Source organism: Crinia signifera, chromosome 4 (assembly GCF_055691185.1).
Source record: "Crinia signifera chromosome 4, ASM5569118v1, whole genome shotgun sequence".
In the NCBI taxonomy this organism is placed as follows: domain Eukaryota; kingdom Metazoa; phylum Chordata; class Amphibia; order Anura; family Myobatrachidae; genus Crinia; species Crinia signifera.
The window spans coordinates 40,273,362-40,345,450 of NC_139220.1; the positions used below are offsets into that span (position 1 = coordinate 40,273,362).

At 46.1% G+C, this 72,089-nt stretch overlaps 1 protein-coding gene across 1 annotated transcript; it reads left to right on the plus strand.

Moving 5' to 3' along the window:
* The first annotated feature begins 3,258 nt into the window (after nucleotides 1–3,258).
* On the plus strand, nucleotides 3,259–51,759 carry FERRY3 (FERRY endosomal RAB5 effector complex subunit 3). Its single transcript, XM_083181622.1, has 14 exons — nucleotides 3,259–3,395; nucleotides 7,521–7,715; nucleotides 9,255–9,400; nucleotides 10,568–10,749; nucleotides 11,954–12,053; nucleotides 13,712–13,833; nucleotides 13,958–14,064; nucleotides 15,467–15,664; nucleotides 19,130–19,258; nucleotides 30,313–30,387; nucleotides 32,510–32,712; nucleotides 44,607–44,664; nucleotides 46,948–47,015; nucleotides 50,750–51,759. Exons 2-14 carry the CDS (start codon nucleotides 7,538–7,540, stop codon nucleotides 50,840–50,842), a joined length of 1,659 nt encoding a protein of 552 aa, XP_083037748.1. The 5' UTR covers nucleotides 3,259–3,395; nucleotides 7,521–7,537; the 3' UTR covers nucleotides 50,843–51,759.
* The last annotated feature ends 20,330 nt before the right edge of the window (nucleotides 51,760–72,089 follow it).

Genomic DNA, 72,089 nt, shown 5'->3' on the forward strand with positions numbered 1-72,089 from the left:
CCATGTGCACTGCGGGTGGGGCAGATGTAACTTGTGCAGAGAGAATTAGATTTGGGTGGGGTTTTTCTTCAAAGTGAGATCTATATTGCAGTGTAAAATCATGCAGTCAGTATTTTCCCTGCACAGAAACAAAAAACTCACCCAAATCTAATTATCTCTGCACATGTTACATCTGCCCCCCTGCAGTGCACATGGTTTTGTCCATCTAAGAAGGATTTTGTCAGAAAGAATGAACTAGAATAAACCCCTTAGTTCCTTGTTGGTAGAAAAGCACCTGTCCCCTTTATTAGGACCGCTGGTCCCTGCTGTTTTGTGCCCTATCCCTAGGCACACAAGACAAATCTGTAAAAGATAGAGGGACAGGGGGGCGCCCAATAGTGCAATATCGCTTTTATTATTTATTTATTTTATTATTTTTGGTACTTGTTTCCTAGCACGGCGGCCAGATTTTCTACGTACGGCACCGTAGGGAAATCGCATTGCATCACATCGCATGTGCCATTATAGCGGCATGCGATGCGATGAGATTTTTGTATGTAATTTTTTTCCCTCATTGTACCCCACTTTATCGCATCGCATTGCATCGCATGTCCCACAAAATCGCATGTGATTTTATAGGGTGTGTGCCATGACATTAGGTATACAATAATATGATTTAACGCACCCCCACACTATCCACGCCACCCCGAAGCGTGGCGAGCGGCGGCGGAACGCGTCCTCCGACTTTTTCATTACCCCACTATCCACGTCGGCGTGGATTTGATTTTATATAGTGTGGCGAGGGCAGCGAGCCACCGAGCCCGAAGTGTGGCGATGTGATGCGATTTTTTATCGCACCCTATCTTTTTAATGTATTCACTGACAGAGAGCAGTGAATACATTACATACAAAAATCGCATCGCATGCCATACAATAATGGCATGCGATGCAATGCGAAATTCCCCTACGCAGAATATCCCACTACGCAAATGCCGTAGTGGGCGCCGTGCTAGGAAACAAGTACCTTATTTTTTAATTTTTTAATTTTATTTTTTAAAACATATAGGGGGGATGCTCTAAAATCCCCGCCCCCTATCGACGGCTATCGCATACATAATTATTGCATATGCTGTAACATATGTGATGATTATGGCAAAGGACAGCTCTTGTGTTAAGAGCTGACCTTTGCGGTGAGTCAGCCGGTCCCATTGGGACCCTGCGGCTCCCCCCTCCCTCCCTTACCCGGCACTGTGCTGCTGCTGCTGCGGTGGGGGGGCTGGTTCTCCTCCTCCCTGCACCGGAAGAGGATCCTAGTGTATGGAGGAGGAGGTCACAGGTCTGGACACAGGTGAGAGGGGGGTGGTGCGGGCCAGTGGGGGTCGGTGCGGGGCGGTGGGGGGTCGCGTTAGAAGCCCATAGGCTTCTATGGGGCATCTCGATGCTCCCCGCCGCGGTAACCGGGCATCCCAAAATGTGGTAAAAACCCAGATAACGGGGTGTTTACCGCATTTTTAGTTTAGAGAATCTCCCCCATAGTTTGTAAAACTTTCTGTACAAAACTCGTACCGAGTTATTCAGCTGCAGTGGGCTGATTACCACTAGACATATAGTAAAATCCCTGGCAAGCTGCATGCATGGACCGGTTTTCACTGATAGAGTGTGTCACTCACGGGACCTCCTGTGTGTGTTCTCCGGACGTCCAGTGTCAGTCATCACAGACAGGCAGGGTTATTTTCCCCGGCGCATACACCACAGCTCCGAGCTCAGGAGGGCCGAGTTCCCGTAACGTTAACTACTGCATACGCGTTTCGTTAGAAGACTTCGTCAGTGGGCTGGTCAACGTGAACGGGACTCATATTGGACAATACACCAATCAGCATTTTTCTATTTTACATAGTGACTCTTGGTTACATTATGTCAGAGTAACACTGTCTCTCGTTACTGAAGTGTTTGTATCACGCATCTTTATATCATAAAAGCGTAAATAGATAAACAAGCGTTCATATGTTGTTTATGTTAAGCACTTAGATTCATTTGGCATGTCGAAAAGAGCCAAGCGTCTCTGTTCACGATTCCTCAAGTGCTTTTCTATAAGACATTTATTATGCTTTTATTTTTAAGCCATGTTACTTATACTGACAGGAGACCGTGCTTTACAGGGAATTGAGCTTTACTTATAAATGTATATGAATTTCATTTTTAAAAACATGGATATAAGGAAAAGATATAATTACATTTAATGGCGCATATTGCGCATCGTTAATGAATAGATGTTTCTAGTAATTTCATGATGTATTCAAAGTTTTTCTACTCCTGATATAGTAAAGATATAAATCTTATAAGAAGAACATCACAAGCATTTATTATCATATAGGCCCTTATTCAGATCTGATCGCAGTACAAATGTGTTCTCAAAATGGGCAAAACCATGTGCACTGCAGGTGGGGCAAATGTAACATGTATAGAGAGAGTTAGATTTGGGTGAGTTATTTTGTTTCTGTGCAGGGTAAATACTGGCTTCATTATTTTTACACTGCAATTTAAATTTCAGTTTCGGCACAACCCACCCAAATTTAACTCTCTCTGCACATGTTACATCTGCCCCACCTGCAGTGTACATGGTTTTTACCATTTTGAGAACAAATTAGTACTGCGATCAGATCTAAATAAGGCCCATAGCCTCTCCTCAGGTCTGAATCAGGCCCTTAACACAAATGGAGACAAATTTCCTGCTGCGATTAAGGGGGATAGTCTAATGAATGTATCTCATTTGATGATGGACATCACAAATAGTGATGGTTCTCAACCATCAATGTATTTGTTCTGATGGTACTGTTTTTTTTTACCACTTGATGGCAGTATTCCAATGTTGAATGGTAAACATTCAACATTCCGCCTCCCAGCCAGAAATGCTGCATACTGCATATCATGTTTGTGCATGAGCAAAAAGGGCGGGGTTTTTTTTTTTTTCGGTTTTTTTTTTGCGCATGCACAATCATGATTCTTTTTCTATTGAAATAATTTAATGTGCTGCTCAGTTACCATCTCATCGATAGAGTCGCTGGCGGATGTCTAGTAGCCATCATGTTGAGCTTTTGATGTTTATCTTCATCCCTATAATTAGAGATCTCATCCATTCCATAACATGGGAGAAACGTGATTGGCTGCCAAAGTGTCACTCGTTGAGCCCACACCAATAATGTCACACAGCTCTCGCTTATGCAGCCTAAAGTCACGTGTGAGTCTTTTAACCAATCGGAGGAGTCGTAAGATCTGTTTTTGTTAATTCTTACATTATGATTGGTTCTTGTCCTGGATGCAACCAGCACACGGAACTTAAGGCTGACTGAGGGAGCCCCAGAGCAGCACTGACTGACAGCACAACACAACAACCCAAACCCTGATACAGATAGCAGGTAACCTCAACTCATCTCACTGTAACCTCTGACGGAGGATGGTTTCTGTGACGCTGCGGCTGCACTGCCACCTGGGGTATAGGGATCACAGAGTCCTTTAGGAAGGATAAACCTATCTAACACACCCCATTCATACCAATCTATTAACAGTTTGTTAAATAGTGCAGCAAGTTCCACGGCACTTTACAATTAGGAATAGGGATAAAACAAAGTGGATGGTTACAGACTGTCAAAACTAGTAGGAAGGTAATTTCGGGACTATGGGCCAGATGTACTAAGCCATGAAAAGTGATAAAATGGAGAGTGATAAACCACCAATCAGCTCCCACCTGCCATGCCACAGACTGTGTTTGAAAAAAATGACAGGCAGGAGCTGATTGGTTGGTGGTTTATCACTCTCCATTTTATCACTTTTCATGGCTTAGTACATCTCGCCCTAAGTGAAAACCGGAACCAGACCAGGCCCCAAAACAGGGGGTGCCTGTCTGGGTGGTGTCCAGTCCGGGGAGGTGCCTGTGATAACTTTCATCGGGGACATGGGGAAGGGGAGATTACAGCCTCCTTATATGTTTCGGACCATTTTGGTTTTTATTATATCACCGGACCATGCAGGGAGGCTGTTGTCTCGCCCTTCTCCTCTCCCTGGTGACAAATGTCACAGCAGCCCCACTGGATAGGATGCCCCCCAGCAATGCACCCCTGGGACTGGACACTACAAGCTCCAGAATGACAGATATTGATTAATGGTTGCGGGGTAATGGGGTAACCCATTAGTTTAATTCTTCATTCATTACCTCTCACCGTCACTGACCGAGGTACTCTCATTTCACCATGAGTCCTTACTTCTCCCTGCGCTGATATAACGGGGTTAACTAGGGAGGTCCATGGTTTGAGGGACACAACTGTCCCATTATCTAACTGTCAAGTTCCCTCGCCACACTATTATATTCTCCCACCAAGCCATAGAGCAGGCATTCCCAACCACGGTCCTCAAGGCACACCAACAGTGCAGGTTTTAGTGATATCCAGGCTTCAGCACAGATGGATTAATCAGAATCCCTCCGATACTAATTAAGTCATCTGTGCTCAAGCCTGGAAATCACTAAAACCTGCACTGTTGGTGTGCCTTGAGGACCGTGGTTGGGAATGCCTGCAGTAGGGGATGGTAGGGCATGAAATACTGCCTGTCGGCACATGTTGGCTCAAAAACAACAACAAAAAAAGCCCATGTCGACATTTTGACTGTCAACATAATGGTTGTGTCGACATTCAGTTGTCGACCCAATGCATATTGACCTTATATGTGTCGACCGAAGGACCGTATACCATCTAAGCTGATTTCTTATTATCAGTCCATGCACACACTGGAGGGGAAATCTCCTTTTCCTTATATCCGTAATAGGGGTTATGGTATTTATGGACACAAAATAGCAAATATATACAAGGTGGTATATGTTCTACAGTCAGTGTCGGCATGTTTATAATATTGCCAATGACCATGTCGCAATGCCGACACTGATGTTTTGTTGACATTGCTAGACTGTCCACATACTGTTTTTATTCTCATTCTGGGTGGGATTCTCTCATATCCGCACCCGCACTTCATCGCAGACTACCGCAGACATAATTATCGCATATGCACTAACATATGCGATAATTATGGCAAAGGACAGCTCTTGCGTTAAGTTGTCCTTTGCGATTTGGCCGGTGATGTGCAGTGGGTCCCGGCGGCTCTCCCCTCCCTCCCTTACCCGGCTGCGGGGCGGGCTCTCTTCCTGCTCCCTGCACCCGGAAGAGGATTTACAGTGCAGGGAGGAGGAGGTCACTGGTCCGGGCAGCACAGCGCTGTGCTGCCCAGACACAGGTGTGGGGGATTGGCAGGGGTCCATTTGGGGTCGATGTAGAAGCTGGCGGTGCCCAGCGGGGGTCTTTAGTGCATCCCACAATGCGGTAAATAATGCGTTTTTAGCGCATTTTTAGTTTACAGAATTCCACTCTCTATCTCTAAGTTAACCCTCAGCCTCCTGGAAATGTTGACCGTGTCAAAATTGTGTCCGTGTCAAAATTTTTTTGCAGGTGTACACATTAATGATGTCAATATTTTAACCCAACATCACTGTCGACCTCCTGCTGCCAGTCGTTGTTGTGAATGTCGGTGACAACGTATGATTGATGTAAAAGCGATGTTAGGTCAAAATGTGTTGACATAGGGTAGCACGGATGGTGTAATGGTTAGCATTACTGCCTCACAGCGCTGAGGTCATGGGTTCCATTCCCACCATGGCTCTAACTGCAGAGTTTGTATATTCTCCCCGTGTTTGCGTGGGTTTACTCCGGGTACTCTGGTTTCCTCCCACAATTCAAAAATATACTGGTAGGTCAATTGGCTTCCAAAAAAATGAACCCTAGAATGTCTGTGTGTGCGTGTACATGTGGTAGGGAATATAGATTGTAAGCTCCACTGGGGCAGGGACTGATGTGAATGTTCAACTATAACTATACTGTGAAGCGCTGCGGAATATATGTGCGCTATATAAGAAACTGTTAATAAATAAATAAAATAATACGGCGGCATTTCACAAACTGTTCTAGACTTCTCAAACTCCGTCCTCAGGACCCCACACAGTTCACGGTTTCCATGTCACCCGGGAGGTGCACAGGTGCATTCATTACTCAGACACATTTTGAAAGATCCACAGGTGGAGATAATTATTTCACTTGTGATTCTGTGAGGAGACCTGCAAAACATGCACCGTGTTCGTTCATGAGGACCAAGTTTGAGAACCTGTGCTTCAGTGTAATGAAGGAATGGGGTCTAATGGCATTTGCTGGTACATGCACACGGTGGTGCTGTTACATGTCAGTCAATGTACAGCAAATATGATACAGCATTTGTCATTTATAGGGTTAAGGGAATTGGTTAGAAACCTCCTGTTACAGGTAGAGATGATAGTTCAGTATAACAACAGAGCCTCTTGTTCGGTGAATGACGTCACTGGGCTACATGGCAGGAGTCTCCCAATATTTCCATAATCTGCATTAAGTAGGCATCTTTGTTACCCAGGCATGTCCAAACTGTGGCCCTCCAGCTGTTGTGAAACTACAAGTCCCAGCATTCCTTGCCATAGTTTTAGCATTCCCTAATAGCAAAACTGTGGAAAGGCCTGATGGGACTTGTAGTTTCACAACAGCTGGAGGGCCATAGTTTGGACATGCCTGCCTTAGGAGAACTGTCCAGTACTATTGTGCTGTACACACGATGGGCCTGATTCAGACCAGATCACACGTTCGTATACTCTGCCCCACTAGTGTGAAATCCGCCCTTTGCAAGCCTGTGAATGGCTTAGCAAAGCTTACGGAAAGTAGGTGGATGGGAATTCGCCTGCAAATTTATTCGCAAGCCGCTCACCGTGGAATCCTTTTCCCAGTCTGTGCGTAGTCCTGGACTTACTCGATGGTTGCAATACACGCCCTCCATCCGAATGCCTGGGCACCCTGCGTTTTCCCTGACACTCCCACAAAACGGCTGGTTACCACCCCCCCAATCACCAGCATCATGTCAAACACCTTGCGAAAGGTCAGCGATTTAAAAAAAAAAAAAAATAGTAGGCTTTCATCACAGCCGTAAGCATGCTCAGTCTATGGATAATTGCCTGGCCTGCGAATTCGCAGCCGTGCAGTCAGGTCTGAATCAGGCCCAAGAGAGTCTGCTCTAGACCAGATGGAGCGCCTCCCAGCCAGCCTGAGGAATCGCCAGGTTCCCTGAGCTGTCAGAGAGGCACTCCATCTGACGCACCTCCCCGTCAGGCCGGCGGTGGGGAGCTGTTTCCCTGCCCGTCTCCGCTGTAGGGACACGGGCGGGATCGAGGGGAGCTGCTGAGGGTGGCAGAGGGCTCTGACGGAACGGGGCGCGCGAGCGTCTCGTGCGCCCCCTTCCATTGGCTGCTCCATCTATATAGGGTATGCTGGAAATTAGCTGTATTAAAGTTCATTCACCTAAAAGCGGTGGGCTTCAAGAAAATGGCGACTGTACTGCAACACACAGATATTGTCATTAGTTTTCCTGCTGTATTATACCATAATTATCCTTCAAGCATACAATAATCCATATTCTTTTTGTTCCAGCTCGTATTGAAGGAACAATGAAGCCTGGGAAAGTAAAAGCGTGTTACACGGAGAGGGATTTTGTGTACAAATTCCAAGCTGGATCTCAGAATTTTGTTCTGAAAGTCCCGCTCCAATTCCCCGTCCAAGAAAACCTTGATCACTTACACGGCCGTCTGATGCTGCTGCACAAGCTGCCCTGCTTCATAGAGCAAGGTAGGACGTGATTTCTGAGCCTGCCCATTTAAGCCACACCCACTAGTCTGATTTGCATATTATTCAAATTAAAACACAATTGGCGCAAAACACCAATAGTGCTTTGCGCCAAAGCAGGTAATATATTTATTTTGTCTACTTTCTGTTATATGAGCAGAGAAATAGATTGATTTGTGTAGCCTGTACCAACTACATACTTGTTGCTTGTAACTTAGAACACCCTAGTTGGCTGTCAGGCTGCTATTACTCTGGGGCCACTGTACTCCATTTACATTAAGGATTTTCAGCATCCTGACTAGATAATTCTACTTACCCAATAGCTGTATCTGCTGCACACTAAAAATCGTTGGTATAACAGTACAGGGCCATTATTTTTGACACATTGCACATACAGTAGTATAAGGTTGGTGTATGTGTGCAGTGTTAATGATGAGGGTTATGAATCCAAGCTACATAAAGTGACGGTCCAGCTGTAAGGATGTGTACAGGTGAATACACACTTTGGGGGGGTATTCAATCCCCTGCCGCTATTCCCGACGGGGGAAATAGCGGCGGGGCACTATTCAATTCTATTTTCCCCGACCGCATTGAACAGGGATCTCGGCAGAACGGGCCCACTGCAGCTCGACGATTTATGGTCGTATCTCGTGGTCACACCCCACCCCCCCCCCCCCCTTTCGGCACTTAGCGGTGGGACATCGAATCCCGCCTGCCGGGCTGCAGTCGAGCCGACCGGGTCACGGCTGTCGGACCACCCCGACCGTCTTCACACCGCATTGAATATTCCCCTTTGTGGGAACATGACTCATGGGGGGGTATTCAATTGTTTTTCACCAACATTTCAGCTCGATATCCCCAGGGGATTAACCTGACCATATCGAGCAAAAAAAAATTGGTCAATTGAATATCCCCCTTATGATCTCCTATCACTTTAGATGGGAGATCAGGCGCAATATAACAATTGAATATATTAGCCATGGCTGTTGCTATGTTCATGCTACTGTATTTTATCTTCCATAGAAACCTTTTTTTAAATTACATTTGTTTAAAACGATGTCGCTTGCTGATATAACATCGGAATGCTGAGTATTACAAGTAATTGCAATAGTTCATCATACTTGATTTGAACTTTTAAATGAAATGGTCTGTTGAATGCTTTGAATCAATTGTCATTTTATGAATAGGTGACTTTCTTTCGCAGCATAACAGCAAACAGTGAATACGGTTCACTAGGGTTTTAAAGCTGTAATAATGATGGGTTCTGAACACCAAATCGTTTACATCATCCAGTGTGTCCGTTCTATCACAATGCACGTTCTTGCTAGTTATTTGATGCTTCTACTGATCTTTTGAACATGCAGGAAGATATGGACAGCATACTCCTGGATGTGGCCACGGCTGAAATATTTAGCAAGATTGCGCAGTGTGTATGTGCACGCTATTGTTTGTCTGGGAGTACAAGGGCAATCGTTGACCACATTGCACCGTTTTCATGTGGTCTAATGTTTACGCAGCTTAAGGCTTTCTTTATTTTCACAGACCTTAAAAAAACTCTTTGTCAGTTTGTGGAGGAGGAAAGCATAAAAGACTTTGACAGAGAAGCTGAGCAGGCTTTGGAATCGGTGAAGTCCGGTCAGGTGGATGTTGGGAGATTGGCCAGTACCTGGATGAAAGCCTATACAGAGGTGAGGAAGCCGTAATTACTGTAGATTCTTAGACCATTTTATGTGATGTGATGGTTCTAGGAATTTGTAACATGCAGAATTTTTCCCATCCCCCTATGGATTGCAGATCAATGTCTGCACAATGCTGAATGGCAGCTTTGATGTATCTCCATGTTACTAATGTCCCCCGTACATCTGCAGGTGCTATTACTCGGCACACACGCACCGGTGGAGGATCGAATCACAGTCTTCAGCTGCATGCGATGATCAGGGAACTTAAGCATGTTAAAAATGCCAGATTTTGGGATTGTCACCAGGATCTGGTGATCAGTACATTTAAACTTCTTTAATTCTTCTGATCCCATGATGGGACCACTGGGATAAAGGGACTGGGGGGGGGGGGGGGGGGGTGTGAGTGTGTGGTAAAATGCAATTTGTAGCTGGGGGCAGTACGGACGGTGTAATGGTTAGCATTACTGCCTCACAGTGCTGAGGTGAAGGGTTCGATTGCCACCCCTAACTGTGCGGAGTTTGTATATTCTCCCCATACTTGTGTGGGTTTCCTCTCACATTCCAAAAATATACTGGTCGGTCAATAGAATGTCTGTGCGCGCGTGTACATGTGGTAGGGAATGTAGATTTGAAGCTGCAATGGGGCAGGGACTGATGTGAATGTGCAACTATACTCTGTAATGCGCTGCGTAATATGTGTGCGCTATATAAGAAACAATAAATAAATATGTGTATGTAAACATCTCTAGCATTAAAATGCTCTTTTATTCAAGCTAAAATAAAGTTAAACCACTAGGGGGCAGTAGAGCACCGCTAGTGCGAAGCAAAGATATGCTGTGGTTTTTTTCCAGTGTGTCTGAGTGTCATGGTCATAAAGGCCCGTATTCAATCCCAGTGCGGATTTTATCCTGCATTGACAAAAACCGTGTGTATCAGCGAATCCGTTTTGCAGCCCCTTAAAAAAAAAAAAAAATGTGAATGGGTGAAAATGCCGATGATTGAATACTGAAAAGGTGAATCTTTGCCGGTTTTCCACAGGGATTGAACACGGGCCAAGACTGTAATGTCTATCCCAGCCTATCCCTTTTGCTATAAAATATTGACAAAATTGTGACCCCGACTAATATTCATACAGTATAACTTGGATTTATAAGCTATATTCTCCCCTCCCTACAGACCACCCTAGAACATGCACGTCCGGAGGAACCCAGTCAGGATGAAGATTTTGCAGATATTTACCATGACCTTATCCATTCCCCGGCTTCCGAAACACTTCTGAATCTGGAGCACAATTACTTTGTCAGCATCTCGGAGCTGCTGGGTGAAAGAGACGTGGAGCTGAAAAAACTCAGAGAGCGGTATTTCTATTTATTCTTGTGATCTGGGACTTGCCTGAATCCTTCATAGTTCCACCTCTTCCAGCTGTATGCCTACATAGTTATGGGAATGTGACCAGAGCACCTCTCCATAGAGCAAGAAGGGAATGGAAGCAAATTACTAATGGGGTTGTCTTAGTGTAGGGATAGGAATGGATGACCATACCTGTTATTTGGATATTATAGATAAAGCTATGGCAGCATGTGTAATCTGGTGCGGGAGGCTGGCCAATCGTGGACATATTTATAAAGCGGCAAACACGTACAAGGAATGGTTATGGGAAGGTGACCGGAGCGACTCTGCATAGAGGGAGAAGGGAATGAAAACAATGGCCAATTACTAATGGGGTTCTCTTAGGGGTGTATTCAGTGTTTTTTGCTCTCTGTCACAGCTCGCATGGTCAGTATTCAACTGGCCCCCTACACACACACAGTTTCCACATCGCTGGGTGATTGCAGCGATGGGGAAAGGGCATGTGCGGCCGCTAAAACAGCGAGGCTTGCTGCTAAATGCAGTGGGCTGCCTGCATTAGCCACGTGCCTCGCTGTTTGGGGGAATCCTCGCTGTCCTCTGACAGCGAGAATTCTCCTGGAACGTAGAATAGGGTGAGCGGCTGGTGCGTGAGATAAATGGCGAGGATCGCTTGTTTTCTGTCATCCTTGCTGTTTAACCCCTCACCGGCTGCATTGAATACAGCCCTTAGTGTGTGTATAAGAATGGCTGACCATATCTGCATTTATGATTTCAGAATAGTGATGATGTTTGGTCCGCTATTTCACACACTCCGGCTCCTACCGGGCGGCGAAACCCCACACGGCCAAATGCCGTGCCGCACACAGTAGTTGTTAATGGACACGATTGTGTCCATTCACATGGGCCGGCCACCCGGTTGCAGCCGGATCCCACCACTGGAAGGGTTGGCTGCCGGGCTGTGGCCATCCCCACCATTGTAAACTTCTGTGTGCGGCACGGCTTCCTGGCCGTGCGGGGTTTCGCTGCCCGGCAGGAGCCGGAGCGTGTGAAATAGCCCATAATCCGTGATCTAAATATAGCCTAGATCAGTACTGATATATTTCCATAATAACTCCAGTTGTTTGTTTAGCATCCTGAAAAATAATACATCTTACAAACATTTCATGCATCCCGTAATCTTTCTAAACGTATCCATCTGTCTTCTTCCCACAGACAGGGACTAGAGATGAATAAAGTCATGCAGGAGCTGGGGAAGTCACTAAGTGACCATGATGTGAACTCTGTAGCAGCTCAGCATTTCGAATCTCAACAGGTGACCTATAACGCAGTGTCCGTGACAGCATTTTCCCATTACTAGTTATGTTCCGGATCAGCAGGATAGCCCTGTTTAAGCACATATGGTACAATTGCAAAATAACTTAAATGTAAAAGAAAAGTATATAGATTTTTTTTTTTCCTCTTAAATTATTAATGACATTTATATTCACACATTAACCCAGCTTATACCTGAAATAAAAGCTGTAGTAATATGTAATGTTTCCACAATACAAGTGAATGTGACATATGATGTAAGACTGCTGGTGTGATTATATTTGGTTATTTATCCACACCATGCTGCGGCAGCACGCCTCTGAGTGACCGCTTTGTGGATTGGTTGATTCATACACAGTGCATGACTACTTGGGTTTTACTAACGGAAATGACAGCCTGTCCTGCACATTTTACTAGAGTGTAACTCACTACTGCATGAGTTTCCGACAGGCATTAGCCCGACGTCGGAATCCTGACTGCACTACGCCCCCCCCCCCGCTGTGCAGTCGGGATTCCGACGTCGGGCTAATGCCTGTCAGAATCCCGACTGTCTGTTTGTTATACCACACCCGCACCCAGACAGTCCGGGAGGGAAAGGAAATATGTATAAGATCCTTTCAGAGCACTGTCCTACAGTTGTGAGGGCTACTTTATAATAAGGTGCAGCAAGCATTGTCTCCATCAAACAGAGGGAGAGAGATGGGGCTGCGCAGCTGTTTCAGCTATGGCACACCCAACAAGCCTTTGGTCTCCAGTCTTTCATTGATTCATGACTTGGTGACTGGGAGCCCAGGAGTATAGGGGACAGGTTTCATAAAAACTCACACTAACCTGTCCAGAGCCGGCCATAGGCATACTAGGCAATTGCCTAGGGTGTCGGCCTATGCCTAGGGGCGGCAGCCTCCTAGCCTGGCTCTGAGCTGCCCGACCGGCGCCGCGCCTGCCCGCTCACCAACTCACCCGCCCGTTGTATCACGCTGCATCGGAGATGTTTAGCGACTGCACATGAGTATAATCTTTTATGCGCATGTTCAGCCGCTTTTTGCGGGTACGCCGAATTGATTATTCGCTGGGCCGTTCACACCTAGCGGTGTGGATGTGGTGCATGTCGCGGCGGCAAGGGGTTGCGCCCATGGGAATGGCTAGCGTTTCATGGGTGTTCCCATGAAAATGCTGGGAGTTCCCATGGAAATGCACCTGTAATGTGGGTGCCTGGGGCGGGCAGCTGACATCAGTGGATGGCAGCTGCCCGCCTGCTTCGCATACAGGGAAGCTGCAGATCTAAGACACCAGAGAGGTGTCTCAGATCTGCGAGCTCCGTAGAAATCATCCGAGGTTTGGCACCCTGGGAGGATTTCGCCTCTGCGCGCAAGGCTGCGAATGGATGTTTATGCTGAACATCCATGCGCATGTGTGCTGGGTAATCGGCGTGCAGAGGGGTTCGCCAACAAAAATCTTGCCTAGGGCATCAAATTGGATAAGGCCGGCTCATAACCTGTCTTCTCTCACATAGTTCCCTGTAGGACTCCCCAACAGCAATGCGCAATATAATTAGAACAAAAGTTATATCTGCAACAATATTATGTGGGCGCGGGCACAGAGAAAAAAAGGTGCCCAAATATAAATCCATTATCTCATAATGGTGCCGTGTGTTTGCAGATATTGGAGAATAAATGGATCACAGAGCTGAAACAGTTGTCAACAATCCAGAAACAAGAGTACCAGGACTGGGTGATAAAGTTGCACCAGGACCTCAAGAATCCCAACAACAGTTTTATAAGGTTAGATTCCCAACTGAACACACCACACACACACACACACAGATGGGTTATCCGGGTTGTCCTTTCCATCTACACAGGTCATAGTCTTATTTTTTCCTTTTGTGTTCTTTTTTCTTTTTTCTAGTGAAGAAATTAAGGTGCAGCCAAGTCGCCTTCAGGAACCAGCCGATTCAAGCTGCCCTTTGTATGAGGAACATGGGCAACTGGAAGAAAGTTTCACAATACACTTGGGTAAGGTCTATTCCAGCGGCCTCTGTGACATAATATGATGTGATGAGGTGTTTACATGAGCTGTGTGATAGGCTGTAAGCTCCATTGGTGACAAGTATTTGCTCTGCACAGATGATGCCACTACAGATGTCGGGAATAGTTGCATCCGGCGATTGCACAATGTAAAGTCTGTGGGCAGGGAAATGCTTACTCATGCACGCGCCGGCTGGCAGGGGCCTTTCCCATGATTATAATGGCGCAATGCAGCCACATCACAGCATGAATAAGATACATCTGCATATACATAAGTAAGGATAATTGTTATGTGGGCATATATCTACCTGCCCATTCCCCAATGCTGATCTGATCAGCCCATTGTACCCCTTTTACATCAAACCTGCTGGGTCGCACCTGGGTTGTTGGACCCGGATGTGACCCGGCAGTTGTTCCCTTTTACAACGGCGTCCCCCTGCATTATGCCAGGTGGGCGACGCCGGTGAAGATGACATCATCTCCAGGAAAGCCACTTGGATGCCCCAAGCCGTTGTCCATGAGGTTAATGGATGCCGCACACAGGCATCTATTCACCTCCTCCCAGCCTCCGCTGCGGTCTGCATAGTACCACAGACTGCAGCGGAGGCTGTACACGGCCCCTGCCCAACCTCCAGACTGACTGCAGGATGCTGCGGTCCGGAGGTTGGGGCTCCCCATTTGGTGGAAATGGGTCCCTGGGAAAGAAGACTTGGGTTACCCATTTACACGGACCCTGACTCCGGGGAAGCCCTGTGTCCAACCCTGAACATTTGCTGGGTCGGACACTCGTGGAACTGAACTCGGGTTATTTTATTTTTTTTATACCCCTTTTACACCAAGCCCTGGCCTTGACTGGAGCCGGGATCGAGGCTCTGGTGTAAGAGGGGTATGAGTGATCCACCTGGGAATACAACATGATAAAAATTCCTGACTCGACGATTCCATCAGTTTTGGGTCATAATTGGCGATTTGAGGATCCCCAACAAATTGAATGGTTGTAATCGGCAATTGGAGAACAGGCAATTGCCACTATTTGTCATTGATGTGTTGGCCCCTTAGGGGAATGAATGAAATGCTTGTAATGACTAACAATAAATTAAATAAGAAATCCACAAACTTATGTAAAGTGTGGCTTTTTTATTTTATTTAAATAATATATAAAACATTGGATCAATAAAGCATTTATATGTCGAGTGTCTGTAACAATTGCTTGCAGTTGTGTGTGTTTTCTGTGAATAGAGGTACATGCTTGCTGACACTGCAGCTGTGCTAAAAGTTCCAGCATTCCCTACAGAAGGAGATGCGTCTCTTACAGCAACCACTAGTTACCGTCCGGTTTTAGTGAATAGATGGGTAAATGAGGATGATGTGTATGTCATCATCTCCCCAGGGGCACAGCTGAAGACCATGCACAATCTGAGACTGCTGCGAGCTGACATGTTGGATTTCTGTCGCCACAAACGGAATCACCGGAGCGGAGTCAAGCTGCATAGACTACAGACCGCCCTCTCTCTGTATTCCACGTCGTTGTGTGGCCTGGTCCTGCTAGTGGATAACCGCATAAATTCTTACAGTGGGATTAAAAGAGGTATGAAGCTAATGCACTGTGGTTTAGGCCTCATCTTCTCTACAATGACAATATTAACATATCATAATATCCACAGTATATTGTTAACATAGCATCATGTCACAGTCAAAATGTTGGCATTTAATATGCCGACACAATAAAAGTGTCGACAGTAAAAAAAACTTTAGGAATGGGCTTAAAATTGTAAATGTACCTGTTGACATTTTTGTCTGTCAACATTTTCAACATGTAGATCGTTTGTCAGTGTCAACGTTTTACAAGTTGACACAGGACGTCAACATTCTGAACATGTCAGCATTATGGTTTCTAAATACGGTACTTGTTTCCTATCACGGCCACAATCGCAGGCATCGTGTACCTTAAAGTTAAGGTACACGATGCCCGCGATGGACCCGATTTCCTTTGAAATCAGGTCCATTTTACCGGCAAAGGCAAAATCGTGAGCATTGCGTCGGTCGCGGCTATTAATATTGCCCCCGACGCGATGCCCGCGATTTTGCCATAGGCTTCAATGTTAAAATAGTTTTTAACATTGAAATCAGGAGCAACGCGTCGGTCTTGTGCCATTATAATGGCACAAGATGAGATGGACTTGATTAAGTCCATCTCACATAGGAAACCATGTGAAATGAGCCAATATGACCCATTTCCCATTGTATATGGCCCCGTCGTCACCCCACGATTGACGCAAACCCGAAGCGCGGCGAGCGCAGCGGTGCGCGTCCTCTGACCTTTTCATACCCCTACTATCCACGTCGGCGCGGAGTTGAGAATATAAAGTGTGGCGAGCGCAGCGAGGCGAGGGGACGCGTATACCTGTGAAGTTATATGCGTCCCCTCGTGGGGCTCGCCACGCTTCGGGCTCGCTGCGCTCGCCACACTTTATATTCTCAACTCCATGCCGATGTGGATAGTAGGGGTATGAAAAGGTCGGAGGACGCGCACCGCTGCGCTCGCCACGCTTCGGGTTGCGTCAATCATGGGGTGGCGTTGAGGGTGTAAAATTGGGGGTCTAGGGAATATTTTACATTGAATCCAATGTAAAATCGGGTACCAGGGACCCTATTCACATTTGATTCAATTAAAAAATTGCGATGCGACCGACGCGATGCAAATCGGTGTGGCCGTGCTAGGAAACAAGTACCCTAAATACTGTCAACAAAACATATTTTCCCACTGGCCAACAAAGCTGCCCAGAACCCTGTAATGATTCCCATTGCATCGGAGGGACTGTCTGCTCCTGAGCTGGGAGAGGCAGCGCTTCCTGGCTTCATCGGGAGGCTCCTGTTAGAAAGTGAGCGTGATGTGTGAAACCCCTATCACATAGCAATGCCGGGTCGCACATGGCTCAACTTGGGTACTACCCCGACTGAAACCCCTTTCAGACTAACAGCCTGATCTGGCTTATTGCAGAAACATGCCGAGACTTTTCTATTAGGGATGCGGTCGTATGGTCGACAGTCATTAGGTTGACCACTATAGGTCGACGTGCCAAAAAAGGTTGACATGCATTCGGTCTACATGAGTATTTCACTTTTTTTTTTTTTTTTAAAAGGACTTGTTCATACTTTACCATAGGGATGGCCATCGGTGCAGTCACCATCGATGTTAATACTGCATCCAGCCATCGATGGCAATAAACTATGTGATGAAAGACCATCAATGGTTTTCACTATCCCTTTTCTTTGACCGGCTGGCCCATTGGCCAATGAGAATGTGGGGGCGGGGCTTCTGGTTTGTCTGAGCGGAGCTATGCTCCATTCCCGGCACCTTGAAGAAAAAAAAAATACATTGCTTCTGCTGTGCCATTGATGTAGGGAAACCATCTGGTTCTCCCCCATCGTATTCAACATCGGCCATAAACCATCGATGATTTTTAATCGTCGATGGCCATCCATACTTTTCCATTTCCCAGTGGACATGAAGGGGGAATATAATAGTGTGCTGAGTAATGTAAGCAATGCGAGGGAACACTGAGAACCAATTTTTAAAGACTCATGTCCACCTTTTCTATGGCGACCTTTTGCATGTTGACCTTTTTGGTGTGTCGACCTTTGTCCTGTCGACCAATAGTGGTTGGCTAATGGCTGTCAACCTTTTTAATGTTGGCAAGTTCACCCATACCCATTCTAATACTGGGAACTGGTCCCGCGTCGTATCGACCTGGCTTACCCTTTTACCCCTTGACCCGTGTTGAACACTTGTTCAACCCTGTTTGTTACCAGAGTTAAAATGCCAGGTGGTTGGCCTTTTTTGTGTGTGTGTGTGTGTGTGTGTGTAATTGGTGCTTTCGCACTGCACCGAGTGCAATACCCAGGATATTGCTGACAGTGTGAAAAGGGTATGAGATACTCTGCAACCTATGTTCGTGTTTTGCATGGAGAGATTCTGCCTATCTTTATTGTGGTATCTTTATGGTAAAGAATCTTCATATTGGGCGTAGATCTTCCCTGTAATAACAAAATATCATTGCATTTATATGTCATCCTTCGTTTCAATTATATGGTGGGAGACAAAATTTGCTTCTCTTTGTCCATATATTTTATGATTGGGAAGTACTGTATTTCGCTATTATATTGACTAAAAATTATTTAAGATGGTAGTAGACCACCCCTGCAAGTGTCTCGAGGCACCCCAGGGTGCCACGGCACACAGTTTGGGAACCACTGGCATAGGCATTACAGAGCATGATTGGGGTCGTGTGAGAACTGGCTGAACACCTGCTGCAGTACCACTTTTGAACAGAAGGTGGCGAATGAGCTGTTTCAGTAAATAAATAGGAAAAAAAAGAGAAGAGGAGACTACTGAATCTTCTCTGAACTGACAGCGAAACCAGTGATGGTTCCATACAGGATGTTTTTTTTGCATTGGTGGTTATAGGATATTCTCATAATCTGCTCCATCTGCCCCAGTAACCAGTAAGATCCCCTTCAGTATCCTACATAGGGTCAGTTCTGCTTGGTAATTCTTTCTCTGTGACTGTGCAATATCCAGTACTCCCAGTACCACTGTGTGGCACCACCATCGTGCTTTACAATAAGTTGTCTTTTGCTATTTTAGCCCTCGATTATACCTTCCCACTCCCAATGGTCTTAAATTCTTATAATAGTACCCTAATTAGTAGTAAAAAAAGAGATGTTTTCTAAACCGACCCGCTGATAAAATACCACTTTTTAGTAACGCTCCTCATTCTGTGACCAGTGTTATTTTGTTAAACCCATCCTGCTGTGGTAGTGTGCGCGATTCTCATCCTGCTGTGGTAGTGTGCACTGAGTCTCAACCTGCTGTGGTAGTGTGCGCTGAGTCTCACCCTGCTGTGGTAGTGTGCGCTGAGTCTCACCCTGCTGTGGTAGTGTGCGCTGAGTCTCACCCTGCTGTGGTAGTGTGCGCTGAGTCTCACCCTGCTGTGGTAGTGTGTGCCTATTCTGTAATAGATAATATACATTTCTTTATGTCCTGTTTCAGATTTTGCCACAGTCTGCCAGGAATGCACAGATTTCCATTTCCCGCAGCTCCAGGAACAGCTGGATGTGGTCCAGCAGGTGGTACTGTATGCCCGAGCACAACGGAACCAGAAGGCAAAATTCCAACAAGGTCAGTGGGGTGAATGTGCTACTTATTGTACACTATTATTCTAAACTTCACTTATGCATTTTTTCATTTAATAAAATTTATGAGAAATACCATAGTTAATTGGCTAAACTTATTAATCTAGATTTCAATGAATAAGTGACTTCGAGGGCAAATTAACGTGGCACCATTGTCTTGACAAAGCATTGGAACACATTATAAGACACCCAGCTCGTTAGTAAGGAGTGACATCACTGAGGCACAAGTCTAGTATGGTTCAAGGACAGTGGGTGTATGACAGAGTGATGGGGCCTGATTCTGGTTCACTCGCAAAAGCAAAAACTGAGATCTATATTGCATTGTAAAAATAAAGCAGCCAGTATTTACCCTGCACAGAAACAACATAAGTCACCCAAATCTAACTCTCTCTGCACGTTACATCTGCTCCACCTGTAGTACACATGGTTTTGTCGATTAGAGAGAGAGTTTGCTTTTGCAAGTGAACCAGAGTAAGGCCCATGGTCTCTCTTGTACAGCATTTGATTACATTGAGACTTTAGGGAAACTGATCCATCTCTTGGGAATATTAGAGTGTATGGATGGAGATGGGACCCCTGTTTCAGAGGCCTCTTCACACCCAGCATGGTGTAAGATTTGGTCAGCTGCAGCACTGTATAAGGACCTAAAGCACTGAATTAGAACCATCATTTAATTTTTTTTTTTACCAGATGCATAGGCTAAGAGGACATCTCTTCTGATAGTAATAATTTGTATTGTGTAACTAGGTTAACCAAAACTGGTTAAGGATAAGAGCATTAGGAAACTGAAAAGTTTTAAATAAATGTATAAATACTACTAATATATAAAATAGTAAAAAACTTTCTGCTGCAATTGTAGACGCTGAGCACTTCCCTGGTTGTATTGGTGTCGTGATAAGTACTACTGTACTTTTCTTCTGTCCGTGGTTCACCATTACAAATTGATTTGTTTTCCATAGAAGCAGCCATATGGTAAAGGCATAACATAGATTAGAAGACATCCTGTGATGATAGTAGTTCCGATAAAGGATGTCAGACAGGCAGTAAGGGGGGACTAGTCTGGAGTCCGGTAGGTCAGAGGAGTAGATTACCGTAGATATGAATGAGCGTGTTAGGAGCAGGTGGCTTGGACAAGATGGGCAAACTTGTGGAACAGATTACAGGTAAATATTGACAACTGAGAGTCCGGCGACAGAAAATAGTCTGTTGGACATTAAACCGTGAACCGAGGGGCTTGTATGGCAGAGGTCATCGGAGTGGATGATTTGGAGAAGGGGATGGTCAGCAGCAGCCATTTGGTAATAAAATAGTAGACTTTTGATTTGGCTGTGAGGAGCTCATTGGTTACTTCGGTAAGAAGGGTTTCTGTGAAATGGAGAGAGGGAAAGCCAGATGTGAGTAGGTCTATGAGGCAATGAATGTAGCCGGAAGAGGGAGGGGAGATGGCAGTTCACCACCCTCTCTCAGAACTTGGAGGCAAATAAATGGGGTGCTAATTAAAGGGATGGTTTCTTAAGAGTGAGGGGAGACTAGAAGAGTGCTAAGTTGACCAGGAGGGTATTGCGGCAGCGGGCCTTAGGAGAGAGACCTCAAAAGAGGTGAAAAATCTTAGAGTCTAGGTGACAGGTGGATTGTGTATAGGAGCATATGATAGCATGGACTTAAACCCCTGGAACATGGGGAAGGAAGACCAGCATGGTAGTCCTGGGGAGGAGGCCACCAGGTTGATAGAGAGAAAAGTGTGCCAGAGGCACCGTCAACAGCACTTGAGAACGTCTGACACAATGAAGACATTAGTGTCTAGTGTGGGTGGAGGAAGTGACCAGACAAACTTGGAGGACAGAGCACATGTAGGATGAGGCCCGAATACACAGCTTTGTCTAGAAATGGCAGCATTGAACTGTATCGGAGCAGGGAAAACCCTTGCCCAGAGTAAAAACTAATGGCTTTGTAGTGTCAATTTAGACGGCTGACCAGAGCAGTGGGATCCTGCATTCTCAGGCCAAAAAGAGACTGTAGATTGGCACCGGTGGAAGAGGGGATCCGGAGATGCAAATAGGCAGGGGGGTATACGGACCTCTCCAACATTTAGTACCAGGGTGAGTATGGAGGAAAAATGGTCCAGCGGACAAGACTGTAGTTGCGGCCTTTATTTAGTGATAGCTGTGGCATGCAGTACAGAACCAGGCCGGAGAAATGAAGTGCATGGAGATGTGATCCAGAGCAGGGTACAGGAAAGTGGGTAGCTAGTGAGGAAGGTCTTGGGTAGGGGTGGCCAATCCGCTCCTCGAGATCTACCAACGGTCCACGTTTTCCAGATCACCTGTCCTAGCTGGTGCACAGCTGTAGTCATTACTAACTGCCACATTTTCAAACCTGCTGCATTCATTCCTACTATAGACCCACAGGTTGCCAGAAAAACATGAACTGTTGATAGATCTTGAGGACAGGTTTGGCCACCCCTGTTCTAGGGTTACTATATAGGATTTGGCTGCCCAATAAGCAGTGGACATCTTACCTGTAGAACAGCTTTGTATTTGTTGTCTGTAGGTTTTTACTGAATACTCTGGATGAGAGGTTGTTAGCTGAGGACGTACATACGCAGCATTTTGTACTACGGTGTCCTCCAGATCCTTCTGTGTCATTCAGCAGCCAGGGACCCCACAAGGCCTGCTATATGTATCCTTAAGGCACTGTAAGCATTGTAAACAGCCTAACCCCATGACGTGAATATATATCAGCCCATAACAAAATGAACACACATCTATATTTATCTGTGTCTCTATTTGGTCTGTCATCTGCTCTCTACTGCTCTATAAATTGAAATGCTGCTAGGGCACTCCTAAATACAGCCAGCGGCATTTACTAAGTAGTAGGAGAGAGAGAGAGAATAAACCAGGTCGGCATGACGATTTCAGCAATTTGGCAACTCTCCCCAGCTCCGAACTAAGAGGAACTCGCAGGACTTCTATAATCCCTCTTGCTCTGCAGTGTGTTCCAGATCAGCCCTAAATGCAAAGGGGTTTATCTCTTCAGTCTTATTTTTTTATGGGCGCGGAATAGTTTAGCCCATATAAATGCCATGTTACTGTAAACGTTAAATACCTCGATGATATCACATACTCCTTTTTAAAAAGAACTTTTTAATTGAATGAATGTACCAGGTAAAATAAATAAAAACAAATGCGCAAAGGCCTGTTGAAGTGGTAATTTCACCCTAACATTATTTATAGCAAATTTATCGCTGCCCATCATAAGGCGGAGTACAAATCTCAGTAACATGTTGGTGGATCCGCTTTACCGATTAGCTGCTGGATGTGTTGATCTTGAACCCAGCGGTGCAAATTTAAATGCCTGCCCAGTATTGACATCAGACGACCCCGCCCCTTCCTCCTGCAGCAAGTGTACAGACGGTCAACCTTGTACACACAGTTATCTGCAAATACTGTGGCCGTCAGCTGTGGTGCAGAGCCGTCGCGATGTGTCATATCGGTGGTACCTACCCTTCAGTTGGCTCGTGATATATTGCCTAGTGTGTATAACCAGCTTAAGGCTGTACTGAGCTAGTGCTACATGGCCTGAATCCGTGGAGTATACAGTGTGGATGGTGCACACCTGGGATGACGTGCGCTTCTTTCCTTGTTATAGCTCAGAGATGCAGCACAGAATCAGGTGCAGGGTTTTTGGAGTGATTGTACCTCTGGTAACTAGAGGGCTGTGCATCTCGTTAAAAAGCCATAGAAACTCCACCTGCCACAGTGCTGGGGCAAGTCCGATGGTGCATCTGAAGATGCACAGATGGAAATGCATGGTCCCAAAATTTTGTAGAAACTCGCCCACAGCATTAGCATAAGCTACAGATCCAACTGCAGCCATGTCTGTGTCTGACTCGGTCAACCTGCAATGTCCTACTACCAACCCCCAGGGATCTGTACTTGGACCTTTTTAATATCTTTATTGGTGATATTGCAAATGGAATTGAGGGTAAAATGTGCCTTTTTGCAGATGACACAAAGGTATGCAACAGGGTAGACACACCAGGAGGGGTAAAACAAATGATTGAGGATCTAGGTAGATTAGAGGAATGGTCAAGGGTAAGGGGGGACATGATAGAAACTTTCAAATATATCAAGGGTTTTAACAAGATACAGGTGGGAGACATTCTTCACAGGAAGAGGAGCAGCAGAACATGAGGACATGCACTGACACTAGAGGGAGGAAGATTCAGGGGAAATGTGAGGAAGAATTACTTCACAGAAAGAGTAGTAGATAAGTGGATTAGCCTCCCATCAGAGGTGGTAGAGGCAAATTCAGTAGTACAATAAACATGCGTGGGATACGCATATTTGATATCCTTACAAAAAAATAAGGATCAAATATGGTTTGAGGTAACATGTTTTTTAAAAGGGGCAGACTAGATGGGCCAAGTGGTTCTTATCTGCCGCCAAATTCTATGGTTCTGTGTTTCAACTGTGACCATCTGTAGACAGCACAGCGCTTTTTTATAACATTGCATTCAGCATTGGTGTTAAACCCCTGTTACACTGCCAACCTGAGTCCAGCCCGTATCACAGCGTCTTGAAACCCCATTCACACCGCATGCTGGACCCATGTTATTGCTGGAGGTTTACTCTGCCGGTGAAAGCAATGGTGAGCAGGCTCTCTCCGTAGACTTGTAACAATACACAGGTGGATGACCTCGGGGTTCCTTTTATGGAATTAGAAACCTCCCTGTTGTGCTCCCAAAACACAGGTCTAAAAAGCACAAACACTCTTATGTACAGTGCAACGCCTCCATCACCACCACAAATAGACCAATTAAAGGGGGCTGGCTACAAAGTCTTCCAAACTTTTCAAGAGTTCTCCACCTAAAAAAAATTAGTGTAGACACTCTTTCGCCCCAGCCCTCCCATTATTGATACGCGGTGCCTGAAGTTGGAGCGGCTTGGATGACCCAGTCCAAGCCGCGGAATGGCAGCGTGTCATATAAAATGGTTATTGTTACATACCTGCTAATATCAGACAACGTATGACGAAGCACAAATGCTTATAGCTGTTGACCATTATTTACCAACTGTTGTAATGTGAAATGACAATGGGTGTGCATGTTCTGTCCTACTTGGGGATCACTGATTCCTATACAATTCAGTGTGCTGTGACCAGAGCACAGTGTAGTGCTAGAAGTAAATTGGGTCCCAGGACCTAGGCATTTGTCTGGGTTGCCATGTGAGTAATCCTGCACCTCTGTCACAGAGTAATGACTATCACCATGGGGATGAATGGGATGACAAGGAGATGTGTGTGAACAGACCAGTTGTTCAGATACTTCTACCCATTTTACACCAAAATCCCTGGTCGGACCCTGGTGTTTGAACACGGGAGTATCTAGGGTCAGGCCCAGCTTCATACCCCAATTATACCCCTTTTCACACCAAAATCCCTGGTCGGACCCTGGTCTTTGAACACGGGAGTTTCCAGGGTCCCAGCTACCTACCCCATGTACACAGCACTGTGACCCAGGTCTGCGCCGTTAACACTGAACCTGGGTCAGCCCTGCTTTTCCCTATGGATGACATTAAAAATGTCCATTTCAGGACTGATAATCCAACCTTCCTTCAATGATTTAAAATAAAAAGTAAAAGACATGACCAGTTAGCATTTTTTTTAAAAAGTTTTATTCAGTGCTCAAGCACACATAGCGGTATAAAAGTACAGCATCCCCCATGTGCTCTCCCAGCCCCTTCCCCTGCAGCAGCAGACTGAATCTCCCATGTGTTCCCCCCAGCATCCAATTATCCAATTATGATTTCTGTGTGCACTGCCCGTATCCTTCCTGGCTGCTGTCTTTTGCCACTGCAGCGCACTGTGGAAAGGCGTCCAGCACTTCTGGTATCCTTTCAGCACTACCCAGATGTCCCAACCTGGGTTGGAACCATTTACACCACCCACGACCCAGGTCCAACCAGTGTTCAACCCTGGTCAGGACCTGGGTAGGAGACCAGTGTTACTGGACCTTTTCCACCAACGCTGACCTGGGTTTTGCCTTGGTGTAAAAGGGGTCAGCACCTTGACTTGGGTTGGATCCGGGTTTGCACTGTTTATACTGAACCTGGGTCGGCCATGCTTTTCCCTATGGATTCCAGGCGTTGCCAGGGGGGAGGATTACATGCCCGTTGCCATAGGGGTTACATGCTCGTAGCCAGGAGAGATTACATGCTCATTGCCCAGGGCGAGTTCGTTGCCCGGCTGAGAGTATGTCCAGCTGACGTAGCTCTGCCTGTGCTACATATATACAAAGTGCGACTGTAGCACTAAACGTTTACCAGCCTGGGGGGGGCAGATGGCCGGGCAGCATGCAGCCAATGGGGGCTTCTCACACATCAACAGTGGTGCAATTGCAATCCCTGGCACCAGCCCCATTTGCGGTGATCAGCAGGAGCTGCAACGCGTATTTCGTGCTGATTCCCCTTATAATCCTCGGTGTCACCTTTGACACCCCCCCTTGCCGGGCATGCCTGGAGCACTGGTGGTGCCTCTCTTGCTGGCAGGTTTCAGCGGCCCCATCGCTCCCCTCCCCACACCGGCCAGCCACACGGCTGTCACTGCCAGTACCTCCCACGGCCCCCTGATTGGGCAGTGGCTACTGTGCTGCAGGCCCCCAGACTGCACCGTCGTACTTGATGTCCCAACCTGTGTTGGGACCATTTGCACCCGCCTCGACCCAGGTCCTGCCTTTATTCCACCCAGGTCAGGGCCTTGGTAGGAGCCCCATGTAAATGGACACAGGTTGACGCCTTTTACACCGTCTCGGACACGGGTCCATGAAGCAAAAACCTGGGTTTTTGCTTCATGGGCATACGAGATATATATATATACACACATACTTCCTAGTGAAGTGATAGGTTCTAATAGGTGACTAACACTGCAGCAGGTGTAACGACAGCATTAGGCCTTCACATAATAGGCCCATCATCAGAACAGCATGATGATGGCGATGATCAGCTGGCCTCGCGTGGGGCCATAGTGCATAAGTAGTTACAGTGTATTTCTATTTTTCCTACTTTTTAGGGTTAGACATATGGACTGATAGTGTACACCCCTACATGCACTGGCCATGCCCACACTGCACTGGTCTCACCCACATGGAACTGGTCACTCCCAAACATCACTGGTCACACCCACATGGAACTGGCCACTCCCACACAGTATTGGTCACCGCTCCTCCCCTCCAGGGGCTAAATGCAAGAAGCAGGAAGTGCAGGATTTTGTGCCAGATTTTTAAAGCGGCAACCATTTACGCAGAATACCCAGGTGGGTTTTGCCATGTAAATGATGGCCAATTTAAAAATATGGCCAAACTGGCATGTATTCCTGCTACTCACTGGCTATTATATTAAGCCCTAGATCCTTTTCTGCCCATGTTACCATCAGTCCAGCTTGAATAGCCCTGCTTCCTTGGGTTGAACCCAAAATACGGCATCTCCCACTGTGAGTCAGTATATAGATAGTTGATTGGTTTCACTTTAAGATAGTTACTTTTTTTTTTACTTGTAATCTATTTGCATGTGTGGTTTATGGGCAGGATCCCCCCCCCCCCTCCCCCCCATGCATAGCCAAGATAGTTGTCATTTTCTGCCTGTCCTCCTTTAGCTCATGTCCTGCAACAACCTCCTCACCCGCCTCATACCTCAGGGATAAACAAGGCTTGCAACCGTAACCTTAGCCCCCTACTCAAAAATACAATTATTCCAAATGGACACTACAAGTGCTTCGTGCACCATTAAGGGTTATAGGGAATATTTGGCAGGTGCCAAAAATCCTCCCAGCGAGTAACTTTATCAGGCTGATCCTCTTATAGACTGTCAGGGGACCTTTTTGTACATCCGATGATACAACTTCATGTATATTAGACACAGTGTGCCATGCTTCTATCTGATCTGAGGACAGATGTAAGCTAACAATCCCGTGGAAGTAATGGGACATTATAGGGCCTCCCATGGGAATTGAGTTGTTCTTAGTGAGATTGTGTTTCCGCACACCCCATTGCGTGTTTGCCTTCTCTAGGGATTTGCTGTGCGCTGATGACAAGCATGTAATAGCGGCCAAGGTCATGTGTCCTGAATCATCATTACATGGAAACATAGTATTTGATGGCAGATAAGAACCACTTGGCCCATCTAGTCTGCCCCTTTTTTAACATGTTACCTCAAACTATATTTGATCCTTATTTCTTTTTAATGATATCAACATGACTATCCCAAGCATGTTTAAATTGTACTACTGTATTTGCCTCTACCACCTCTGATGGGAGGCTATTCCACTTATCTACTACTCTTTCTGTGAAGTAATTCTTCCTCACATTTCCCCTGAATCTTCCTCCCTCTAGTTTCAGTGCATGTCCTCATGTTCTGTTGCTCCTCTTCCTGTGAAGAATGTCTCCCACCTGTACCTTGTTAAAACCCTTGATATATTTGAAAGTTTCTATCATGTCCCCCCTTTCCCTTCTCTGCTCTAAAGTATACATATTAAGATCTTTTAGTCTTTCCTGGTACGTTTTGTGATGTAGGCCATGCACCATTTTAGTTGCCCTTTTTTGTACAGTCTCTAATGTATTTATATATTCTGGAGATATGGCCTCCAGAACTGAACACAATACTCTAGGTGAGGTCGTACCAATGACCTATACAGTGGCATTATTACTTCTTTCTTTCTACTGCTGATACCTCTCCCTATGCAACCAAGCATCTGACTTGCCTTCTTCATTGCTTTGTTACATTGCCTACCTGCCTTTAAGTCCCCTGAAATACTGACACCTAGATTTCTCTCTTCTTCTTCTTCCTCCTCCTCCTCCTCCACTTCCTCCTCCGTAGTTTCCATTACATGCATCTTAAATGGACACCGAGTATTGCTGACAGGAATGGGCTAATTGATATGTTTCATCTTTATGAAGAATTATAGCGAAATTCAGGTTACTTTTCAGAATGGAACAGAATTTGCATTTCTGTTATTTATATATTTGTACAGTGATATGTTTATAATACAACATTAAAAGTGCATCCATTACCAATGTCTCCCTCCTATACACTAACCAAACCATTATACGTTCCCTAACTCTGAATGTTGCACCCTGTGAGGCTAAGAAAACATATAGAAGACCCTTCTTACAGTAGGGGGGACAGTGCAATATTGGGTCCTCTTTAAATTCACATTACTGTCTGGTAACATGTTGGGACATTTACAGAATTTACTGTGATATTTGTGCTGCAGTAGACCCTACTCTGGAAATATTGCCCTACCCAGGAGCAGATTGCTATCTGTGGGTACCTGTCCGTGCAAAGATCCTCCCCAGAGATGCTTAAATAACTCTCTTTAGGGCAGGCATGTCCAAACTGTGGCCCTCCAGCTGTTGTGAAACTACACATCCCAGCATGCCTTGAAATAGTTTTAGCATTCCCTAATAGCAAAACTGTAGCAATGCATGATGGGATGTGTAGTTTCACAACAGCTGGAGGGCCATAGTTTGGAGACACAAACAGGATTGCTATTCGCACAGGACCCTTATAACATTTGAGGATTATAGGTGGACCCCCAATTAGCTAAGTACACTAGGTGTATTCTACAACAGGTACTGTAGGGGGTGTGCTACCTCTGGACATCGAAATTGACACACATAACAAAAAGAGAAAAGTATGTCCTTATGTGTGTATGTCTCTTTTTGTTATAAGGGCCATAGTTTGGACATGCCTGCTTTAGGGTATTGCAAATTGTATAGTGTCTGTTCCTCCATTAAGACGTTATATGTCATTAGGTCGACTTATGCAATAGGTCGACATGACTAATACCCCTTTTACACCAAAAACCCTGGTCCGACCCTGGTCTTTGAACGCTGGAGTTTCCAGGGTCTGACCCTGCTTTATACTGCATTTACACAGCACTTCGACCTGGGTCTGCACCATTTACACTGAACCTGGGTCAGCCCTGCCTTTCCTTGTTGATATATCTATATATATATATAGATCTATATATCTATATATATATATATATATATAGATCTATATAGATCTATCTATATAGCTTGGAGGGGGTAGAGGGGGGGAAGCTGTCCCCGGGTGCTGTGGGGGTAGAGGGGGGAAGCTGTCCCCGGGTGCTGTGGGGGTAGAGGGGGGAAGCTGTCCCCGGGTGCTGTGAGGGTAGAGGGGGGAAGCTGTCCCCGGGTGCTGTGGGGGTAGAGGGGGGAAGCTGTCCCCGGGTGCTGTGAGGAGGAGGGGGGTCCCTGCGGCTGCTGAGGGGAGAGGGGGGACCTGTCAGCCTGACACTATGATTGCCGGCGCTGCCGCTGCTGTATCTCCCCCCGGCGGCCGGTCCTTGCGGCGGATGGACAGTCAGTGTCGGCGGTCCCTCTGGCGCAGGGGAAATAGTACTACCCCCCATTTACACCGCCGAGGATCCGGGTCTGACCCGCCGCTGACCCGGATTTTTCGGCGGTGTAAAAGGGGTATAAGGTTGACAGGGTTGGAAGGTCAACACAAGCATTACGTGGACAATGGAAAGGTCGACATGAGTTTCTCATCCCCCCCCCCCCTTTTTTTTTTTTTTTTTTGCGCCAACATGGTATTTCATGCTCTACCATCCACTTGGGCGTGGATGGAGAATAGAATTGTGTGCCAAAGCATGGCGAGCGCAGCAATACACTTTGACGGTGTCCATGTCGACTATTTCGACATTTGGGTAAAAAAAAATGAAAAACCCCTTTTGACTGTCGACCTTGCCATGTCAACCTTCCGTGATTGACCCAATGCATGTCCACCTAGTGACCCATGCCCGCTCAGACTAACACAGTCTTCCATGTCACTCTCACCCATGCCCCAGAGGCCACTGCCAACCTTACTGAAGTATCGTCCCAAAAGGTGCCTCATAGATGTCCACTATCAACCCTGCCCCACAGAACGCTCTATTGTCTCTGTTCTAGGTTTATAATCATGGTTCAAATAATAATTGAGTTGGCTTTTGTATTTACAATTCTGTTTATTCTCTTCACAGAGCCTGAGAATGGAAACGGCAGTCGTGGAGATAAGGTGAAAAACACAGAGCGCAACCACTCTAATTTATTACCAGGTGAATAAGCCCCCAGTCATCTTCACGGGTCGGTATAGACCTCATCGTAGTTTCATCCTTTGGAGTTTCAGCTGCTGCTTGAGTTTATGAAATATGAAGTTTTTCCTTCAGCCTGTGGTGTGACACTGGATCCATGGGTATTGCAGGTCCTCTGACCGGGCACCAACTTCTGGAGTGCAGCTGGGAGAGGCTCTTCTTCCCCAATACCCATCCTGCCCCAGGCCAGTCAGTTTATGCCCCACTGAGTATTACATACAAATAGGTTCCAGCTCAGTCAGATAAAAACTATTTATAGAAAATATCCAATATCTCAGTATTGGAATTACAACTTCGAATGGAAGCGCCACCCTAAAAACACAAACTAGAGATTTTGTCGTTGGGTGTGTATATTATTTACGAGGGTACATTATTGGGAGCTACACCGTGAGGCCAGATGTTGTTGGGTGCGCGCTATTATGTAGGGTGTGCATTCTGTAGTTGATATGTAGCACCATACAACACAGGCCTAAACCCTAAAGTAAACAAATAAAGGGGAACATTTACTTATGTAGGGTACACACCAGGGCGACCCGCTCACGATGCACATCGTGAGCGGGTCGTCACTGTCTCGTCCGACCCGCTTACGGTGACGCGGGGGGGGGGCACGACCCGCTCACGATGTGCACCGTGAGCGGGTCCGATCCGATGGCGACCCGCACCCGGCTGTATGGTCGTCATTGAGATCCTACCTGCAGCAGGTAGGATCTCAATGACCGACCCGCGGGACCGCGCATCGGATCGGTATCGGTCCACACCAGGACAGAAAAGGGCCCAATCAGCACACAATCTACATCCAATTGGTCGGAATTGGATCTAGATTGAGGGGATCGGGCCATAGTCGTTCTGGTGTGTACCCAGCATAAGATGGGAGATCTTCACATGGGATGTAGCTACGGGCAACCAATCAGATACTATTATCTTCTAGAAGGTGCTAAAAAATAAGGCGTAGATTCTGCTTGGTTGCGCATAGCAAAATCACATGTGAAATAGATCTACCATCTTAGTATATTTTGGCCAATGAGTCCTGACCGCATATGCGGAATGAGAAATATACATTTGTCCTGCTCACACATAGCCAGCACCTACAGTAACATACATTCAACCTGCCACATAGTACTGTGCTTAGACAGCGTGATTATGCCCACCCGTATAGCCTACACCCATCGTAACGTGCTGCATGCCCACCCTCCCCAGTCTTCATACCCAGCATCAGTTCTAGACATTTGTAGGAAATTCTGCAGGTGTTACCTGATGAAGCCATAGGGATTATGGGTTAGATGTATGAAGCAAGTGATAAGGGAGGAGAAGCGAGCCAGATGAAAAGTGGCCCATGGTAACCAATCAGCGCTGAAGTAACATCTATAATTTGCATAATATTAAATTATACAGAGCAGCTGGCTCCCTTCACATCACTGCTTCACATGGCTGCCATCAGGAATTTTGGGACCGGATCTCATTTCCAGTCCGGGCCGCCCCTCCTTACTTGACTTACCGTAACACGGCTCCTGCTCCCCCATCTCTTCCGCTGAGCTGCAGCCCAGAGGTCCCGGAGCGCAGGCTTCTTCAAGTCAGGATGCCGGTGACCAATTAGAATGCAGCACCGACTGGTGAGCCAATCAGAGCTCGCATACCGGCAGCCACTCTGATTGGCTGCCAGTACGTGAGCTGTGATTGGCTCAAAAGCCGGTGCAGCATTTTAATTGTCCGCCGGTGTCCTGGGTTTAATAAGCCTGCGCTCCGGGACCAGCTTTGTTCAGCGCACTGAGCGTAGTGCAGTGGAGGCAGTCGGTGGGGGGGTGGGGGGGTTGCGGTGGGCAAAACGAGCTGCCCGGGCCCTTCCAGAGGCCGAAGTTCGGGACAGCGGTACCCACAGCACTTTGCTATTGGCGGCCCTGCTGCTTCATACATCTATCCCAATGTTTCTAGAGCAACAACAGTGGTGGCAAGTAATGAAGCTAACGTAGACCGTTCAGTTACTTTACATCACATCATGAATGATCATGGCAGAGGCTGCAAGGGACTGGCTGGCAGCATTGGGCTATATCTCGGTGACTGATCCTCTGACTAGTGCATTGTTTTCCAGGGGAGTTCTACGTGACCAGACACTCAAACCTTTCCGAAAGCCATGTGGTTTTCCACCTCTGTGTGGATGATAATGTGAGAAGTGGGAACATCACCGCCCGTCACCCGGCCATTATGGGCTTAAGAAACATCTTGAAAGTGTGCTGCACCCACGATATAACTACCATCAATATCCCCCTGTTGCTCGTCCATGAAATGTCTGAGGTAAGAGGCTAAGTTTTCATGGATTCTTGTGTGTTCCAGCACAGAGGGAGTGTAGTTTCCTCTCCTGCACTAGACGGTGCCGTATCGGGTAGTGAGTGGGGAGCGGATGGGAAAATGTACCTATTACCTGTACACAGCCTATGTGTTACATTATTATCTACGTCATATTGATCTATATTACTGTATTTGTGGCTGTGACTGTTACTTAAGAGGAATACTAAAGGCCCATACACACTGGGCAACTTTGATCTAAAAGCAGCACAGACATCTGAGCTGCTTTCAACTCAAAAACCACCCAGTGCGTGCGGGGCAGCGACGAGTGGTGATCGCTGAAGCGCGGTCCCGCATCATCACTGGCCAGGCGGCTCCATCTGCTGGTATGACCAGCAGAGGAACAGTGGAGTGGATGGCTTTCCATGGAAAGCCATCCACCCCAGGAAATGGTATGGAAAGCCATTCACGCCAGGAAAAATTGCCAAAACGGACGAATAACACCCAGTGTGTATGGATCTTAAGAGAACTGCATTGAAAGACTTACTGTAAGCTAAATGTATCTGAAGCATGAGAAACAAGCTGAAATGCCTGAACACTAGTCCACTCCTATAGAACGCACTTTGGGGGGTATACAATCCCCCCAGCCAAGTGGCTGTACAGCACAGCCACTTGGCTGTGCTGTACTGTGGCCAGGTGTCAGATTGCGGTGGAGCCCTGCAGAGGGAATCGGCAGCGCAGGGAGCCACCAGAGTTATGAGCTGGGCAGAGCAGAGTGGAAACCCGGGCGCCGGGAGCTCCGACGGTCGGCGCCCCCTTGAAACGGTAGCAGCGGCAATATGGCACGGGCACCTGTCCCTCTCCCTGAGGTAGCGCTGTGGCGGGCCGTATTTCTCAGCAGCGAGTGGCACTGTCTTGCTTCCGAGGTGTGCGGAGTGCGGCAGGAGTCTACCCCTGACACCACAGGCGGTCAGTAAGTGGTGAGTAGACGCAGGATGGGCATACAGGATGGTTACAGCGGGGAGCAGCGGGTCCATCTATAAAGCATATTAATGAATTAATGAATGTTAAATACAGTAAATTGCTGTACTGTATTTCATTTTCACACATGAACAATGATGATTTTCAAAAGCGACATCTGGTGGATGATTATAAGCATTACAATCACCTGAAACGCCATACACCACACTAGCCACATTGCGCAACTCTTCACCGCACTGTTACATGCTGCAGTGCACCTCGTTTAGCGATCCAACTGCCACAGCCTAAATTCCCTAACACCAAGTGTAAACAATCACAAAATTAAACCAGATCTTATCAATCAAGTTATACCTCTTTTGCCTAGTATAAGGAGTATTACAGTACAGGGCCATAAAACAAAGGAATTCTCATTTATAATAAGTGAATAAACCAAAAAGAAATAGCTTCTGTACCAACTGAAAAGTACAATAAAAGATAGTCCTGTGTCAGTTCATCATTTCCTGTTTTGAATGTTCTTTTGGAATAATTCTCAGAATCCGTATCTTTGACACTCTTTAACATTTGATCCTCAGCAATGTTCTCTTTGTCTCTCTTTAACAGTATTCCGGATTTCCTAATTATCACTTAGGGGGTTATTTCGGTTCACCTTTTCTGACAAATTCCTTCTTAGATGGACAAAACCATGTGCTCTGCAGGGGGGCAGATGTAAAATGTGCAGAGTGAATTAGATTTAGGTAAGTTATTTTGTTTCTGTGCAGGGAAAATACTGACTGCTTTATGTTTACACTGCAATATAGATCTCACTATGAAGTAAAACCCCACCCAAATCTAACTCTCTCTGCACAAGTTACATCTGCCCCACCTGCAGTGCACATGGTTTTGTCCATCTAAGAAGGAATTTGTCAGAAAGAGTGAACCAAAGTAACCCTCTTAATTCCAAAAGACACAAAATAAGGAATAGGGGAGATCGGGTCTGCAAATAGGGAAATACTGTTTATTAATAGGGTGGAACAGACAATCTGACTGAGTATAGGTCAATAAAAGATGTTAAACATAAAAAATATCCACCACAAATAAAAATCAAGGTGTACCAATTAAAAGGGGGTGTATATACTATACTCGCCTGTATATGTATCCACACTTCCCAGGAACAGGAATCTGTGTCAGCATAGGAATACAGTGGGCCAAATGTAATAGGGTGAGAGTTTCAGAAAGTGGAAGATTTTGGGAGAGTTTTCCCATGTTTTTTAAAGCAGCAATCCATTACATGGCAAAATCAACCTGGTTTTGCAGTGTAATTGATTGCTGCTTTAAAAAACATGAGCAAACTCTCCCAAAATCTCTCACGTTCTGAAACTCTCACCCTATTACATTTGGCCCCGTATGTCCTTTACTGGTCCTAGTCTAGGCAGTAGCCTTCTTCAAATGTCACCAGTGCGTCAAATATGAGAGGAGTATTAGTCAAGGTGTGTATACTTGGTGGTGGGTATCTAAATATATCCCTTAAGGTGTGTACACACGGGAGCAATATTGTGTGAAATCGCTGGGAATATGGTCGCTGAGCGACCATATTGCCAGTGATTTGGAGCGCAGGTGGCGATAAATCGCCAGCTGCGCGCTCCCGTGTGCACTGCCTTATGGTCGCAGGAGCATGCTCCTGCGACCAGCGGCTTTCCCCGCGATCGCTGTGCCGGGAGGTCAGCGCCGGGGAGACCAGTGTTGATCTCCCCAGCCCCGTGCGGCTGCTCCCTCCCTCCTCCGTTCAAAGTGACAGCAGCAGTGTCTGCTGCTGCTGCACTCCCCCTCCGCCCCGTAGCAGTGTCTCCTTTTCATCGCTGATGAAAAAGAGACACTGAGCTATATGATTGCTGGCAATATATTGCTAGCAATATATCCCCAGCAATCATATTTCCCTGTGTGTACACAGCATTAGGGTTTACAGTCACAAAAACGAAACAACTGTATAAACCACTATTTACAGTAAAACATCTAAACAACATATACATGGTTGAAATTCATATAAAATACCATCAACCTTCCAAAACCTTTTGGAATGCATTTAGGAGTCCTTCCAAAACCTTTTGGAATGCATTTAGGAGTTTCCGGTTTAGCGATGGAACGAACAGTTAATTTCCGGTTCTGCCATGAAACCCATAATTCTGGAAGTGGAACTTTCCTATCAACTGAACAATAAGTACTGTAGGCAGACACTGGCTGGCAGTGTCCGCCAACTTTTGTCACTCCATTAGTACTGATCATAGCAGTGGTCCCTGTCATCTGAGCTAGTTTTGCTGCCCCAGATCCCTGTCAGTGGGGGGGAGAGGATCAGTGCAGTGCTTCTCTGAGCACTGGTACAGTAACAGTTGCAGTTCTTCGAACACTGGTCGGATAGTAATTGGGGTTCTCAGGGTAGGATGGTAATTTGGGTTCTCATAAACATCAGTAGTATGGTCTTTGGGGTTCCCATTACACCCGTTATAGGGTAATTGGGTTCTCGGAACACCGGTAGACTGGCAATTAGGATTTTTAAAATACTAGTAGGGTTGCAATAGGGTTTCTCAGAACACCGGTAAGATGACAGTTGGGGTTCTCAGAACACCAGTAAGATGACAGTTGGGGTTCTCAGAACACCAGTAAGATGGCAGTTGGGGTTCTCAGAACACCAGTAGGATTGCAGTTGGGGTTCTCATAACACCAGTAGGATTTCAGTTGGGGTTCTCAGAACACCAGCAGCATACCAGTTTGGGTTTTCAGAACACTCAAACACCCACTCTCTGTTCATGAATGAAGCTTCTGAGAGTACAGTGGGTACTGTGAGACCACAGATCATACTGATTTGTATCTTTCCATCCAAATTGATGGTAAGTACTACCCACCTGTGCTACATCACTCTATAGTACTAATGATCAGCATATGCAATTTCTTTTAAATGACAGGTTGAGTATCCCTTATCCAAATATCCGTTATTTTTTGCTAAAATCACTACTGAGGACATCTGTAACAGCACTACTGAGGACATTATATGTAACTGGCACTACTGAGGACATCTGTAACAGCACTACTGAGGACATGATAGGTAACTGGCACTACTGAGGACATCTGTAACAGCACTACTGAGGACATGATATGTAACTTGCACTACTGAGGACATGATATGTAACTGGCGCTACTGAGGACATCTGTAACAGCACTACTGGGGACATGATATGTAACTGGCACTAAATATGTGCAAGGTAATGATTGCTTGGCATTTAAATTCAGTATCTGAGATAGGACACAAACGTTTTCATGTTTTGAAACCTTATTTTATGCACAAAAACAATATATTTGTGTGTATTTCATGTGTTTGATGTGTTTGTACAACATAAATGCAAGATACCTAAAGATACATCATTGAAATATAAAAATATTCTGAAATACGGAATAATCCATTATCCAAAATTCTTCGGGTCCCGAGGGATACTAAACCTGTATATCATTTTTTATTTTAATTAGTTTCTAGTGCTTTGTGGCTGAGTCTTGTATTTATACCACGCCAGCAGAGAGACCTATTATTACAGGGTGTTATAAAGTGAGTGGTATCGTTTGTAACAGCATATGGAATCATGCTATTTAATGCATCGCACCCGCGTTTCACCACGGTCACCACAATTTATATCTTCTTTTTTTTTTTTTTTTTCTGTGAGCCAAACAGGAACAACAAAGAGAATCTGAGAAAGCCAAATGTGAAACCAAAGTGTTTAGTAAAGGACATGTGTAGGTGTTCTCCATGCACGTAGCCTGCACAAGAGAAACTCTATGACCCGGACAAGGATGTCCCGATGGTTTATCGTCATTTAATAGTAGGGTCTTTTTTGGAACGTGTATATTATTCCGTGTTGCAGGTATTAGTGGCGTGACCTTTGTGAGGTTGCTGCAGTTACCACATGATGTTTTATGTATTACCCAGTGGCCCAGATGTGGAGAGAACCATGTGGTTTGCCTGTAGCAATAAAAAAATGAGTGTGAGGGCCCGAGAAAAAGTCTGCGGCACAATCATGTATATATTGTTGTTTTGCTGCTTGCGTTTTTTTTTTTCATATGGCTTGCCCACTTCCAGACAACTTTATTTTGTTGGCTTGTACGGGCCCTCAAGCAATTTCCACTACATGTTTTAGTTTTTTGATGTGGATTCATTAATTGAGATCATTTAAAATAGAAAATCTCACCTGCGTTCTGCTAAGGTGGGAATCCCCTTTGTCGGGAATATCCCTACAGCTGCATTTAGGCCAATGTATCTTCCCATACTTGGATTGCCTGGGAAACCCCAGAATTTGGAGAAGACTAGTGGACCACCCTCCGGCATCCCGTCCAGTTCTGCAGTGGTGATATGAGGGGAGAGGGGCTGTTATTCACTGCCTCCCACTGCAAAATTCCGTGAACCACTGCATTTTGCAGCTCAAATAGACAGAAGAACACAATTTATGGCATCTAACCCCGGCAGTGTCCTTACAGACCTCCCCATCTAATATCTCCCACATTGTCAGCAACTATGCCTATAGTACATATCTGAATCTGAAAATAATAATAAGCTTTTACTATATAGGGCAGGTATACTGTACAAACATGCATGCCTATCCCCGCCACCACGCCATCATTTTAATGTTAATGCGGTAGCTTTGTGTGTTAAAGGGATTACAGTGTGCTGATTGGATACTGCATGAGTTTTGCAGTTGCTTGTATGGGCAGTTCATAAACAAAATATTTTTAAAACATTCAAAGAAAAGGACCCATATCTACCATTGATAGCGATGCGTGGCCCCGCGTGTTGCTATTTCCCCAGAGATTAATATCCAGCATGCTGTTTAAATCTATTATCACCAGTGTCCCCATGGAGAACACTGGCCCTGACATCACTCAGCAGCACAGCGCTGTGCAGCACTGATCTCCCCATGTGGGGGCCCCTTTAAATCTCGGGTACTTTTTTCCTAGCACGGCGCCCATCGTGGGTCATCGCATACCTTGAGTTAAGGTATGCAATGGACGCGTCCGACACGATTTTTGGCTATTTTTTAGCCTTTTCCCCGACAATTAAAAAATCGGGTCCATCGCATGCCATTATAATGGCATGCGATGCGACCGACGCGATTTAACATTGAATGCATTGTACGCAATGTTAAATTCCTATTTAAAATCGGGTCCATTGTATGCCATTATAATGGCATACCATGTGACCAATGCGATGGGCGGCGGTACGCGTCCTCCGACCTTTTCATACCCCCACTATCCACGTCGGCTTGGAGTTGATTTTATATAGTGCAGCGAGCCCGAAGAGTGGCGAGCGCACGCGTAATGAAGTGAAGTAATGCGCGTCCCCTCACGGAGCTCGCTGCGCTCGCCACACTATATAAAATCAACTCCACGCCGACGTGGATAGTGGGGGTATGAAACGGTCGGACAACACGTACCGTCGCCCCTCGCGGGCTCGCTGCGCTTGCCACGCTTCGGGTTGGCATTCATCGTGGGGTGGCGTTAACAATGGGGGGGCATTTGACCCATCAGGGTGGGTATACAATGCAAATTGGGGTCTGGGGGCCATTTAACATTGTGCCCAATGTAAAATCGGGTCTCGGGGATCATTTTTCATTGGTTCCAATGTAAAAATCGCGTCCATCGCATGCGATTTGGTTGCATGCGATGCGATTGACGGAATTTTTTTGGACCCGATGGATACAATTAAAATCGCTAGAGCCGTGCTAGGAAACAAGTACCAAATCTCGTGACCTCTGTTTTTGATAATCATCCAATCAGCAGTGGTCAGATCTTTATCATGTCTTGTTGCAGAATGTGTTGAGTAGATAGATGGAGGTGAACATATATGAATAGTAGGACTCTTTAGAGGGAACCAGATCTCATCCTTGCCCCCCATTATAATTTTTTGTGAGGTGATTAAAAAATGATGGGCACCGTGTGCTGTGAACTCCTTCACCTCAATGTATGGTATGAGTGTGACTCCAGTGCGGCAAAAGCAATAAAACTGTTCTTTTTCAGACATAGCTTGTTATCATTATCCAAAACACAGGGCTGAAACCACTGTCAGACGCCCACTCTACTGTCGGCAGCATTGAATGGAAGCATGTGTTCCGTGTAGGCAGATAAATTATGAGACCCAGCTCCTGGAATTATGGTTCTCTTGTCCTGAAGGGGGCTTCTTCTCACGCGGCTTTTCTTTTCATTTTTTTTTTTAAAGAAATATCAGTTTGTTGAACCCTAGATGTTTATACATGCCCTCAGCTAACCTTTTTGCATTATACGTCATGAGACACCTTAATTTTACTACGTTTTTCCCTCAATTCTGCATCTTTATGGCGCGATTCAGATTTGAACATAAACCTGAGTTTAAATAAGATAGTTGGGTGTTTGCAGGTGTGCTCGACCTGTCCTGAGATATTGTTCACAGTCCTATCTTTAGATGTGAGCCTGCTGGGCCCCTTGGTCTGCACTACCAGATGTAGACTTCCTGTACCTGGTTGACTGGTTCTGAGCAGCGGGTGGTCACAATGGCGATCCAGTGCAGCATCTGCGGTTGCAGTATTTAGACCTCAGTTGCATGCAAAAGGTGTCTTATCTCTTACAGACGCCTTCTGCATCTGCAATTAATTTGTATGGTATTCCCTGCAGTTGTGCATTAACCCTTTAAATGTCAACGTTGCTGTGAAAGAAGAAAAAGGTGTTGGGAATAACCAGCGCAGTCTGAAACTTGCATGTGGTCCCGGAGAACAGGTGGTGTAATTTGCAGGTAATTGAAACTACACTTACTTTACCGTTCTCTCTCGAGTACACATACTGTAGCAGTTTCTTTGGAAATCTCGATAAAATCCACAAGGTGAGATATCAGATAAAACAAACACTTACTTTAGTATTCTAACTCAAGTGCATTAAAAGGTATCTTTCATTTTTTCAAGCAAAGATGGCAATCGGCAGCCGACACCAGAAGTAACAATAACTTACTTTATTATTCTCTCTCGAGTGCCCATAACGGTTTCTTTAAATACACATCCTGGGCCAAATGTAATAGGGTGAGAGTTTCAGAAAGTGAGAGATTTTGGGAGAGTTTTCCCTTGTTTTTTAAAGCAGCAATCAGTTACATGGCAAAATCAACCTGGTTTTGCAGTGTAATTGATTGCTGCTTTAAAAAACATGGGAAAACTCTCCCAAAATCTCTCACTTTCTGAAACTCTCACCCTATTACATTTGGCCCCCAGTGTTGAAATTTATTAAAATCCACAAACACATAAACAAACAGGAATCCTCCAACAAAGAAATAGTTTCGCCTGATGAAATGATCTGTCCTCCCTCACATGTGCTGCAGACACGGAGGGGTAAAGCCGGGCGGCTACAAAGTTTCTTGTGGACGGATATAAAATATACGGCACTGACTCCGGTCTGTCAGAGTCGGCAGCGATATCATCAACGCATTTCGGATCTGGTCCTATGTCAAGATTTATTTTTATGGAAGTACATCCGGCTCCCATAAGACGGGCGGGCGTATGCGGCTCACGTTGGAAAGAATGCTATAGCGGGAGTGTGCAAATGTTCAGTCCCCGATATGCTGTGACTTTATATTCAGAGATGTCCAGAAGGGGACACATCTTAATATTATTATTCATTGGAAGGTTCAGTACTGTACACCGACATTTGTACCCTAAAATGAAAGATTTTTAACCTACTCGGGCTACATTTGAGATCCTGAATTAATTTTATGCTGATTTCTGAATTGGAAAAATTGGAATTGGAAAAATGTCGCTACCATGGATGTTTGACTGGCGTCAATGGAGTACGCAGCTAACTGAATTCACGTCATGGTGACCTGTTAGTAGTACAAGAGACCAAGCTCAGGATCCTGGCTGTGAGAAGACTGATGTAAGTACAGGTTGAGTATCCCTTATCTAAAATGCTCAGGAACAGAAGCATTTTGGATAATGGATTATTCCATATTTCAGAATATTTTTATATTTCGGTTAGGTGTATCTTGAGGTATTTTGCATTTATGTTGTATAAGCACATGAAATACAAACAAATATATTTTTACATGACGCAAGGTTTTAAAACCATGAAACGAAATTTGTGAACAATCTCAGACATTGCATTTGAACACCAAGCAATTATTTTCTTGCACATATTTAGTTCCAGTTATATATCAGTTCCTCAGTAGTGCCAGATACATATCATTTCACCAGTAGTGCCAGTTACAGATGTCCATAGTAGTGCCAGTTACAGATTGAGTGCCTTTTATCTTTGCAGGGGCTGGCAGTCGGATCGCCAACTGACCCCCCACCCCCATCCTACAATTGGTGTTGTAGTTTACTGCATAACTAGGTGATTCATCGCACCCTACGGGCGCTCTTCACACCGTCGTAAGGGGCTGCGCCCCCTTAATTTGTGAACATTTGTATATGAGAAAGATGGTTAGAATTGTATGAAAGATGGCCTGTATTGCAACTTGAGTTATAGGTGAAATGTGTTAAATAGAGAGCATATGATTTGGAAGGGGGTGTGTATTGTTTTGTTTAATTAAAAAGCGGTTACAGAGTAAGATGTACATTGATAGTGTGGAGGGTACAGTGACCTTTGTGGGTGTGGGGGGGCTGTGTGTGCATGTTGTTTAGGTGTGTGTGTGTGCAATAGTATAGTAGGGTGTTTTTGAGTCAGTAGCTCCCCACTGGCAGAGGTCACGACACCGGAAAACAGGAGGCTGGGTAGTGATATGGGTGTGTGGGCATAAGGGGGACTAAAGAGGAGGGTGGGAGATACTGTGCAGCTTCTGCCAGTGGGTGAGGGTCCAGCGTGGCAGTACAGGATGGTGGTCCTGAGTCAGTGTCTCCTCCTACTGGGTGGGAGTCACGGTTCAGGAGAGCAGGAAGCTGGGTAGTGATAGGGGTGTATGAGTATACGGGGGACTAAAGAGGGTCTTAGGGGTGCCGTGAATTGCGGGAGGGGCGTGGGGGGTGCCGTGAATCAAGGGAGGGAGGGGGCGCAGGTGTCTGCGAATCGCGGGAGAGGGCGGGGGTCAGCAAAACGTGGGAGGGGGGTGCGCGGGGGGGTGACGTGAATCGTGGGAGGGGGGCATGAATCACGGGAGGGGGGGGGTGCGCGGGGGGTCCGCGAATTGCGGGAGGGGGGGCACGGGGTGCGATGAATCACCTAGTTGGTTATATATTCTTGTAGAAGGATGGTAGGATGATGCTGTCATTCAGAATGCATGTACATAAACAGTAATAGTAGCAGTAAAAGATCTGACTTGAAACACCTACAGTAAAACAGAACAGGTGTTATATATTATACAAAGAATTGGTTGATGATGTCTAGGTTGACGTGCACATAGTTGTCACTGGAAAAAAATTGCCACAAGAAAAAATCAACACATGTAAATGTTAACATAAGTGTGGCACTTCAGTGGTGTCCATGTCGACACATGAGAATGAATATGAAAACATTCAAAAAAAGAACAATAAATCTTCAAAAACTCATGTCAACCTTTTTCATTGTCGACCATAGCCGTGTCAGTGTTTTGCATGTGCCATTTAATCCTGGGGTTGCCATGAATCGCGGGGGTGGGGGGAGGAGGTGTCCGCGAATCACGGGAGGAGGGGTCGTGGGTGGATGCCGTGAATTGCGGGAGGGGGGGTCGCGGGGGGGTGTGGGTGCTGCGAATCGTGGGGGGGCGGGGGGGTTGCAGTGAATCGTGGGAGGGTGGGGGTGGGGGGTTGCTGCAATGACAGGAGGGGGGGGCAGGGGGGGGATCGCGGGGGTGGGGGTACCGCGAACCGCGGGAGGGGGGCCCGAGGGGTTGGCGCGAATAGTGGGAGGGGGGGTCGCGGGGTGCCGCGAATCGCAGGAGGGGGGGTGTCACGGGGTGGGGCCGCGAATCGCAGAAGTTGCGGGGGGTGCCACGAGTCGCGGGGGGGTGCCGCGAATAGCCACAAGAAAAAATCATGTAAATGTTGACATAAGTGTGGCACTTCATTGGTGACCATGTCGACACATGAGAATGAATATGAAAATATTCTTAAAATGAAAAATAAATCTTCAAAAACTCATGTCAACCTTTTTCATCGTCGACCATAGCCGTGTCAGTGTTTTGAATGTGCCATTTGATACTGGGGTTGCTGTGAATCGCGGCGGCTGGGGGGGGAAGGTGGTAGGGGGGGTCGCGGGGGGGTGTGCCATGAATTGTGGGAGGGGGGTCGCGGGGGTGGGTGCTGCGAATTGCGGGAGGGGGGGGCGCGGGGGTTGCAGCGAATCATGGGAGGGGGGGTCGCGGGCCGGGGGGTTTGCCCCGAATCGGCGGAGGGGGGGTCGTGGGGGCTGGGGTTGCCGCAAATCGTGGGGGGGTGCGGTAAATTGCGGTAGGGGGGCGGGGGAGCGCGCAAATTGCGGGAGGGGCCCCGCGAATCGCGGGAGGGGGGGTCGCGGGGGTGCCGGGGAGGTTTTTGCCGCGAATCGCGGGAGGGGGGGTGCCGCGAATCGCGGGAGTGGGGTCGCGGGGGGGGTGCCGCGAATCGCGGGAGGGGGGCGGCGGGGGGCGCTCACCTGGTGTGTCTGGTGAGTAGCTCTGTCTTTGCTGGGTAACATGGGGAGGCAGAGGGTGTCACAGTCTGGCACTGTGGGCTCACTGGGCTGGTTCTCTGTCATGTGAGTCAGTCATGTGAGTCAGAGGCTCCACCCAGCGTTAGAGAGTCAGATACACTTTGAGTGACAGATGTAGCCAAATATATAAGAGATGTTTAAACTGGTAACGTGGTAGAGTCCTTACATTAAAAAACGAATCACCTGCACAAGCACACGTAGTCTCACGGGTATGCTATATAAAACTCCAACACACCCTCAGCACCTAGTAATAATAATAAGCCCTTCCTGACTGTACTTGTTTGTCTATTTAGGAAATGACTATACCGTGGTGCCTGAAGAGAGCGGAGCTGGTCTTTAAATGTGTAAAAGGTAGGAGAACTTTTGAACTTTAATGGTGCGAGAGTTTAGAAAGCAGCATCTCCCTCCTAACACGTCCCCAGGTTCCATTGTTCCAGCTCACAATCAGCGCCTGGATTTTTGTGTCCTCACAATAAATGCAGAAAAAAATAAATTGAAAGCATTATCTTGATCTGTTTGAGGAATCTACCTGGCAACCGAATTCCTGCAGCAACATCAGCCCCTGAAGTTTTCCTGCAGATGTCCGTGTGTAGCTTGGAGTGTACAGCTACAGGTCACATGAGGTTGTCCCTATCAGATATTATAGGGGATATGCCGTGATCCTGGCCCATTTGCGGTTTGATTGAGCGCAGAACGGCAGGCAGGATGCAATGTCCCTCTGCCACTCGGCGCAAAAAACGGCCGTGGATTGGCGATCTGCGGCCGGGATCACCACACTCCGTTTCCGTTATCGGCAAAACGGCAGCTTCTAAAGTCAGGCCCGTTCTGCCGCGATCCCACATCAATGCTGTTGCTAAAGACAGCATTGAATAGGGAGCCGCCGCTATTTCCCATGTCAGAAATAGCGGCGGCACATTGCATACCTCCAGTTGGTGAGCAATGAAGGGGGCAATGTGTGCGAGTCACTCGATTGTGAACGCATATAGCAATTTTTCACAGTGCAAATGCACGCAGGATTCAGAGTTCTATGCATCTCAGTCATTTCTCTGCAGCCCCCAAGTTAGTGTTTCTGGTGGGTAACAACTGGACAGCAACAGTGCAAGTGGACACGAGAACAGTTGTGGGTGTGTCGTGGGCAAGGAGTTATTTACTCTGTGGTGTCATGTATAAGCATATGTCCGACTCTGAGGGGTGTCCTGCACCTTGCATGGGGTAGGTATAAGTGCTCATGTATGGGCATGGCATTGATGTAAGCTATAGAACTTTTCTATATTCACATTAACATTCTCTTTATTGCATTTTATTCACATTCCATTCACAGTGGTCATTCAGAGATAGGTCCACATCACACACAATCCAGAATTAGGTCTAGTCTGTTCGCTACGTTGCGAACAATGTTTCCTACCTACGCATGAGCATATTCGTTATCGGGCGGATCGCAGCGCATGCGTTTGGCGTATGATGCGATCCGCGGGTAGTACAATAAGTATGTGCTGCACATACTTATTGTACTGTTCGATGCCCCTGGGAGCTTACATCGCATCATGTCGCATTGCACGCTGCTAATGCAGCGTGTATGGGGACCTTAACTCACATGTGCAGGTCTTCACTGCAGTTCCCTTTGGAGGCTTGCATAGTCTCTGTGGCACTTGCAGCTGGGGGTGCAGGAGGCGGATAGTGGGGGGTGTTCAACCGAACGCCGGGTGACGCTACAAGGCTCGCTGCTTTGCGAGCCAACCAGAATGAGGACCAGTATGCATTACTTGAGTAATAGGGCCTCAAGCGGCTGTTCGACATTTATGCAAATATCTCCGCCACCAGGATTAGTTTACCCCCACACTGATCTGCTGTCATCACTACGGCCGTGTACCCCCACACTAATCTGTGCACACTAAGGCAGCCCTGTGCCCACACAATAATCCGTGTTCACCACTGCACCCTTGTGTTCCCACAGTAATTAGTACTCACCACTACAGCCCTGGGTCTGGTACAGGGGTCCGACAGTGGGGATCCCGACTGGCCGGACCCAGACAGCATGGTGAGCACAACTAAGCCCCTTGTGGGCACGGTGGGTTGCTACGCGAGCCACCTATTCTATTCTCCCTCTATTGGGGGTCGTGGACCCCCACGAGGGAAAATAGCAGGTGGCCGTCGGGAACCCGGCTGTCGTTTTTTTGACAGTCGTGATCCCGATGTCGGGTAAAATGCCTGTCGGGATAGCGTCCGGCACCCACAGCCCTGTGCTCCCAACACTCATTAGTACTCACCACTGCTGTAAATGCCAATAACTGTCAAAATGCTAGTTGATCAAAGAATGAATAATTATGTTATATTCTTGTAAGATTTCCTTAACTACGGGGCAGCATGGACGGTGTAATGGTTAGCATTACTGCCTCACAGCGCTGAGGTCATGGGTTCTATTCCCACCATGGCCCTAACTGTGTGGAGTTTGTATATTCTCCCCGTACTTGCGTGGGTTTCCTCTGGGTACTCCGGTTTCCTCCCACAATCCAAATATATACTGGTAGGTTAATTGGCTCCCAACAAAAGTTGGGTCCTCGTATCCAGTACCTTTTTAATCCATTCCAGACTGACAGACTGATACTCTTCATAAAAAAAATCTTTTTCTTCTAGGTTTTATGATGGAAATGGTGTCCTGGGATGGAGGGGTGTCCAGGACCGTGCAATTCCTCGTACCACGGGTAAATATAACTCTGTCTGGTATAGTGTAACAGCAATGTGTAAAGACTCCATACAGTAATATTCTCATGCCCTTCATTCGGCAATGTACAAAATACACCTGCATCACTTGTCATGTACGTGGCTGGGGACAGATGCCGTGATAAGTAAGTAGTGACTTACACAGAAAGCGCATCCAGTGTACAGTGTGGGGCAGCCAGTATTCCCCTTACCAATACAGGGAGATAATGACCATTACTGAGGCACATGCCTGGTGATTGGATGCCACATGGCCTTATGACCTATGGCCTGGTCTCCTCTCCTCTATTCCCAGTAGGTACATGCCGTAGGGCCATTGGCTCATTCCACTTTGCGGCTTCTCAGCCTCACCCCCCATGTGTCTCTCAGTCCCCTCCCCCATGTCTCTCCAGCCTCCTCCTCCTCTGTTTCTCCTGGACAGAGATGGCCGAAAAGGGGGCAGGCCCCAAGCAGACATCATCACGCCTATGCTTGCAAGGTTACACCCACAAAACACTGGGCATACCCCTGTTTCCGCAACATGCCCGCCCCTTCCCGCCCACCATTGAGCGAACTGCCCGGCGAGTGTGAAACCTGCTCCTGGCCATCAGACAGAGGAGAGAATTTGACCTGCAGTGAGCGGGTTTGAATCGCCCCCCTATGTCCCAAACCATGATATACTGGGCCATGATGCCAGTGTAGGCTATTCCGTTGCAGGCACGTGTAAGGCGGGATGGCAGGTAGGAAAGCGGCTGTCTGACCTCTTGTTATCCAGAGCACTGTGTCACGTCCCACTAGCCGTCTCTGGATTGTGGTGAACTTTTAATACAATAAGTATTTGTTCAATTTCATGAAAATAATTTCCCTCTGCAATTATCAGGCGTACGGCTGGGGGCAGCTAGTTTTATCTGTTCCCAAAGCACTCGTTAACCTAGCAGGCGACGCTGTGACTAAGGTGAAAAGGAAGCCTCTCTCGCTCAGAATGTGCCTTTATTTCTTTGTCTGGTGAGACATCTATATTAACAGGAAGCGTCCCTCTGAGCAGTCTGACACAATGACACGTATTCTCACATTGCCGACCGACGGTCTCCACATACATGTTTGCGCTGGTCTGGCACTGAGTGTTAGTAAACTTTAACCCTTCGCTCATATCCTGATCTGATTGGCCATCCAGCTTACTTACCCCCCAGATTATTTATTAGACCTGGGTTCTGGTACTAGGTTCAAAGCAATGTACATTTATAAGGTATAACTGCATCACTCGCATGATATCTGATGTTATATTTGGTGTTGCCCAAAATATAGAACCTCCATTTTGCTTTTTTTTCTTATTGGCTGCAATGGGCAACCACCCTTTTTTTATATGGTTACTTGTAGAACAGTTTTCCTAAATCCCATTATTCCATATAACTGGGGGTAGGCAACCTGCCTCTGGCACTCCAGTTGCCATGAATCTGCGCATCCCAGCATGCTTCCACAGTTTTTCACGCTCCAATAGAAAAACTGTAGCAGTGCATGCTGGGATGTGTAGTTTAACAGCAGCCGGAAAGCCGCAGACATGTTGCCTACCACTGCCCTGGGGAATAGTTCACAAACCCTTACAGTTCTAAAACAGGCACTTTGCTATTGTTATGACTCTTGAAGGCACCACCAAACCGGAACCCTATACTCTGTTGCCTCTTCCCGTGGCAGACACGTGCAGTACTAGGCTTCACCTTTAACAGCCATTTTCGAAGGAGCTGGTTATGCCAGATCCAACCCCGATGCCGCCAGGTCTTACATGAAACAACCTGTCCACTGAGGCGGAGAGAGAGAGAGAGCAAGAGGATAACTAACTGAGACAGAGAATAGAATGGGATACCCCCAGAGTCTACGGGCTTCCGAGAAGAATCTGGGAGCAGGCTCCACAAGACCATGGGGAAGCAACAATGATAAAATGTGACACACTAAATAGAAAATACCAGGTGTAATAATACACAAGATGGGAATGTAGCAAAAGATATCACTAGAGCAGTGATGCAACAATGCACAAGATGACACCGAAAAGATAATAAATGTATGCAACCCCTGACTTATCTGGGTGATGGTAATCCACAGGAAGTTCAGAGGTTAGGCAGACTGACAGGCTGTAGCTGGAACCTGGAACTAGCTTGACTGCACGGCAGCATGAGACAGGCACAATGCACACTATGGACTGTGGAGCCTGGGAACCGGGAACACTCTAACCACACCAAAGGCAAAGGAGAACTATAACACAGACGGCATATGACGTCAGCTACTGGCCCGCTGTGTGCTGCAGGGCCGCTCTGCGGAAGTACGGGATGTTGCCCAGCAACGCCCCAACGCTAACCCACCGTCCCGGTGAGTGAAGGAGAGGTCACTGAAGGAGTTAACAGCTATGTGGCCTCAGCCTGAGTCCGGATTGCTGTACATCTCAGTAATGTTTCACCAAAATATCTGTTATGTGCATTGCATACATATTAGATACTAATGACCCGTCCCAGCATCACACAGGAGCTATTTTGAGTTTGCAAGTACTACAATCTATATTCGCTTTCCAACACTACATAATACAGAGGTAATACAATATATACATTCTAATTAAAGAGTTCCATAAAAAGATGCATCTTGATAGACACAGTTGCTATAGGCAAGATCCATGCTTATTCCCTCACACCCGTCAGCCATGCTTGCACATTCGATCACCCCCACACTCGGCTGGACGTTTTTTCATTTACTTCTCTAATATCGTCACTGCTCTGCTCCCTTTTGTTACGTCCGCAGCCACCAGTGAGGGGGCAAAGGCACAGTATGGATGGTGGTTGAGACAGAGTTATAGATAGGGAGAAGGGTCAGAGGAACACATGGAGAAATGGGGGCAGGAGCATATGGAGAAAGAGGATCAGAATTACAGGTGGGGGGGAATCAGAGGCATAGTTGGTGAGGCACTGCTGAGAGGCATCTGTGGGGATGTAGGGCAGAGGTACATATGGGAAGGGGATATGATAGGTGCACATAGGATGTGGGGGGGAGCTAGTTACGGCAGGGTGCAGAGGTACATTTGGGGAGGCAGATGCAGTCATGGGTAAGGCTTGCCTATAATATTGGTGACACATAGAAACAGGTGGAGGGGGAACAATAAGAATAGATGGGGGCTGGAACATATGTGAAGGATGAGCTGCGATTGGCTGAAGCCTTCTATGAGCACACAGCTACTGCAATACCACTATTGGCCATTATGTGATTGTAGAGCTCTACTATTCTCTTATACCGTTTTCAGATCGCATAATGCAGGGTCGCACCGGGAAACTGCTCAGTTCCAAAGCGACCCTGCATTTTGCTCTCTCTGGTCCCTTCAGCTGACGCTGCCCCAAGCACTGCCTCCTCCCTCAGTGTGAACGGATACCAGGTCGCTGGACACCATTAACCTGTTCACACTAAGAACCCTGCTTTTTTTTATCGGGTTGCTACCGGTTTGCTGGACCCGGTAAGACCTTTTAAGTCGCACCTATTACAGGGTTGAACCAGCATGAACCCGGTAATTAGGTGCAATCTGAACTGGGTATTACTGAAATTGTCACTCCCTGGGCCACCAACAATCAATGTCAGCAATATATACTGCATAGAAGATGTGGGCGGCACTCACAGCATTTCAGTGAGTGCCGCCCACATCTTCTGTACTGTGCCCTAAAATATATAAACATTTGTCTCTGATTTGATTTTACTTTTATTTTTGCAGAATATCTCAGAAGAAATGTTCTATCAGCTGAGCAATATGCTGCCTCAGATCTTCAGAGTTTCTTCAACGCTCACCTTAACCTCAAAACGCTAAGATTACTGAGAAAATGTTCTATATTGATGTTTGTTTTTCCTAATGTCATTGCACCTGCCCCTACACAGGCTAGTGGCAGCCATTTTGTCTGCAGTACCAACAGTCACAAGAATGCAAAGAAAGATACCAGGAGTAGAGGTCACTTTTTCCCTGGGCACATCCAAGTGACGCTTTTATAATAAATTAATGTGAAGAAGTCCTCATCGGACTACACAGAATGGGAGATGTGGACAGCCTGCTACAGTCGGCTCACACAGAATCCAATCAATCTGCAATAGAGAAGATCACCTCTATTCCTTCCTTTGTACCTTTCTCAGTGAAAATACATCTGTGGGTCAACCACTATGGCTGCCAGGCAGTGCTTGCTGAACCGTGTGGTTCCACTGCACCTGTGAAGTAATATACTGTGAAGTAATGTACTGTATGTATGGTATGACTTTGTGGCTCACTAAGGCGGTGGGGCTCCTACCATTAAACTTGAAGGGGCTTTCTGATCTTGAAGATATGGACATCTCAGTCCCTCCCAGGAGGACAGACAGTTACACTTCTGAAGCCATTCGAAGAACAATAAGACTTTTGGAATAGAAGGGAGTAAGCAGTCTGGATTTATAACCACGTTTCAGACTTGCAACCCCAAATTGGTCCTTCTGGGACTACCAGTGCAGCAGGCTCCCTGGGCTGGCCACTTGTTACGGAGAGTGCTGACACCCTGTATCCCCCCTGGGTATCTTCTGCCACTGTTTATAAGTAACCTATAGTGCGTACATTCCATATACAGGAAATATATGTATATACTCTTCATTTTGTTTATACTCTGTATTTGTCAATCAAAAAAAAGAATGTATACTTCTGATTCATTATTCCTTCTCGTACTAAAAGTCCGTTAAGAACAAAATGCAACAACCTGTAGCAACCAATCCGCAATGGGTGTTCATAGCTGTATTGCAAGTTGGATAATGAAACCAAATGTATGATTTGATTGCTTTGAGTTTACCGCACATAAAAGGAAATGTGAAAATGACTCTACATGAAAATTCTACCCATGATTCACATCTCCTTCCTCACTCACTCCTTCATTTGGAGATACACAGCTTTTCACACAGATTAAGGGGCGCATTTATCATTATATTGCGATGCCGGCGTGATGACATCGCCGGGCATCGCATTGCGGTATCATCTGATACCGCCTGGATGTATCAATTTGTGGGCGCAGGGACAGGGCTCCGAAAGGAGCCCGTCCCTGTGAAGCCCTGACCCGGAAGCCGGGGGGTCTGCGCATGCGCGGTTATGCGCTGACCCCCGCCGACCTCTCTGACCGCACTGCCCTGCTCGGCAGTGCGATGTGTAGCCATAGGCTACAATGGGCTTTCGCCATATCAGAATGGCGATTAGCCCAGGGGTGCGATGCCGGGCTGCCCAATGTTGATACATCGGGCAGCTTCGCATCCCCCATAGAAACCTGTGGGGGATGCGGCCGGCTGCGCTGCAGGGGGGGATTGCAGCAGGGATCGGAGATTCCTGCTGCGGTCCCACTTAATACATCTCAGTGCTACTTAATATTTGCGGTTAACCCCCGAAAACGGATGTTTTCGGGAATTTAACCGCAAATATTACTTGATAAATGGGCCCCTTAGCTGCTTTGAAATAGTTTTTTAAGGCTAATTTGCAGTTTTCTGCATATCTCTTCAATATTTGAACACTGCATACAAAAGGAGCTATTAGCCGCATTGGTCAATGCTTGCCGTCAGGGGCGGCGAGCAGCTGACCCGTGAATAGGGTGAACAGGAGGCATGGTGGGGGCTAGAAAAAAATGGAGAATGTACAGTGACCAAAAAAACTGAGAACTCTGTGCACTGCAATAGGGGTACTCCCACTTAAGCAGGATCATTTACTATTTGATGAGTTGAGACCACCCTGCTTCGCCGCTCCTCTCCACAGTGGTAAGCTTGTCCTGGTTGGTGTACTCAGTGGTTGTCCAGCACATAAGTTTTTTTGTTTTGTATTTTTTTTTCCCCTTTCCGCTCACATCACAATCATAATTTTGTTCTTTATTTTAGAATATGTACTTAAGGAAGTGAAATTGATATTTCCATAAATTTGCTTGCAGTCTCTCAATCTTGGTTCTGTGACATGTGGGTAAATAAGAATTGTGGGATGCTAAAATGGTCCCGTAAACCAGAAGCATTTATATCCGACTGTGATATATGACTTTAGTGACCAGCGGCTGAATCCACTCCCATGCAGAATATTTATAGATAGGATGTATGAGGCTATACGGTGCTTTGTTACAGAGAGGAAATGATTTCATGATAACTTGCAGAGGAGTTGTTGATCACACATCTCTTCTACATAATTACAACATAGATTTCAACCTTGGGATTTCATTTCCGCTTTCAAGTTAATCAGAATATCAAATCACTATTTTATGGGGGTTTTTTTTATATTTTTTTAAAAAATCACTCAAGACAGAAAATTATCTTGTTTAGTTTACATTTTGAATTAAAAATAATTAACTGACTTCGGGCTCCAGCAGTGATGGCAGCAACCTGGCGCTTCTCCTCTGTGGTCGCAGCTTCTCCCCCCAGTCACTATCGTCCTGTAATGGGCTTCCACAGCCAGACCACTGCTGCTAGCAGGGGGAACCTCTTTGGTGTGTATGGAGAGGTTTCTCACCCACTTCATGCCTAGTAACAAACGTCATTACCGGCAAGAAGGTACAGACTTCCTATCCAAGATTGTGATGGGGTCCTAGCCTTCTTACACCCCTGCTACTTCTATTGCTTCTCCCCCACATGCTGAAGCTGCCTACATCCTGCCTGACCATACCTCACCTCTCCTGGCTTCTTATGAGGACATAGACATATTCAGACATGATCGCACGATTGCAGATTGGCAGGCTGGGTGATAATCGATAGACTGCACATTTGGGAGGCCATCCTACGATAAAATCCTGGTACTTGTTTGATCGCTGGCCGTAAGGAAGTTGATAGACAGACAGCCTACATTTGGGGGTAGTAGAGGGCCGTTTTCTAGGAGTGTCAGGGAAAACAGGTTTTTGATGGTAAAGTCCTGTGAAGTCCGTTCTGGCCCACGATCAGCCTGATTCTATTGCACCCGCCAAGTAAGTCCTGGGTTACGCACAGACTGCACACAGTGTGAAAATCATTCATGGCGAGCAGCTTCTGTATGGATTTGCAGCTAATCACAGGGATGTGCAATTTTCGCAGGCTTATGGCAGCCTTGCTCAGGGTGGGTTGCGCGGCGTATTCCCAATCACAGAGCAAATTAGTAGATATGCGGTCAGGTCTGAATAACCCCCATTGTGCGGGCCATTAAGTCCACCATGGTCCCCCTCATGCAGGAACAGGCAGACTCTTTTAATCAAGCTCTGCAGGAAACTATTGTCAACATTATGCAGCTCACTCAGAGTGCAGTCCATAGAGGTTCAGGTAGGTGAGAATTTCCAAGATGTTTTCACCCTTAAGTATGAGGATTTGCATAAACAAAAATTGCAAGTTTTAAATAAAATCGATGATTTTGAGAACCGATCATGCAGAAATAACCTCCGTATTGTGGGGCTGACTGATACCCTTAAAGGGAAAGCACTAAATTTTTAACCTCTACTTTGCTGGATCTGTTGGATGTATGGGACTCTTACTACGATTTAATCATTGAATGTGCACAACGTATTGGTCCTTCACATAATTCCCCAGAAGTTTGCACTCGTCACCATTTTTTTTTTTTTTTTGTAAATTTCCTTTGTTCCCTGGGTTTTTCTCTCCTCCCCTTCACCTCCTCTTACAAGGATTTATATTCCAAATTATATACTGAACTGTTCCTGCTTGGAATATAGTTTTTTTTTTTTTAACTTTAGTTTTTATTTACTTTTACAAAAATTCACATAAACAACATTTAAAATACAATACATTACATACAATACAATAAACACCTACAACCCCGTGGCCGGTCACGCCCCCAGCTAAACATAAAAGATCCTCACCTATATGCTAAAAGAACTAAGGCTGCGGGTAACACCACATCATATTTTCTCCTCTGCTCCCAAGTTATCATCATGCGCATAAGCATAAAAAAAAAATATAACATATAATTATTCCTAGCCCCACCATCTAACCTATTGCTCAATATATCTATTAAATATTTTCCTGTGAACTACAATCTTAATTTGACTATGATCATTAAAGTGTCGTGAACTTGTTGCGGGTACCACCACTACCCAATTCTTGTCGTGAATAAAGTGCATACGTGATCAGAGGCTACACATGTTAGCCATCGCTCATACGAAGAAATAGAGATATAAAAACTAAAAAAAAAAATAAGTAAACAACTAAAGTGAAACACAGTGTATTTATACTGAAATATAGAATTTAGAAGTCGTCCACCGACCCCATATCCTATAGAATTTAGCAAAACACCCTCGTGTGGCATATACGTATTTTTCATGAGAACAGGTAGTATTAACCAAATTAATCCACTCCACCACCGAGGGCCCTTCCTTGGCCATCCACTTCCTTGCAATAATTACTTTAGCACACGATGTTAAGATCCTAATCAATTGGGTCCATTGCCCGCTTAGTCGGGTATCCACCACCCCCATTACCAGACATATCGGACTAAAAAGGGAACTGGAAACATCCAGCTCCAACATAACATCACAAATAGCCAACCAGAACGCCTGGACATCTGCACACTCCCACATTAAATGCCAGTGTGTACCAGGCTCAGCTCCGCATCTCGGGCACCCGGCATTGGCGGAGTTCCCCATATGCCTCAGGCGCTCTGGGGTAAAATAGATTCGATGGAGGACATTGAATTGGACCTGCTGGACCGAGAGGGCCATTGAAGATTTGCTTGGAGCTGATATAACCTCCCTCCAGTCTATTAACAAGATCTGGGGGATAACCCTGGCCCACTGGGTTCTCAGCTTGTCCAATCCACTTTCTTGTTTAAAGGAGTGAAGATATTTATAAAGTTTTGAGAGGTGCTTCCTGGGGCCCAATTTCCTAACAAATACCTTGCAGGGTGCTTCGCTTATATTCAAAGATCCATTCCTTAGCATGCATACTAGAGCGCTCCTAACCTGCATGTAGTTAAAGCGGAATTTACTGTGGAGGTCATGCCCCCTTTGTAAATCCTCAAAGGATCGGACGTTCCCCCCCTGTACCCATGATCCTACTGCCAACATACCTCGATCCTCCCACACACCCCCAATTTGATCTTTCATTTTTTTTACCTCTGTCAGGGAAAGAATCGAGGTTTGAGGGTCTGTATCCACAAAGTTAGTCCACCTCTGTACCTGTCGCCATATGCGTATGGCTTGATCCATCAAGGGAGGTGCATTACCCCTTACTTTCTCCGCCAGAAGCATTTGCAGCGGGGACAACCCACCTTGCCCACCCGCCGCCAAGATTCCAAATTCCTCTATACCCTCCCCTCCCTGCAACCATGGACAAAGGTGGCACAGCTGGGACGAGTAGTAATAAAGTCTAAAATCCGGGAGGGCAAGACCGCCTTCACTTCTATCACGATTTAATATAGATAATCTAATCCTTGGGCTTTTGTTTTTCCAAATAAACGACGAGAGCACACTGTTCAGCTCGTGGAAGAATTTTATACTTATATAGCTTGGGGAATGGAGAAGCAGGTACAGCAGTTTAGGTTGAATACACATCTTCATCAGGTTAACCCTCCCAAGTTGCGACAGAGGTAGTCCCACCCATCTGCGACACTTAGCTTTAATTTCCCTTACTAAAGGCCTCAGATTATCCGCAATGTAATCCCGTGGGTTATCAGATATCATAACACCCAGATATTTAAATCTATTGGAGGACTTCATCAGGCAGGCAGGCTGGATGCCGGGAGTCGTGGGGCCCAAATACATAACATGGGACTTGTCCCAGTTCATTTTAATGCCCGAAATACCCCCAAATTCCTCCAGGAGGTTAACAATTACCGGCAAGTCAGCATCCGGATTATCCGAACCAACAAGGAGATCGTCGGCATACAGAGATACCAGTTTGCTCCCACCTTTATTATTGCAACCCAGCTCTTTCCTGAGTATGTGAGCCAGGGGCTCCACTGCCACCGCGAACAACAGCGGGGACAGCGGACACCCCTGCCTAGTGCCCCTAGCCAGTGAGAACGAGGGGGAAGTAAACCCATTAATTGAGATTCGGGCTAATGGCTGCCGGTATAGCAGTTTAATCCAACCAATAAACCCCTCCCCAATGCCGTAAGCTCTTAAAACAGGCCATAGGTACTCCCATTCAATCACATCGAACGCTCTACTAGCATCAAATGACGCCACTGCCGCTGATTTTTTGCCCGATTTAATAATTTGAATATAGGATAGAACCCTCCTGAGGTTAACCGCGGTCGATTTTCCGGGTCGAAACCCAGTTTGGTCTGGGTGTACAATTTCATCCAACACCCTCCCCAGGCGATTGGCTAATATTTTAGCAAAGATTTTTGCGTCCGTGGACATAATAGATATCGGTCGGTAGGATTCGATCCGGGAGGGATCCTTCCCGGCCTTTGGAATCATAGTTATATACGCTTCTTCCATAGAGGGCGGAAGCCTACCTTGAGCCTGAACGTCACCCAGCAGCTGCCACAGTGGTGTTGCTAGCACATTAGAATATTTTATATAGAATTCCCCTGGTAACCCGTCTAAACCCGGGGCCTTGTTACGGGGGAGAGCCTGGATTACCGACGTTACCTCCTCTAACGTAATAGGAGAGTCCAATAGGTCCTTGGAGGCCCCTACCAGTTTCGGGAGTTCCAATGACCCCAGGTAGTCAGCAACAGTTTCACTACTGTTCAAGGACTGGGACGCGTACAGTTTTTTATAGTATGACACAAAGCTAGATACAATAGTGGGAGTATCCGTCACAATATTACCATTGTCCTCCTTAATCTCAGAGATGAGATTAGAGGAACGTTCGTTCTTGGCCATCAACGCTAGCCATTTCCCACCCCGATCCGACTCTACATAGCGCCTATGATCCCCGATTTTAACTCTCTGACATGCGGCGTCTTGGACGTAATCACGCCATTCATTAAGAGCCGCCTGCCATACCGTCCGATCCGCCTCCCGCCCACTAGACACGTAGTTATTTTCAAGTTCCCCTGCCCTGCCCTCCAATCTTTCCGACTCCCCACGATATTTCTTTTTTGCATAGGCAATCTTCTTAATAAACACCCCCCTCACATAGGCTTTGAAGGAGTCCCATACGATTGAACCACATGCCGTACCCGAATTCAGCTGAAAAAACTCTCCCATTAACTGCTCCACTTCCTCCACCTCACCCATTTGTGTAAGCCAGAAAGGCTGCAGTTTCCAACTCCTGTATCCAGCCTGCTTAGCCAACTCCAGGTCCAACGTGATCGGGGAATGGTCCGAAATACCACGTGACCTGTATTCGACCGTCTGAACTTTATTCAAAAGATCTTTGGACACAAGCACTAAATCCAACCGCGAAAATACCCCATATGAGTCGGAGTAGCATGAGAATTGTTTACGATCGGGATATTTTAGCCTCCACGGATCCCACCATCCCACCTCCTGGATGAAATCCCTAAACTTGCTGCCCTCATGCATCGGCTGCACCCCAGGCCTCCATCTATCTAATCTAGAGTCTAGGACTTTATTAAAGTCGCCAAGGCATACAACCGAGGCACGAGGGAAGCAAGCCGAAAATTCCACTGCTTTCTTAATGACGTCATAGGAAAAAGGGGGAGGAATGTAGACCGCCAATATACACAGCTGAATTTGATCGATACGGCCCTCCATAAAGATATACCGCCCCCCGGGATCAATTTGATGGCTACCGAGAGAAAATGCTAAGGACTTCTTAATTAGTATGGCAACCCCCCTAGACATATTGGTAAATGGGGCATGAATGACTGAACCAATCCAGGGCCGTTTCAGGGCAGAAGACTTTCCAGCGCACAAGTGGGTCTCTTGGAGGCATATTATCTCTGCCTCATACTTCCTACATTGACCCAAAACAGTCGCCCTCTTGACCCTGTCATTCAGGCCCCTGACATTCCATGACAAAAACCGCACTCCCATAAAGATTCAAGGAGATTATTTCCCAGCTCAACCAGCAACAATAGTAACAGTCCCAACATCAAATCTAAACATTCTTGGAGGTGACCGGACCACGTAGGTTTCCCAACACATTTAAGACATACATATACACGACCCCCACCCTCCTCCCCCCTCCCTGTAAGCCCATCCATGGGCATACCTACCCCAATTCGACACGTACCCCCCCCCCCCTGTTTTGAGGCTTATTCAACCAACCACAAAAAGACCCCTCCCAACTCCCCCCTTCCCCCGGCCTACTTTACTTTGAGACCACCAGCGAAGCCGATATCAAAACATAGCCCCCCATGTCTCCACATAGGGGACCCACCGCCAGTTTAGCTAACCAAGACTTGACGCTTCCCTGGGTATGAGCGGTCTAGCCATTCCGCAACATCACCTGGGGAGAAGAAAATATTAGACACACCATCAACCACCACTCTCAGTTTGGAAGGGTATAACATATTAAACTGAATGTTCAGGTCTCGTAGGCGGGCCTTAACCAGCTTGAACTTCATTCTATCCCTCTGGACCTCCAAGGGAAAATCGGGAAAAGTGGAAATCTTCTTCCCATTATGTCCCAAGTCCCCCTTGTCCCTAGCCAACCGCAGAAGAGTATCTCTGTCCTTGAAATGCAAGAACTTGGCAATAATTATTCGTGGTAATGCCCCTGGCACAGGGGGTCTCCCTGGAATACGGTGGGCCCGCTCAATCGCAAACTGGGGGGAAAAAACCTGTCTTCCAAACGTTTGGACCAGCCAGTCCTCTAAAAATTTTTCCGGCTCTTTACCCTCAACTCTTTCATCAAAGCCTAAGAATCGGACATTACTCCTTCGCAACCGCCCTTCCATGTCGGTAAGTTTTAGCTTCAACTCCCCCACTTGTGAGGAGATGCTTTTAATTTGTGAATTTAGAGGGGTGGTCATATCCTCTAAGGATGAAATACGGGCCTCGACCTCTGTCATACGTTCTCTCATTTTTTCAGCGTCTTGACGAATTAGCATAATGTCCGACTGTACCTTGCCCAGCTGTTCCGCAAGGCGGGTTTCACATTTATTTATAGCTTCAATGACCTGCTGTAAGGTAGTATCCGGAGTAGCCTGGGCCCCATCTCCCTTACTGGGGGAGGATGTGGGGGTTGATGTACGGGAACTACCTCCCGGCTGGGTTTGAACCTGAGTTCTGGCGTACCTCTCCAGCCTGGCAGCGGCCGCAGTCTGACCTGTTTTTCCCATACTCATCAAACAGAATGGAGCCGCCTGTTTTTTTGATAGATTAAGTGATAGTCACTAACACCCAGCCTTAATCCGCACACACCGTTAGCCCGAAGAAAACAAAAGGCAGGGGGCCAGTATCACAGTCCAGTATTATTATGCTCTGGCCAGCTTTATCACGCCCTACTTCCCCGGAGGTGCCAGTTATATTAATGGTCACCGACTCATAAGGGCATAGTGGGTCCGGTCTGTGCACCTTACATCCACATATCACACTCTGAATCAGGGCACTCACGGTTACAGCATATACCGAACGGCAGCCACAGTCTTCAGGCACGGCAGCCACAATCTTCAGGCAAACCAAACACCAGGCCAGGCTGCGGGTCACACAATGGTTCTCCCACTGGGGGCAGATCACGGGCTATTCGGGCAGGCGGGCTCCAGGCTGGGGTGTCCCCACATGCGCCAGCTGTACTAGAGAGATGCCGCTCACGTGGACGCCAAATGTCCCGTGCTTACAGCAGGCGCGCGCTGGTGATGTATCCACGTGCAGCTCACTCCTTAACCGGGATCCTCAGCACGGAGTGCTACTCTCCCCCAGGGCTCGAACAGCAAATCGGGTCAGCTCAGGAAGCATGCGGGAAGGACATAGCCCACGGCCGGTCTCAGCTGCCCGGCTCCATTATCGGGCTTCCATACACGCCGGAGGGGGAGGGAGGTGGGAGCGCGTCATCCCGCGCTACGCAGCGTGCGCCGTGGTCCGCCTCTTCCCTGGGGGGCAGCGGATCAGCTTGGAATATAGTTAAAAACAAACAGTGCACCCACTGGCGAAACAACTAAAGAACTTACACAATTGTCACATTGGTAACATGAAGGTCAGAGTGGCTCAATAATCTATCTGAAAAACTCAAATAAGAAAAGAGACGACCATAGTGCAACAATGTCTAAAAATGTGAAGCTCTTTAATTATCACAGGCCACTCACATGGAATAGATCAGACAGCGCATATAAATGGTCTTTTTCCTATTTAGCCTCTTCTTCCTGGGTTATTTTTCAGTAACCTACAGGGACTTGATAAAAAACTTGATGGTGCAATAACTTATGATAAAATACACCAAGAAGTGAATATTGTGATTCTGTATTATAGAAAAATAAACATTTTTTTTTGTAGAGAAAAACTAAAATCGAACTATTCTGTTATGCTGGCCACACATACCAACTTTCCTCCAACCATCCAACTAGTTGCGTGGATGGAATAAGAATATGGTACTGGATGGGAGCAAATGTTTTATTTACTTCAGAAATTTGCTCCCAAAATCTGGAAAAGGACAAAAACTGTCGCTCAGACACGGTACTGTAGTTGAACCTGTTTGATTTAAACATTTTTACTGAATGTTTTTGTCCATTTTCCTGGGTTTGTGAGCACATTTCTGATTGTCCTTTGCTCCCACCCAGTACCAGATTTTTATTCCATCCAAGCAACTGTTGGATGGTTGGAGAAAAGTTGGTCTGATGTGCGGCTAGCATTAGTCTGCAAAATTTTGATGATTGTAATAATACACATAGAAGGCTGGTGCAACAATACGCGATAATGATTAGCAACTATTCTCATTGGTTGATTGTGCCTTGAACCCTCCTACAGACAATCAATCATCAGTCCATTACTGTGGCTGCCTTTCTCATAAGTTGCAGTCATCTGTTCACATTACTTAATTCATATTTCCATTTAGGCTGTAGCAGGAAATAAGATAAGGAAACCAGCAGAAGTGTTCAGTTTATTATGGCCCCCATAGACTAGGACGATTTACATGAGATTTGGGCACTTTTCATGCGATTGATCAATTGTGTGAAAAGTGCCCAAATTGCATGACAATCGGTCCGATCCTATGCGCTGTCCTATGTACATCACATCGGAGTCTGCGAGTCGCACCAGCGATACTACCAACCAGAAAGGTCCCAGGTGGCTCAAGGGGGGATCGCGGGTGACTTCTCCGCGGGGAGATGTTACCTAGTGTATGGCCAGCTTTAGGATATAATAAATATTTTTGTGTAAATTTACCATTGTCACTCCCAGCCTCACCTTATATAGATTGCACGTCTCTACAGGGAGATCACCACTATTTAGGGAGTATCTCTGACGTTCAAGGAGAGTCAGAGAACTTGCTCTAAAGAAAAAAAACGCACAATTGTATACACTTAGCAATATTTACCCCAAAAATGCAGGTAGTGATATTGTCTCACTGGAGAAAGGTAGGGATGGACATTGGAAACCCACCATCAAATGATTGAAATCCTTCAATGTGATGGTAACTGACCATCGCATCAAAACAATTCGATATCATTTTTTTTTTATATATATACGATTTGTGCACATGGTTGCTTACTTTCTGTCTGCCTTCTCTGGGAGAGGGCAAACAGTTAAGTGTAGCAGTGGGGGCGGTGCCGCTGATGGGATGAAAAAGGGGCAGGGATGCTGAAGGAACATTTTGCTGGGGCCATGACCAGCATTATTACATCTTCGTGGCCCCACCCCCCACCGAGCAATACCGTTATTTCAGGCATTGCACTGTGGTGGGCAGGGCTAAATGACGTGATTCATGCCATGGGGGGTTGGGAGAGACTGGACAGCTTTCCGGGAGGGGGACCCAATTTCCGGGAGGGTTGGCAATCCTGTTTGTGCATGCGCAAAAAAAAGTCAAACATCTGCACCGTGGTTGGCTGGGGATGAAACTGTGGGCGAGACCGTCGCAAACCCATCAAATATTCACCATTCGATGGTGGCAAACATCGGAATGCAGCCATCATATGGTATGGCACTACCATCAGAACAAAAACATGGTTTAGAACCATCGCTATGAGATATCCATCCCTAGAGAGAGAGACAGCAAAGTGATATTTCAGACTGACCAAGACCGTAAAATCGGCTGCATCCCTGGGCGGAGTCCACACTCCAGTCACATGATAAAATATATTCTTTCAATAACTACTGCTCATTCCACATTTTGAAGGGCGGCTATCCCCAGTTTAGATTTTAAGGCTGATGCAGGCTTTAATGCTAATTTGGGAAAACTGGGGTATGGAGCGGAGGGGCAAAGAAATATAGAAAGATCCGCTCGTGTTTTGTTTTCAGGATTCTTTTCACAATTCACACGCTCTTTACAATGATCTTTTTTTTTTTTTTTGCCTAAGTAAAATGTGCTGTAATATAAACTAATGGACACAATATCCTATTTGCAATACAGTGGCTAGTGAGCCAACATCTGCCATTCACAAGGAAATCTGGTGTGCACCTCGTTCCCTGTAAGAAAAAAATGTGAAAAGGATTATGGCAAAAATATGTTAATTTCTCTTGCGCGGTTTGCTCTCCTGCTGATGTCCCCTGAAAAGCCCCATTATCTGTGCTTCTATTCAGGAGCTCCCATTGTCTGCTGATCTGCAGTGGAGAGTCCTGATTGGCCCAAGCTTATATTGCAGTGTGCAGTAGACTGGCCAAAATGGGTAGATCAGCTCTATCACTCTAAGACATGAATGTGCCATCGCCCCGAGCTGGCAGTCGCCACCATACATCACAATCCCAGACATCCAAAGATTTATTCTCTAACGATGTAAAAAGCAAGCTAGTGCTAATGAGCAATTGCATATCTATAATGTGTACAGTGTGTGCACCAATTATAGGTACGCACACACTGCACCCATTCTTTTCTATATTTAGTCCTGTGACTGCAGCGCCAGAGCTGCAGAAACTACTATAATAATGGTGAGGTGGCCATTTTTGTTCTGTGCATGTGCATTAGGAAATCACTGAAAAAATGGCCGTCGCGTATAGGCACTAGAGATATCTGCGCATCCTAGGATGAGATATCTGCATGTGATGCAAGTGCAGCGCACGCACCCAGCTTTTCTGACACTAGTCGTCACTGGGCTAGTTGGGATATAAGTCTTCACCAGATTATAACGTACAGTAGGTTGTGTGTCATGAATTGAGGTGTTAGAAACACTTTCCTACCTCTCAAGTGTCTCTCCAGGCTTGCTTTGCGCTGCACACCCAGGAGGGTGAAACCAGATACACATGGATGACAATCCGGTGCCTGGTCTGCATGTTAGCGCTTCATACTGTAGCGCTTACCACCATACTGTAGTGCTCTCTCCTGACTCTGCTGTGGCTGTCTCACCCTGTGATTCTCAGTGCTGCCCTCCGCCATTTCAACATGTCGCAGCCACGCCTCATACAAACCAAAGTTCCCTCCATTCCCATGGTATGGGCACTGCCATCTTTGATTCTGTAACATGATCGTTTCCAGCCAATCACAGACTTCCTGTTTCTGACATCACAGACTGTAGCCAATCCCGTGCAGCTCTCCCCATAAGTATAGTGGGTTGAGACCTAGGAATTTGCAGGTACAATGATGTTTCCAGAGTAAGGTGCATGTCTCCACAGCTCTAGTGAGATCCTGCGGTCTATGGACATTATTCTAGTTCACTCTTTCTGAGATGGACGAAACCATGTGCACTGCAGGTGGGGGGGCAGATGTAAAATGTGCAGAGAGAATTCGATTTGGGTGAGTTATTTTGTTTCTGTGCAGGGTAAATACTGGCTGCTTTATTTTTACACTGCAATATAGATCTCACTTTGAAGTAAAATCCCACCCAAATCTAATTCTCTCTGCACAAGTAACATCTACCCCACCTGCAGTGCACATGGTTTTGTCCATCTAAGAAGGATTTTGTCAGAAGAGTAAACTAGAATAAGGCCCATAGACCAAGGGCCCTATGTGTGCACTCCTCATCCTGCTGGACAGTCTGGCTTCCTCCAGTGTCCCTGGAGGCTCCTCACAGTTCCAGCTGAGTTCTGCATTTGCTTTCTTCAAAGTTGTCTGGCCACTCCTCAACCATCGATAGTCATCATCAACTGTCATTATCAATAGTCATCCTCAATTGCCATCATCGATTGCTATCATTGATTATTCAAAACTCGATTGAAAACATCAGTCCCTACAATCGACCGCTAGCTGCAAAGCCTCTCTAGCGTTGCACTCTAACACAGTGCCCTAGCATCGATTTTATCGATTATCTGCTACTGTTTGCATCTGCTGATTTTAAAGTTCATTGCTGTACTTCTACAATGCTTACTGTTGGGAAATCGATCATGCGCCGATGTATCGATTTCCTTATCTATTAATTACCTTATTTGACCTCAGTGTGAAGACCCCTTAGAGCTCCGTGAGAGTGTAACCTTATATGATATGACCAGTAACGATGACCACAGATACAAGGTTTAGCTCTGATTTAATGATGACAAAACGACATATTTATACACAACATACGGTGCTGGTTCAATTACATGATTGGTTAATATTTGGTGCAGAGGTAGGGGAATAACAGCATAGAGGTGGGGTGGCTTATACGTCGCCTTACAGGGGAGTGTAGCATTCGTAAGTTATGAGAAATCACAGAATGTACTATTCCTGACGAAAGTTACAAAGTACGGGCTAGCAAGCGAGAACTGGAAACAAGCCAGAACATAACTTTCTTGAGATAAGCAGGAACAGAGACTATAACACAGAGAAACAAGATGGCTGATTAACCCTTCAAAGAGAAACAAGATGGCTGATTAACCCTTCAATCCCCTCTTAGAATCAATGTCCTTTTTAGACAATTTGATTCTTGTAGATGGCATCTTGTTTGGTACGGTGAATTTTGACATATTCACCATAATCTTCTGGTGAGGGAGGGCTTTTGGCAAGATCAGTGTACATAGCAGGTGTTACATTATCCAGGTACTTGGAACCAATCTTCTTGCATATGGGAAAGACACAATATCCTACTATCATAAGTACAATAATTATAATGAGGATAAATATGCCTATTTGTGTTAGTGCGTGTTTCCAATCATTTAACCATCCGAACCAGCTACTCCAGGGGTCCGTGATACCTGAGTTCTTCTTGAGTTCGATGGATAAATCTTCTAGATGTTTAATAGCTAGGGTAGTTTTTCCATTAGGACCTGTGTTGTAGCGTGTGGTGTGTGGTGGATGTTACACAGCCAGGGCAGCGGTGGTTCTCCTCGATTCCCGCCTTGATTGTTTGAACAAGATACAATATCACAATAAGAAAATATAAAAGTAGCGACAGTCGTGCTAGAAGAATTATACCAGAAGGTAAAGCGTCCATCATTTTGGGTTATATCAACTTCAGCAAAACAATTATAAAGAACAAGCCCGAGTAAAATCACTAGGGCTAAGGTGGGGGGAGTCATATCCTGTAGCGTCGTCCTCGGCTTCAGAATGTTGTACCCCTGATTCCTCGTCACCTCCAGCCGGCAGGTCTTCTCCAGGTTGGAGGTCAGAGCCACTGGCCCCCGTTATTACCTCTCTCGTCCCGTCTGTGTCAGTCTCGGGATCGGTGTCGACCTCTGTGTTGACGTGTGGTGGAGGTGGAATTTTCTTCACTCTGGATGCATGGATCCACGTTGGTCCTTCGTCGGTGAGGACAGCCGTCCTGGTAACCGCGACCACTTCTGTTTCTGGACCGTAGGTGAAATCTCCTGGATGTTTATTTCTGGGTAGGATCTTTACAACGACCTTGTCTCCAACCCTAAATGGGTGAGTGGGTATCTGTGGATGAGAAGGATTCTTAAAGATAACATTTTGTTCAACTTCATTAAGTTTCTGTATTAGGGATCTGACATACTCTTCTCTTATTATTTCTAAGTCTCCTTCTGTGGTAACTAAAGGGTTCTTTGCCCAGGGAGTGGGGAAAGGTCTGCCCATCAGTACTTCAAAGGGGGAGTAACCTAGAGTCTTTTGTGGAGTCATTCTCTGTGGGTGATATGGAATGTGAAACTTCCATTCTATTTGCAGTGCTTTGACTAGTTCTGCTGTGACTTTGGCTGTGAAGGCTGAACCTTTATCGCTATTGATTTGGAGCGGGCATCCTCAGCGCGGAATGATCTCTCGCGTGAGTATGCGGGCTACTGTTTTTGCATCTTCTGATTTAGTGGGATAAGCTTCCTGCATTATTGATATGTGTAAAATCTATTTGAAGATGTGTGAATGGTGTGGTTGGGTATTCTAGATGTTGGTGTCTTGCTTTATTTGGGTTGTTTGGGTTGTTTCTAAGACACGCTATACATCTACTGATGTACTGTTTTACAAGTTCTTTGGCATTAGTAATGTAGAAATCATTGGAGAGGAGTAAAGTAGTTGTTACTATACTATGGTGTCCTACTCCGTGGTAATGTACTATGAACAATGATGCACTGGTTTGGGGTATACATGGTTTCCCCTCTTTGCAGATTAATCCAGTCCGTGGATTCTTCTGCAGTATTGGATATGTTCAATCTGATAGATCTGAATTAGAGGCAGCAGCCTGTAATTCTGTCAGTAGGTATGTATCATCTAGCGAAGGAGGCGAGATGACAGCAAGAGTGAGGTTATATGTTGCTGTAGTGGCAGCACGTTTAGCAGCGGTATCAGCGAGAGCGTTGCCTTTGCTGATGTCATCCTTTCCTCCAGTGTGTGCTTTACAATGAAGGATGGCAATTTGAGATGGTAATGTAATTGCGTGTAAGAGATCTGTGATGAGTTGCGCATGTGATATGCCTTTCCCATCAGCGCCAGTGAAGCCTCGGCGTTGCCTGAACAACTCCGTAAGCGTATTTGGAGTCTGTGTAAATTGTGACAGGTTTGTTTTTTGTAAATGTGACAAGCTCGAGTGAGTGCAATGAGTTCTGCAGCTTGTGCTGACTGTAAGGGGACTGTCTTTGCTTCAAGGGTGGTGTTTGGAAGTTTAACCACTGCATATCCTGCCTGGTACGTGTTGTCATTGGGACGGCTGCAGGAGCCGTCAACAAATATTATGTCGGCATCGGGGATAGGCACAGTCGACATGTCTTGTCTGGGTGAAGTTTCTGAGTCAATTGTCAGAGTACAGTCATGTTGAGGCGGCGCCTCGTCGTCAGGTCCTTTAAGACCTAAAAGTGCGTTTAGTACAGGGACAGGTCCTTCTGAGTTTGTTGCGTATTTTACAGTGAGAGAAGGATTCCCTAGTAGGAGTACTTCATAGCCGCTGAGTCTTTGGGCAGACATGTGTTGTGTGTGTAGACCTTTGAGGATGGAGAGGACATTATGTGTGGTATGTAACACAGTAGGATGTCCTAATGTAAGTGATGTGGACATCTCAACAACCATTGCACAGGCAGCCAGTGCTCGAAGACAAGCTGGCATTCCTTGCACAGTGACAGGCATTACTTTTGAAAAAAAAATGCGACAGGGCGCATTTTGCCTCCGTGAAGTTGGGTCAGTACACCCGCCATAGTTGTACATGTGTCCCTTGCAAACAAGTGAAATGATAACATATAGTCCGGGAGACCAAGCGCGGGACTCTGTACTAACATTTCTTTCAATTTTTTTAAATGCAGAATACATTTCATCTGACCATTGTATAACCTTGGGTTTGTCTTTGAGTGTGCATTGTCTCAAGATATTATCATAGTAGGAACAATCAGAAATCCACTGTCTGCAGTAACTTACCATACCCAAGAAAGACAACATATCCTTCTGGGTAGTTGGGGTGACCAGGCCCAATACAGACTGTATGCGTTGTGGACTGATTTTCCTTTCTCCCTCAGAGAGTACAAAACCCAGGTAATTGACATGCGTTTTATACCATTGCAATTTTGCTCTTGACACTTTGTGTCCACATTAACAATGAAATTCCATTTAACCGGCTGGCCTCCTCGGTGACACTACAGAGAAGCAGATCATCTGCATACTGTAGCAGGACAGAACTATGGGGGGGGTGCCATGGAGCCAATGTGGCTTGGAGGACTATGCTATAGACCACGGGAGAGTCAATATAGCCTTGGGGTAAACGACACCACATTAATTGTTTACCTTTAAATGAAAAAGCAAAGAGTAATTGGGTCTCTGTGTCAATAGGAATACTTGAAAAACGCATTTTTTTAAGTCTATGACACTAAAGAAAGCTGCGTTTGCAGGGATGGCTGAGATAAGTGAATTGATGTCAGGTACTATGGGTGCAATAGGAACAGTCTTTTGCAGTTCACCATCATAGTTAAGGGAACATAGAACACTGGTAGTGGCCCCACTGTCCACCAGGAAGGACAGTCCCTCATCATCTACATATAATGTGATGAGGGGAGAATCTTCCCAGTGAGTAGTGAACTGTACAAAAGATGGGATACCCTCCTCCGGGCCCCGTCAATGGGTAGGGTCGGTCCAGTCAACTCTGAAAAGTACGCTTTCTTGAGGTGGTGTAGGACCCTGTCGGGAAAGCCCTTGTTGGGGTCTTGGCGTGCAAGGTTGTTGTGGTTTCCGAGAAGGGAAAGGGCAATCTCTAGCCCAGTGTGTGTTCTGGCCACAGTTGAAACAAGTAGTCTGTTTATGAACTGCGCCAGTGTTGTTGTAATCCCTGGTGTATGGTGGTGCACGAAAGGTTTGGTTCTGTGGAGGCCTTAAAGGTCTCCTGTTACTTTGTGGGGGTCCCCTATTTTGTCTATTGGGCGGACCCTTATTACTGTTCTGGAAGTTGTGAGTAGAGGAAACTGCAGTTTTCCTCATGTCAAAACAACCAGCTGATTCTTTCTCATACAAATGATCACTGAATTGTGGGCATGTCTCGTTAGGTAGGGGAGGTGGATATGTTACAGTCTTTTTACTTTGTTTTGAATCCATGTTTATGTACAGTTCTATTATGATTCCGTGTGAATGTTTTCCACTTTTTGATTTGTTGTTGATGACTATAATCTTCACTAAGATCTATGAAGTTTAGAATCTGGCTACTTTCTGGTAATTGTTTTATTTGTTCAATAGATTTTGGGCAAATAATGGGATAGGTGAAAAGATTGATTGGTAGATCTGTCACGAAGAAAGGATAGAGTTGATCAATATATTTACTGGTGATTTCTGTGCGTAAGTGACAACCTACTATGAGGACTGCCTCACACACAGTGCCATTAGAGAATGTTTTAATTGTGGATTTAAATCTTATCCTTTGTTTGTTGACAGATACCAATATTGGATAATATTCTGGATTCTTATACCACAATATTAAACTACTTTGGCAACTATTGCAATTTCCTATCGGTGGACATTCATAATCTGACATGTAATATGAGAGCGTGAAAAGATTCAAAGTGTATTAGATCAGGGGCACCGTCACAGAGAGGCAGGTAAAACCTGTTGCAGCAGACTGTGAGGGTTAGTCTTTATCCAAACACTTATAGAATCATGTATTCACTTTAGACATCTCATAAATTGTTATTTATATATGGTTTGTTAGTGGAACCACAGACTGTCTACGTGACAGTGGATAGAGTCCAGTGGTTATAATGTGAAAACTGTATATGAAGCCTCACGTTGCGTTACTCCGAAGGGGAGAACATAAGTCCGCAAGTCTGTTGGCATACAGTAATCAATGAGACAATAGAGTTATTGTGCGTGAACTTACCAACCGCACGGTTTACAAAGAAATACAGATATCACAAGTGTGTATACTTACCAATCACACAAGGATATTGAAATAAGAAAAACTTATACTTCAAACTAAACATAGTAAAGAAATTTGGCCAATGAAATAGTGGGTGTTCAAAATGAGGTTCTATTTGGATAAAGACCCGTGGTCTCTTCGTACACCAAGTACGGTATCTGATCCTAGATCAGTGTGTACACAAAACAAAGATAGAAGATTTTAACTTCTATGAACTGACATCCGATATCCCCCAGGGATAGAGTCATAGGTTCAGGATCGAGTTTGTCCGTAACCTCACAGCGGTCTCAGATTAGACTTTTGGAGTCTGCTGACAACCGTGTAGGAATGAACTTCGAATCCCGCGGCGAGCCCCCAGCTCTGTTGGGAAATCGATCATGCGCCGATGTATCGATTTCCTTATCTATTAATTACCTTATTTGACCTCAGTGTGAAGACCCCTTAGAGCTCCGTGAGAGTGTAACCTTATATGATATGACCAGTAACGATGACCACAGATACAAGGTTTAGCTCTGATTTAATGATGACAAAACGACATATTTATACACAACATACGGTGCTGGTTCAATTACATGATTGGTTAATATTTGGTGCAGAGGTAGGGGAATAACAGCATAGAGGTGGGGTGGCTTATACGTCGCCTTACAGGGGAGTGTAGCATTCGTAAGTTATGAGAAATCACAGAATGTACTATTCCTGACGAAAGTTACAAAGTACGGGCTAGCAAGCGAGAACTGGAAACAAGCCAGAACATAACTTTCTTGAGATAAGCAGGAACAGAGACTATAACACAGAGAAACAAGATGGCTGATTAACCCTTCAAAGAGAAACAAGATGGCTGATTAACCCTTCACTTACCGTCTCAAGTACCTTCCCTTTCCCAGTCACCTTCAGAGAGTCCCAGCCACCATCAGTATCCAGCATTGGTGCCCATCTCATCAGATGTACCCCACTCTGTGCCTGTAATAATGGTACGCCAAGTCTCGTGTAGATTACAGCATATTACCTGCCAGTGTCTTCCAAGATAATTACCTCTTCTTCATCCATCCATGTACCTTTGCAACGGGAATGGATTATTGGCTAGACACCATTTATGTGTTAGGTCAACAGGGTCATTAGGTCAACACAAGCATTAGGTCGACATGGGGAAGGTCGACAGTCAAAAGGTTGACAAGGGGTTTTCACTTTTTTTTTTTACCCAAATGTCAACATAGACAATATGGACACTGAAACGTAACACCGCGTCCCCTCGCATGGCTCGCTGCTATTTTATTCTCCCATTACACCCTAGTGGATGGTGGGGCATTAAATACCGCCTGTCAGCACATGTTGGCTCAAAAAAAGTGAAAACCCCCATGTTGACCTTTTGGCTGTCGACATTCCTGCATGTAGCCCTTCAGTCATGTCAGCCTTCGTG

Coding starts and splice junctions, on each gene's coding strand:
- FERRY3 (XM_083181622.1), top strand. CDS start 7,538: ATGAAGCCTGGGAAAGTAAAAGCGTGTTACACGGAGAGGGATTTTGTG. Junction 12,054..13,711: donor AGCATTTCGAATCTCAACAG/GTGACCTATAAC, acceptor GTGTGTTTGCAG/ATATTGGAGAATAAATGGAT. Junction 19,259..30,312: donor GAAGGCAAAATTCCAACAAG/GTCAGTGGGGTG, acceptor TTCTCTTCACAG/AGCCTGAGAATGGAAACGGC.